This window comes from Marmota monax, unplaced genomic scaffold (assembly GCF_021218885.2).
Source record: "Marmota monax isolate L192 unplaced genomic scaffold, Marmota_monax_Labrador192_F-V1.1 WCK01_AAM20220418_F8-fsc00044, whole genome shotgun sequence".
Lineage (NCBI taxonomy): Eukaryota > Metazoa > Chordata > Mammalia > Rodentia > Sciuridae > Marmota > Marmota monax.
The window spans coordinates 7316830-7388918 of NW_026695198.1; the positions used below are offsets into that span (position 1 = coordinate 7316830).

Below are 72089 nucleotides of genomic sequence, written 5' to 3' on the forward strand. Positions count from 1 at the left end.
CCATGTGTGACAAGAGAGAGCATAACCTCTGCAGTACTCATTCCAAAAATCTAATCAGGAGGAAAACATCAGAAAAACTCAGGTTTGGTAACAGTCCACAGGATCCCAGCCACTACTTCTCAAGCCTGTCAATGTTGTGATGAGAAACTGTCCTAGATAAGAGGGGACTAAGGAGCCATGATGACTTCATGCAATATGGTAGCCAGAATTGAATCCTGGAGCAGGAAGGGGAGGTGCAGAGAAAGCCTGGTAGAATCCAAATAAGGTTTGGAATTAAATTATTAGTAACTAAATTAAATTAAATTAAACAGTAATTAAATTAATAGTAACTAATGTCAGTGTCTTCATTTTGACAAATTAAGAATAGAGGAATCAAATAATCTTTGGTGTTTATTAATCTAGTCAGATTTTCAATCATTATCAACGGTAACGTAAGATTTTAATGATGGGATCATGTGAAGGGTGTCCAGGAAGTCTATACTCTTTATTGCAAATTTTCTGTAAATCTAAAATTATTCTAAAATAAAGTATTTATTTTTAAAAGTTTGTGCTTATAGAATTTGAATAGATAACTCAGAAATGAGATAACAAGAAAACTCACATAGCATAATCTATCCATAATTAATATACAGAAAATAGAGAGAGGGCTGGGGATAGAGCTCAGTTGGTAAAGTGCTTGCCTTGCATGCACAAGGACCTGGGTTCAATCCCCAGCACCACCAAAAAAAGAAAAGAAAATTGGGAGGTATGACTAGATTACTAAACACCGGAGATATTTTTGCTCAGCAAAATCAGAGCAGAAGAGCATCTCTCATCACTTCATGACCGTATTCATTTCTTTTTCTGGACATTTTACCTTCAGCCATACCTTGGTACATTATTGGCTGAGCAAAGCACCAACAATCATAATGCTTGATCTGGTCATGTTCAAATGCAAAGGTGAAACTAAAATACAAAGCAAAAATTACAGGTTGGGCATGGTGGCATATGCCTATGTCCCTGGTTATTCTGGAGAATGAGGAGGTGAGATTTGGTAGTGGGAGGCCAGCCTGGGCAACCTCATGAGACTCTGTCTCAAAATAAACAAAAATTATGTGTCTCATGAAAAAAAAATGATTGGAGATTAAAAGTGTACTATGGTCCTCTTATCATTCAGAAGACAGGTAGCAACATTATCTATGTCTAAGCTGATGTGCTAGTTTTTTTGTCACTATGATAAAATACCTAAGAAAAAATCATTTAAAGGAGAAAATAATTAATATATATCATGGTTTCAGTCATGGTCAGCTGGTTCCTTTGACAGGGGCCTGTGGTGAGCAGAACATCATGGCAGAGAGGGTGTGGTGAAGCAGACCCCCTCACCTCATAGGAGTTGGGAAGCACACACAGAGAGAGAAAAGAGCCAGGGACAAGAAGTATCTTTCCAGGCATGCCCCAAGTAACTTCCTTCCTCCGACCATGCACCACTGTCTATGGTTTTCACTACCTCCCGTTAATATCATCAAATTATTAATCCATCAGTAAACTGTGGATGAGGTAGAGCCTTACGGATCCAACCACTTCCCAGAAGCTCCACCCCTGAACATTGCCCCACTGGAGACCAAACCTTTAATATATGAGCTTTGGGGAACATTCCAGATCCCAACCCATAACAGTTAAGTGTTCATGGTCAGCAAGCGCTTTTGTCATTGAACTGACAGCTTGGCCCACGCTGTCACTGCACAGGCCACAAGGCTGCGTGGAGACAAAGCAGAGGGTGATTTGGGAGTATGTGTAGCAGAGGGTCCTTCTTTGTGTCCTCTTTGCTTTAAGTGTTGGAAGTGGCAGGCTCACCGCATGTCACAACCCGGATTCCTGTTTCTAGCTCCAGGTAGCTCCTGTAAGCCTTGAGTTCCACCCGTGCCTTCCCTCTGCTTACTCACATGTATCTATTTCTGTTCACAGATGGTTTCCTAGATAACCAAAGCCTCTTTAAATCTTCTCTGCTTTCCCTTCACTCTCTCCCAGATACCAATCTTATGTTGCTGCTGTATCCTAGACTCACACTAAGATTTTCTACATGCTTTTGCCTTTTCTGGTAATGACTTTGACTTTTTTTTTTAATGGAACTCATCCTCTCTGTCCAGACTGATCCATGAGCCCCTCTTCCAGTCAGATCTATCCTGATGTCACCACCTGTACCCCAGCACACAGAAGAGTAGCACTCTCTGAACTCATTGAAACCCAACTAGAAAGATTCCTATTATTTGAAACAATGAGATACTGTCCGAAGCATATCAGTCTTACAGTCAAAAAACTGGGAGCAATTCCTAACTCTGCTGCTCATTCTCTGTATATACTCGAGGAAGTTATTAAAAACCTCTTGGCTTCTGTCCTTTTATTTTCAAAGTAAGCCTGAACACTGATATCTATCTCACAGAACTCTTGCAAAATCAAATAACATAAGAAAATGCTCAATCTAATGTTTTGCATGTAGTATATATTCAAAAATAAATGGCTATTGTCTATGTTTTACTCTAATAAACTCCATAAAATAGTTTCCTCTAGAACACAGATCAAAATTTTCACTTATTTATTGATACGGCATATTTCAAGTCATTCCACAAACGCCTTAAAGCTGCCGAACGGAAATTTTAATTTTGGAAGCTGCTATTTCAATAACAATAACATAACTCCAAATGATGATGGAGGAAGACTCTAATTCTTTACAGCAAACCAAGTACATTCCATGAGTCCTTAAAGGCCCTTTGTATAGTGATGATAAATCAGTGATGCAGAGGAATTAGTCAAGTAAACAGAAGTCAGCTTCTCCATTCTTGCTCCTATTATAGCTTCTCTTCCTGACATGTAATTCAAGCAAATAAATTAAAGAGATATGTAATATTTCCCAGAAGAATCCAGGAATGTGGGTGTACACCTATAGTCCCAGCTACTGAGGAGGCTGAGAAAGGAAGATTACTCGAGGCCAAGAGTTCAAGGTCAGGGTTTAGACCTTGTCTAAAAAAAAAAAAAAAAAATTAAACTTCTCAGGAGACAGAAGCTTTGACAGACTACTGGAAATGTGCACCTCCTGTAGACATCCTCAGTGGACAGCAGGGAGAAGCTCATTCTTTGATGGCAGCAGATGACTCAATCTGAGGGAGTCAGGTTTTCCCTGCCAGAGACCTTCTCTTGGGCTTTGTGGGGCTAGGGATAGAACTCAGTGGCAGAGCACTTGTCTAGCATGCCTGATACCCTGGATTCCACCCCCAGCACTACAATAAAAGAAAAAAAGAAAAAGCGCTTTCACTTGGCAACGGAAAAACAGAAAGTGAGCATTTTAAATTTTAAAGCTAATTCTTATAAACGGCAGTGTCCCAAGTTTATTGTTAGGGGTCCAGGAGTTTTCCTATTCTAATACCTGTCCTTCCTGAGGCCAAGATTTAAACCCATGACTTACATTAGTAACTCATACCCATAAATTATCTTTTTTTTAAAATTTAACCTAAATTGGATTGTTTCCATTATTTGAACACAGACACAAATCTATTTGATAAAATTTAAAAACTAAATATTTGGGGATGTTCTACAAACACTAGAAATTTTTATGTTTTGGGCAATAAAATCCACCAGGAGACAGAAAAGCATTCAGCTGAATTTTTTTTCCAATCCATAAAAAGCAAATTCATGCTTAATTTTAAATGACAACTAGCTCTATTTTGATTCAACAAAATATTCATTGTTGTTGTTGTTGTTGTTGTTGTTTTCCCTAGGAGTAAAAGGTTGATTGTTGAAAAGAGTTTGAGCCTGATTCAGACATGTTTTCAAAAATTATTTTTAAAACTGAGTTCATAGCTTTACCAGGAGAAGCCCTGGCTGGGGATGTTTAGGTGTGCCTGACACTGGGATAAGGAGTTTTAGATGCTATGAGTTAAGGGTTGTTGTTCCGTTTGCAGACTGGGAAATTAAACTCTAGAGAGACTAAGTAGGCTGCTCAGGATTACCTCACTGGAAAGTGGTGGAACTCAAAATGTAACTTCATGGGCCATTGCTCCATCCTCCAAGTAGCTGTAGCTTCTCGCAGCTGTTTGTACACCAATCAGTTCCATGAAAAATACCTGTCACATTGGCATAGAACCTCCCTACCCAGGGCATGGAAGGACAATTGACAAAGGGTGAACTACAGCTAAGCATGGAAATGTTCAGTCTAAGAGACCCTTTTGCATCTATTTAAATTAGCTTTTTGTGAATGACCATGATGATGCAATGTTAGGGGTACATCTCATAAGCATAAAGATTAGCTTGGGAAGATAGACACGAAATAAGATATGCTATATGATTCCGCAGATACCAGTTCAGAGGAAGACAAAGCTAATCCATGGTGCTACAAGTCAAGAGAGGAGTTACCTTAGGGCTGAGGGGATAACTGGAATGGGGAACAGGTGGCTTCTAGGATGCTGATCTTGGCCTGTTCCCATTGGAGTGCTGGTCACATGGGGGCGCTCACAGTGCACAAAGTATAATCATGCCTGTACTCTCCTGTCAGCATGTTATCCTTCAATTGATTCATTAAAAATGAAGATACTGGACTTGGGATGTGGCTCAGTGGCAGAAAGCCTGCCTAGCATGTGTGAGGTTCAATCCCTGGCACTTTAAAAAAAGGAAGGAGAAGATACTATCTGGTGGCAGAATGCATATGAGGAGATTTTTACTACACAAGTACTAATTAGTTCTTTCATAAATGTTCAAATGCCACAAATACATCATGTGAACCATTGGCTCCCTCTTTTTCCAAAGATAGTTGCTAATATGTAAAACCATTTATTCTTTCACCTTGTGCAGATGTGACACAACTGATGTAAGGGTCCGGCGAAGCGTCGGAGAAAGAGACCACCAAGTGACCACTCATGCAATTGGCAGAAGGGGATTTATTGATCTAGCATGCTGGGGCTCCATGCCCACTCAAGAAGGGAGAACAGCCCAGAGCCCCAAGCAGGGGCTGAGCACTGCTTAAGTACACTTTTTTTGGGGAGGGCGGGGATTTTACATACATCACAGTCTCCTTTAACAAATCATCATACACCACGGGAAAATCAAACAACAATTCCTAAACATGATTAGTTCATTCATTGGTGGGAACAGGTCGGGCGGGGGTGATAGGTCAGTTCTAAATGGGGTACACATTCAAACTGATTGGTCCAGGCCCTGCAATGCCTACGTGCAAGATCATACAGAGCCCTGAGTTATTAGACAACCAAGTGGTCAGGGGGAATATTTACTGGGCGGTTCCAAGCATTGTCTTAACAACTACAGGAATTTCAGGTTTTGCATGTAGCATAGAAACCTAACAATACCTAATCCTTTACATTTTAACTCAGGCCTTGCAGCTTAGAAACTTTACAATGCCCGGTCTTTTACCCTTTAACTTTTACACTTTAACTTCAATTTCTTTTACCCTTACACTGACACAACACTTTTTTAACCCTTTTTTTTTTGCATTTCTTTTTTTAAAAATTATTTATTTATTTTAATTTGTTATACACCATGATAGAATGCAATTCATTCCATATTACACATATAGAGCACATTTTTTCAAGTCAATGATTGTACACAAAGAACTTTCACACCATTCGTGTCTTATACATGCACTTAGGGTCATGATGTCTATCTCATTCCACTATCTTTCTTCCCCCCTCCCTTTCCCACCTTCCCCTTTGCCCTATCTAAAGTTCCTCCATTCCTCCCATGCTCTCCACCCCCATCACCATTATAAGTCAGCATCCTCATATCAAAGAAAACATTTGGCCTTTGGTTTTTTGGGATTGGTTTTAATCACTTAGCATTATATTCTCCAGCTCCATCCATTTACCTGCAAATGCCATGATTTTATTCTCTTTTAATGCTGAGTAATATTCCATTGTATGTATATATACACCAAAGTTTCCCTATCCATTCGTCTACTGAAGGGCATCTGGGTTGTGAACTGTGCTGCTACAGACATTGATGTGGCTGCTAATATAACACTTTTGAAGCCTGCAACTCTGAAGACATTCACCACAGAAATTTTTTAATTAAAATTTTGGAAATAACTTACATAGACAGAAATATTTTTAAAATAAATGAGGGCATATCCCTCATATGTCTAGAAAAGTCACATTAGAACCAAAGAAAATGTTTCTGGTATAAAAATTACATAAAGCAAGATGTAATTAGGTGGAAAATGCAAAATCAATTCTCAGAATGATTTGTTGGGGCAAGGGAATTAGATTCAATTTATCTTATTTTTTCTATTTTCCATATTTTCTTTAAATCATTTTAATAACAAAAAAAACCCAAAAAATTAGGTTGTAAAATACAAAATCTATAAAGAAGTTTCTAAATTTTAAGGGCAGAAAAAACAAAGTGTTAAATTCTATAATAGAATATACTTCTAATGAAAAATTCAAAAGGAAAAAATATTACTTAATATTTTCAAATTAATTTCTAAAGTTTTCCAGGCTTCTTGCTGTTTCTTTTAACCTTAATTATATTTGTTGTAGAATAGTTGATATACCAGATTTATCTGGTATCTATTGTAGTATCTTTAATCTGTGATGGATAATAACTATCTTTAATCTGTGATAGATAATAACAAATGTGGGAAGAGAAGGGGACATCCTCCTAGAGAAGTTAAAATCTGCCCTAGGGGAAAAAAAAAGCCAGAGCCAGGCAACACATAAAACTTGAAATTCGGGCTAGGATTGTAGCTCAGCAGCAGAGCACTTGCCTTGCATGTGTGAGGCATTCAAGTTCATCCAACTCAGTCAAGTTCATACACCTGGATCCTGTCCCCAGCACCATATAAAAATAAACAAATAAAAATAAAGATATCGTGTTCATCTACAACTAAAAAAAATCTTGAAATTCATAAAGAAAAATTAGTGTGTTCATATAGATGAAACTAATTTTTAAAGACAACACTTTAATGGACTCTGAAGAAAATTTACTTTCATTTTCTGGAGTGGAATGTATAATTATCAATCACAATGCACAATATTTAGAACCTCTCCTCCATAGTAAGGCTGAGCACTGAAGGTCCTATTCAATATTGGCTTGGGAAGTGCATTGCTCTGCTTCTGCTGAGTTAGCCTGACTTAGTGTTAAGGAAAGCACTAAGCATGATGGAATCCTGTCTTCTGCTGATATGTGTTGTGTAAAGAACCCATTTGGGCTTCCCAACTGGTCTTTTTTGTCCAGTCTTTTGAAACACATATTATCCCTTGTCTGAAATGCTTGGGAACACAAGTATTCCAAATTTCAAATATCATCAGAATTTGTAATACTTGCAGGAACATACTGAGACACCTTGGTGATGGGATTCATTTTATTTATGTTTTATATATACCCTATATGCATAGCCTGAAGGTAATTTTGTACAATATTTTTAATGAACCTGCATTGTGACTGTGACCATCATATGAGGTCAGGTATGGAATTTTCCACTTCTCAAAAAATTTTGGGTTTTGGAGCATTTCAGATTTTGGATTTTTGGATAAGGGATGCCTAAGAAAAATGGCAGAGGTGCTCCACTGATCCATTGTTCTCATATTGCTTTCAATATGAAATTGTTATTAACCTCTGGTTCAAATGCAAGTTCTTTCAGTGTTGAATGGATAACTAAGAAATACGAGTTTCATAACAATATTATAACTAACTGTAGTTGCATAAAGAGCTATTATTCCTCCTTCATGGCATGCCAACAAAGTCTGATTGAAATGACAGTCCCCAGTAGAATCCTGTCGGGGAGACCCAGGACCAAACCCTAGTCAGAAGATCACTGCAATCCTTTAGGGACAAGAATCTCCTAAGGCCAGAATGATAGGAATGAATGAATGATGTGATTCAGATCAGGCATTGGTATGTTGTTGTATTTATTTACTTATAATTTATGGTGCCCATTGAATCCTAAGCACTTTAATATTAACTGATCTGCTTCTCTGAGTAACAGGAACTGGTTTGATCCCCATATCAATGAGAAAATGGAGGCACACGAGGTTTGGTAACTCATCCAAGTTCATACAACTAGGATTTGTTTGTTTAAAATTAACCCAAAATTTCACATGACAAACGTGAACTTTTGTATTTATTCAAACACCTGCAAGGAACCTTAGTTCTTTCTCCTTTATTTCAGAATCCATCCCCTCCTACCTTCTTAGAAATCTGCTCTACAGACTTGCACCTCTCATTAATATTTAACAGGACTGAACTCTGACCAAGGTGTCCTGGGACCTTGCGTTATGCTGGCTCTTGTCATCCAGGTAGCTCAAGCTTCTTCAACAGCAACCTGTACTCATTGCCTGTGCTTCCTTATCTCCGCTCATTTCTCAACTCATTACCCTGGAACCTTTGCCCAAAAACTCACTGAAATTGCTAGCTCCTTCCTCCAGGGCTGGTCTTCAGGCCCTGTCTGGCCCTTTTTTTGCATCTCTCTTTGTCCTTTATCTCTTAGACTCCAAGCAGTTAAATCAATGGTTCTTAACCTGCAGGATTTTATGAGTGTTTCTAAAAATTTAACAAAAGCCGTGGATCCCTTCCTAATGGGTGACAAATGAAGCATGGATGATATAAAAATACACACACACACACACACACACACACACATATATATGAATATATGTAGTTGTCCCTTTGTATATGTGGGATATTGGTTTCAGAATCCTCTCAGAATACCAAATCTTTGGAATGTTAAGTCCTTTTTTATAAACAGACTTTATAAGTGGTGTATTATACGCATAGAACCTGTACATATCTTGTATGCTTTACATCATCTCTAGATTACTTATAGTGCCCACCATAATGTGAGTGCTATATAAATAGCTGTCATACTGTGTTGCTTAGGGAAAATTGACAAGAAAAAGCCTTTTACATGCACAGTTCATGTGAAATTAAAAAAAAAAATATTCTGTGTAGGTGTGGTATTGGGTATTTAACCAGGGCCTTGTACTTTACTACTGAGCTATACCCCCAGCCCTGAATATTTTCGATTGTCATTTATTTGAATCTGAAGAGGTATAATCCAGAGATGTGGAAGACTGGCTGTACGTTTATACATATGTGTGCATGTGCACATGTGTGTGTTCCAGGGGGAATCACGGGTCCACTGACAGTGGAGAGCTGGGGCTGTTTCCTTGGAGCGCTGGGGCTGCTTGTCTCTAGCCCGCATTAGGGGAGACAACCACTAATCAGCTTCTTTTGTGTACACAAATACGAGCTTGCTTTAATTTGTTTAAAATTGGAGTTGGTGGTCTTTTCTTTGTGTTGCGGTCCAACAGTAAATCTTAACCCAATCAGTGATTTAATACCCTGATAAGGGTTAACTGAGTTGTAACTGAAGTGGTGGGGTGTAGCTGCAGGAGGTGGGAATTGAGTGTGGTTTGGGAGTATATATTTGTGTATATAAGCAGTAGACCCTCTCTGCTTTCTGGTCACCAGTATGTGAGCTGCTTCCCTCTGCAATACTCTCCAGCCATGATGTTCAGTCACACCTCGAGCCCCGGGAAATGGAACCAGGCTTCTATGGACTAACTGAAACCGTGAGCCCTGAAATAAACCCTTTCACCTCTACAATTTTGCTGGTCAAGTCCTTTAGTCATAGCAGTGGAAAAGCTGATTAAAACAACACCCAAATTGAAATATTCATCAGATATCAAGTAATAGAGTTAAAAAGGGCTCAAACTTTTTGATTTAACTGGCCCATCATATTAAGTTTTCTAATTAAATGCCAATATATAAAAGTTGAGATATTTCTCGTAAAAACCCAGATTCTAGCTTTCCTAGAGAAACCCAAAGGAAGCCTGCATTCTATGGCAGCAGAGGCCAAAGCTAAAACCCTGCCTCCACCTTCAGACTATGTCTATGGCCCAATCAGATCATTCCTGCCAATCACCTGGCTTACAGGCATTTGCATTTTCACCTCCAAGTTTAAGTGGCTCTAGCAGTTTAAACACACCATATTTGTATCTATGAGTTGCATGAGTTGCATAAGTATTTGCAAGGATAGAGGTGAAGCTGGCAATCTTGTAATCTTGATAAACACCATGTTCTTACATAAAACATAAAAGAGTCTTGATGAGTTAACAATTGCTCAATAGTGTTTCATAAATCATTGTCTTTTTTCATGATGAGTTACAATGTGTTCTTTAACCTCATTCATTGGAGTACGAGGTAATTATTTATTCTTTTATCACACAAAGTGTCTGCTATGAGTCTGGCACTGTTTTAGGCTCTAGAAATCCTTCAGAAGGCAATCTCTTGTACACCTTATTCATTGTGGAAGGATAGATAAGAAAGGAACAGATATCATTAATGCAAAGACTAATAAATGATAAGAAGCAAATTATGCAAGGAAATGTGGGGGAAGGTTACTACAGATAGGGTTAGATTTTCCAATCAATCATAACATATGGAAAGTGATAAGACACATACACTGCCCACCCCTCAGAAATTAAAGCACACTTCTTCTTTCCAGGAGCTATCAAGGGCTCGCTGTAGTAATTATATCTTACTTTTCAAAGTAAGAGATGTAAAATAGAAACTGAAGTGGAAGGTAGGATAATTATAGATAGCTCAAAGCTTAACTGTTATCTTGCCTAAATCCCTTGGGTCCTAGCTGAGAATAACCCACTTAGTTCACCTAGCTTTAAATACTCTGGGGGAAAACATTGTTAACCTCCTGTTTCGCTGCTTAGATGGTATCATTTCTCTGGTGTGTGAATGTTACTTTACTAAGTAACCATGAAAATTTTATCCTGCTCATCTCTCAATCATTCATTTTCCCATGAGAAAATCTTCTCCATGGAAACAAATTTTTAAAATCTCTTTATTCATGACTCTATCAACCTTTCTATGTTTAAATTAATCCAATGAGAAAATGAGTGTTATGTAGTAAAATAAACATCCCATTAACTGGAAATATTTTTAATAAATCTGAGTGGATTTAAATATATAGAGAACAAATTTATGGTGCACATTAGTCATCTATGAGAATGTTTAAATCTAATTTCATAGAACTGCACCTGAAATAATTGACTTTATTGAAATCATACTAATGATGAAGCCCATAGAGGGTATTTTCAGTCTCTTCTGAATACCTCTCTGCTGAGAGCCACAGCCGAGTCTGTATGGCCCCTGGCATTTTGCCAACAGTATTGGTTGACAGGCGAGGCATTACTATCCGCCTCGGCCGCTACTTTTGAGTTCTCCCACTACTTTGGAGTTCTCGTGGGGATTCCTGGGGATTCCCCGAGAGTTCCCATTGGTTGGGGAAGTGCAGGAGGAGGGATTTCCGGGAGAGATATTTCCTGCTGGGGGTTCCTGGACGAGCCACGTGGCATTCGGGAGTGTGTGTGAAGTGTTTTCTTGCAGTTCAAAAATAAAGTTTGTTTCCTGCTTCAGTGGCTCGTGATTTGTGCCCAGCCAGACTGCGGCACCTCTCACTTAAGTTTTTATTGTCATTGTTCAATAGTCTCCTCACTTTACTAAAAATAGTTCTCAATTCTTTAAGTAGTTATATGCAAAAACTACTTCATTTTTTTCCAAATGTAGTAAATAGTTATAATTACTATGGTAAGTACAATGAACTGAAAATATAGTATTTGTTTCATTCTTCATCACATAACATCATGGCAGGATCTCTCTCTCTCTCTCTCTCTCTCTCACACACACACACACACACACACACGTTTTTTAATGATAATTATTTGTAAATTTCTGTCCACAGGCCAAATAAAATAAAAGTGAAAATCGAGAACGTAGCTTTATAATATTTGTAAATCCAAAGGTCATTTCTGAGTCTGCTCTTCTGATGAACAAAGGAGTATGAATGTTACATAAAAATACACACCACAGGCTGAGTGACAGAGACCAATGGTGCTGAAAAGCAGAAGTGATGGCTTCCAGAAAGAACAGACACCTGTCTTCATGACATCCACACCAACAGGGCAAAGTGGCAAAAGCCAATGTTTGTGTGGCCTATGAACTGATAAGAAACTCATGCTTGGGGCTGGGGTTGTGGCTCAGCTGTAGAGCACTTGCCTCACACGTGTGAAGCACTGGGTTTGATCCTCAGCACCACATAAAAATAAATAAACAAAATAAAGGTATTTGTCCAACAACAACAAAAAAAGAAAGAAAGAAAGAAAGAAAGAAAGAAAGAAACTCATGCTTTGTCTACTCTTTAGACAGATGGGATTTTCAACTCCTTTGTTGTAGATTTCCAAGTTTTTTCATTGTTATGTTTAAATGAAATTAATTTAATGTGTCAGGGCATTCTGTTACATTCTAAACAGAGTACCCAGTTTTCTCCATCCCTCCCATACATCACTCTAGTCCAAGACAATTAGATTTCTTTCTATTTATAAAACAGTAATACCATATGATCTAACTTAAATAAATAAATCTCTAAACACTTGAAAAGGCAAAGATTGTCTTGGGGTCCTGGATATTAGTTTAGAAAATACATATTTTTATATATCTACATGTATAGTAATAATGTTTTAATAGGATAGCCTCTGCCATAAATACCTTTCATTAAAAAAGCACAAATTTTTTCAAATTTCAGTTTTAATAAAATTCATATTCAAAATTCATGTAAATAAAGAACAAATTCTTTATAAACACACTTAAATATTATTAAATAAGAATTATAAAAGTGGGACTATACATGTTGACAAACATATTAAAAATCATACACAAAAAGCATCACTGCTTACTGGCACTCTTAGACATGATTCACATAATGTTCATATGGAATGTCAATCATATGAGAAAATAATATTCTTAGCAAAAATAAAATAGAAGAGCATAAGTTTTAACATTCGATTTGCAAAATGTGATTTAAACTCTGCTTTTAAGAAACTATAAATTACTATTCCATAAAGATAAAGTAAGAAAGATTCCATTCTATAGTAGCACACAGGTGATCTGCTATTTCTGAGGGTCCCTTATTTTACTCAGGTTAATATCCACAAAGTAGAAATTTCATCTCTTTTTACATTTAGTATGATTCCAGGCACTTTTTCTTCAAACTGGATTTGTATCCTTAAGAAATGCCTGTGGGAGAAAAAGAAAAATATTAATTACCTGCTTTTAACACACATAAAATTTATACTTTTAATAGTTACATGTTATTTTGCTTAATAATCTGTGGACTCTTAGGATTAGAATTTACAGTCTAATCCTGAAACTACAGACAAGTGTGTTTGTGGAGGAGGAGAGGATCTATTAGAGACACAAAATGATTTCCCTATTAAAGTTTTATGATGTGCAGTATACCCCCCAAAATGAACTTGATATCATCTAACTCATAAAAATTCCTAAAATTGATTTATCTGAAATACTGTGATTATAATATCTTGTGAAATAAATAATTAAAAATAATATCACAGATAATTGCAGAAGGAATAACTAAATCTCTAAACACTACAATGAATCATAAATATCAACTGCCTTCTCTGACTTTAGTCCCACAAAAATGTAGATTTCTGTGGAATATTTCATTTTTAATTTTCTTTTTTTGGTGGTGCTGGGAATTGAACCCAGAGCCTCAGGTATGCTAAGCATGTGCTCTACCACTGAGCTACATCTCTAGCTTCATATTTTAAATTATGATACAGTACTTGTCTCAGGGAAATTTTCCATTTATTATATTGATTTAAGGACTTAAAGTTTACTCATTTACATAAAATATATTAAAAACCAAGAAAGAGATAAATATGCCTCGATACAGGTCAACAGCCAAATGAATTTTCTTGATTTATTTCTGTTTTGTATTATCCAAAAGCTTTGAGACACATTGAGAGTAATCAATGGAAGCACTTTCCCACTGAATGTTGAAATGATCTAGCTCATTTTCTTAACTGTAAGCATTCAGAATTAATAGTGTTAATTAGTATTAATTTATAATGATAGTCTTTAAAATAAGAATAACAACAGCAACAAGTTGCCACACATACTAGTAATTTGGGCACTTAAAATTATAGCACTTAAACATTATGTTTGGAATAACTATTAATTTTTGTAATTTAAGTTTCCATAAGAATTCATTAGAGCAACTTTTACAACATGTGATATCATTGTTCAGAAAGTGAGGTCAGAATTGTTTCAGTAATTGTCACAGCAAACCTGTGAGATGTGTTAAGTAAATCCCTGTGAAATTATTTGGGATAGAGCGAGTTACACTGGCCAGTGTGAGATATTCACGGAAACTTCTAGAATACATGTACTTCATGGTTTCCATTCACCATCTTAACAGCCTGAGGGATCTGGTTCTTAAAGGGACTTGTCCATGGTACTGAAATGCTGACCAGAATATGTTGACTTCATACTGCGCTTGAAAAGAACTAATGAGAAAAAATATTTGCAAAGAAATAAATGTCTTTCAGTATTTTGTATAGATTTTGGTTTTGTAAGTAAATGCTATAATTTACATGAATCTTTTTATGATTGAATTATTCCCTAGGGTTCCTATGGTAATTGAACTAGAATGAATATTCTGACTTACCATTTCATTCTTGTCAAATAGTAATCTAAAGCAGATAATCATTAAATGTTTATTATATTCTTAATCCTTTGCTTTCTCTTCCAATTTTCCAATATCTTCTTACTCACTCTATGTAAGCCAACATTTTAACATCTATTTTCATTTTTATTATATCTTTTGACCAGTTAAGAAAATATAGACCTGTAAGTATTTCTGTTCATCTAATATCTATCTGTGTAATGTTTTCACACAACAATAAAATAACACCAAAACCTGTTGAGTATTTTTTTTAATTAGGGCTGGTAAGATTGCCAAAATGTTATTCATCTTATTTAATGCAATCACTAGAGTGGATATTTTAAAATTTTTTTTTTTTATCAAATAGCATATTTTGATCAAGTTAAAGCATAGTGAAGGGCTGGGGATGTGGCTCAAGCGGTAGCGCGCTCGCCTGGCATGCTTGCAGCCTGGGTTCGATCCTCAGCACCACATACAAACAAAGATGTTGTGTCCGCCGAAAACTAAAAAAATAAAATAAAATATTAAAAAAAAAAGCACAGTGAAAAATCCAGATTAAGCTCAGTAGGTATGGATTTGATCAACTTCCTGGATTCTTACATTGTTCAAATTGTTCAAATTTTGGTTAGACTTTACAGGGTTGGTGATGTAACTCAGTAGAAATAGAGCGCATGCTTACTTAGCATGTGGAAGGCCCAGAACCATCAATTAAAAAAAAAACTTAAAAAAAGACTACTAAACAGCATAAGAAAAATAAATAAGTACATACTCCCAGGGTAGATTTTCTAGGTCTGCGAGCAGAGTGGACTCACTGCCAATCTTGTTAGCAACCTGGCACATCTTTTGTAATCTAGGAGAAGGAGTAGAAGGTAGATTAGGTTATAGTTACTATAAATATCAGGAAAATCATGTTAATTATTGTCGTTAATTCACATAACAATATCTATAACTTATAAAGCACTTAATGTATGAAGTGCATAACATGGATTTTTTTCCCCATTAATTGCCCCAGTAACATAATAGAAAAGTATGATTGTTGTCTTCACTTTAGAGATGAGAAAAGAGCCTCAAAGTATTACTTCTCTCATAGCTGGGAAACAGTTTGGTCCCAAAGCCTGAACTTTCTGCCCAACACTGCTTTATCATTTAGTGATTTTGCCTTGAAGCCAACGTGCTTTGTTTCTCTGAGCCATTAGATGCAAGTTGTTTTTGAAAATCTTACAACAAATCTGACGCAACAACCTAAGTAAAATTAAATATTTCTCAAGAAAAGCAATGTAGTTAATAAGAAACAAATTGCTTAAAATTTGTTTTCTCTAAAGGGAAGTTTAGGCTTGGAAAGAAATTTAAAAACAGCCAACTCAGTTACCACACATAATCGTACTTTGGATATTTTAAATGATAACACTTAAATATTATGTTTGGAATCATTAACTTCAGTGATTTAAGTATCCAAAAGAATTCATTAGAGCAACCTTTATAACACATGCTATCAACATTCAGAAAAATCCAGCACCCTTTGTACAAATGACATGATATTAAAAATATTTACTTTAAAATAACTTAGGAGGAAATTTTGACTTATGCTCCATAATCATCTTACTTTTTTTTTTCATTTATGTGAGAGAGCACTTTATTTATGCCAAGGAATTTGAATAATGATAAAAGGCTTCAATCCTAACAAACACTTTGGTCTTTAAGGAAATCTGCTATTTTCAGATTTGGATATATTCCCAGCTAGAATGTGATTTTGTTCTTATAGTTTCAACAGCACACACAAACCTTAAGTACTGACAGTGTTATAAATAGCATCTCTTGCAATGTTTAGTCTATTATGTCCCACCCGAAGACAGTTAAAGCTTAAAATGACATGCATTTATTGCTGGATAGGATTAAAAAAAAAAAACTGTCCAAGTGACTTACAGGCTGGCACTGAGCAATCCCTGGTATTGTGATACAGTCTATGGAAATGTTTGCTACATTCAGCTGAAAATGTGACTGGCCCTAGAGGACAGGAAAAGAATGCTTATTATAAACACAGGCATGTTTCCCAAACAAATTGCTAGCACTTTACGGATGGAAATAATATAACTGTAGTTTACATCTTGCTTGTCCTTAAAAGAACTTGCTCCAGAGTCCTTCCCCACTTCCCCGAAACCAGACTCTGTGGGAGGTAATGAGTTCTGATCTATGAAAAACAATATAAATTCATTCTGCATTCTCAACCTCTCACATAATGGAACCTTGACTTCCAATAGAACCCTCTAGGATGACTGGAAGGTAAAAACACCAGATAGAGGAAAGAAATCTGTAGGGAACAAAGTAAGTGGTTATAAAGAATATAAAATTAATATCCTTGGTTTCTACTTTTTGTTCTCCAATTTTTTTATTTAATAGGAATTAATATTTATATGCAGAGACATTTATTCCATTTTTTAAAATTAAAGTGATGTGTGTGTTTAATTTTAATGTCAAGGACTACCATAAATTGGGCAAGATCTTGAGGCTTCTCTCCATCTGTTCATATAAATTTCTGGTAGACTTCATCAAAACTTTCATCCTTCCAACTGGAGTCTACTTTTTATGGAGACTCCACAGTCAGGACAGTCCCACTGAATACCCTGACACTCACTCATGCTGTAGGTGGATCTTCACTTGATCTTCATGACACTCATATTAAACTTAGTTAACAAATATGGCCCTCAGATTTGATCAAGTGGGACAACTACAAGGAAAAACTACATTTCTGAGATATAAAACAATAAAAGGTAGCTGAGATGATTAGGAACAGAAAGGCAATAGCGGTAACAAGGGTAGATTGTTGGTAATGAGTTTAGTGATTTTTCCAAATCTTGGGGCATGGGACGATTTGAAAATAATTCACAAAGTTGATATGAAGAAGAATGAAACAGTGTCAAGAGAGAGCATTTTGTCTGTGCTTAAGATGTGGCTTATTGCTGAGCATATCTGTAATCTCAGTGACTGAGGCAGGACCATCACAAGTTTGAGACCAGCCTCATGAATTAGCAAGACTCTACGTCAAGATTTAAAAAAAAAAATGTTTAAAGGGCTGGGGATGTATCTCAGTGACAGAATGTCCTTAGGGTTCACCTAGTACCACAAATTAATGAATTAATTAAATTAAAAATAAAATTAAAAAGATGTGGCATACGAGGGCTGGGGTTGTGGCTCAGTGGTAAAGCATTCGCTGCACACATGAGGCACTGGGTTCGATCCTCAGCACCACATAAGAATAAATAAATAAAATAAAGATATTGTGTCCATCTACAACTAAAAAATATTTTTTTAAAAAAGATGTGGCATATGAAAGTCTGTCTCTCCCCTGTTCCAAAAACTTCTATTGTGCCCCATTGGCTGTCCTCTGTCCTCAACATGTGTTGGGCACCTTGGGTCGGGATATTTGTGGTTTGGAACACTGACCACAACCAAGCCCCGTCACCATGATAACCTGGCCAACCTCCTGTGCACAGTGTCTTCCTTTTCCTTCTGCTTTTTGCCGTTTACCTTTCAGCCCTTTGGTTGCCACTCATTGGATTATTACGGCCCTCAGATAAATTTGCCCAGTAACAGAATATGCATAAAGGCTTGCTTATGCAATAATAAAGTGAATCGAGTTCTCTGAAACTGGTCTCCAGAGGTCTCTTTCCGACTCTGTCACCACACTCAGCTATTTGGTGGGATTCCACTGGACCAAGTGAGCCCACAAACATGCAATGTAAGATTGTTCACAATGATTCCAACCTACCTTTCCAGTCACATATTTGCCCTTTGGCCAAATGCATCCATACCTAAATTCATCCATAGCCCATTCACATCATCTGCCTGTCCTTTCCCAAACCACACTACAAAATTTTACGTCTTGCTCAATGAATTCCTACTGACCAGAATGTATATCTCACCTTAGGAAAACTTTATTCATCTTTTAAAGTCCCACTTAAATATGTCCACTGAAAGCCTTCCTTGGTGGTTGTTAGTCAAATTATTCACTTGTTGTTTGTCCCTAAAACATTGTCTATACTTCTACTACTTATCAAAATCTGGTTTACATTATAGTTCATACAAGTTAAAAGCATTTATCCATGTCACCAGCTGGACTACAAGCCTTTTCTAGACATTTATCTTCATATCCTCGGTACCTAACATAGTACTTTGCATACAATCTTCTTAAATTTCTGTTTAGTTTTCAGTACTGGAGATTGAACCCAGGGGTGGTCTACCACTGAGCCACATCCCCAGGCCCTTTGATTTTTTGAGACAGGGTCTCACTAAATTACAAAGGCCCACCTCAAACTAGCAATCTTCCTGCCTCAGTCTCCTGAGGAACTGCAGATAATCTTCTTATTTAACTAAATCACTGATAAGTTGTATGCTTACCTGTGAAATGCTTTATGAATTTGTCTTTTAAGTTCAAATCTCTTGGGAATATTTCTGAAAAGAAAAAAAAAGAAGACTTTAGAATTTCTGAAATGATTTCCACTCTTAAAAAAAAATCCTTAATATGCTATAATTAAAAGGCACTAAACATATGAATCCATGGCAGTTATGTAACTGATCTCAATTCCACCTCTCCTGTTCTGACCATTCCCTGGCTCCAAAACTCAGTGGAGCTCACTGCCCCACCGCTCTACCAGGGCACATACAGACATACAAACCTCTCAGAAGTGCACAGCCATAGATCAACATCTGACTTTCTGGCTGCCCCAGACCTGTTTCCCACCATGTTCTCCAAGCTCAGTAAATGACATCATACTTTACCCCTGGCTCAGACCAAAAACCAAGAAGTTATACTTGATATCTTTCTTCTCCCAGCACCCCATCCAGCCTGTGAATTAGTTTTATAGATTTCATATCTAAAAATTTATCCGAGACCCATGCACTCCTACCTCTTTCACTAACACAGGCTAGTCCAAGTCTTCATAGTTTTGTGACTGTACTTTGGCAGCCGACTCCTAACCAGTCCTCTCCTTCCTATAATCCTTTTTCCCCTGCAGCAGCCAGAGCAAACAAATTGAAATACACTTCAGGTCAGGAGACTCTCCCACTTAAAAGGCTTTGAGCTTAAAATAAAATAATATTTAATAATCAAACTACATCTCAGTCTTCAACTGTACTCACTAAAAATATGCCATCCAGAAAATGCAATTTATAAAAACCTTCAGGAGCATATGGAAGTCATTTAGAAGGAGAGAACATTTAAACTTGAACCTCAAGGTTGGTTGGCAGTTAAACATTTAAACTTAGAATGTTTTTGTTCCAGATCGACTCCTGTGTGGTGTCAAACATACTATGAATATGAAAGGGAAGTGAACATTTGTCACCTCCCCACCTCCCCGTAGGTGAGTCTAAGCTACCCCATTGAGGTCAACTTCACTGAAACCCAGGGAGAGGGAGCCTTGGAAATGAAGATGTAGGAGTTCTAACCATCTTTTATATCCTGGGAGCTAAGCAGGGATGTGGGAGCCTTGGCCAAAGAAGTAGCTCCCAGGCTCCTAGCAGCCCTGGTGAGCTCAGGGCAGGATTGCCAACCTCAGGCAGTAGCTACAGAGATCAAAGCTCCCCTCTCATATGAGCACAAACACCTGCACTTTACAAACAAAACTCATACAGAATAATAAAGCAGCAGAGCAAATCAAAGTATTTCTTTATCTAAATCTTTTGGTGTCGTTTTTAATACTCTTCCAGCCGGAACAAAAAATCTATATACCATACCTCCTGAAACCAAACACAGCAGGTCAACCTCTGTGACATCAGTACACCATGTGCTATTTGGCCAGGTGGCTACATTTGTGCTTTCTGAACAATAAGTCAGCTGAGTACAAAAAGTGCTGTGACTAAGTGTGTTCAAGATTTTATATATAATTCAATTTCCAAAAACAGTTTAGACTATCATTTTAATCTGTAGACACTGAGATAATGACATTCAGGTTTGTAAAAAAAAAAATACATATTTTTATGTGAATTTTCCCCTCTTCTTCACCCTCATAACATAATTTTGTAACTTCTATCAAAGCAGCTATCACGTTCTGGTTAGAATGAGAGTGCAGGCTGCCTGTCCATCTCCACTACAGAATTATGGGCTTCCTGAGGAGAAAGCCACTGTTTTGTTCACCTTTTATCACCTGAAGCTCTGCTTTGCTAACAAGAGACCAGGAACTAAAGGCTGAGGGGGCTGTTACCTTTCAAATGGAAACAAACTAAGCTGCACTTCTGCTCAGAATAAGCTACCAAGAAAACCACCATTTTCTTCTCAGAGGAGGACATACAATCAATCAACAAGTACATGAAAAAATGCTCACCATCTCTAGCAGTCAGAGAAATGCAAATCAAAACCACCCTAAGATACCATCTCACTCCAGTTAGATTGGCAGCCATTATGAAGTCAAACAACAAGTGCTGGCGAGGTTGTGGGGAAAAGGGTACACTTGTACATTGCTGGTGGGACTGCAAATTGGTGCAGCCAATTTGGAAAGCAGTATGGAGATTTCTTGGAAAGCTGGGAATGGAGCCACCATTTGACCCAGCTATTCCCCTTCTCGGTCTATTCCCTAAAGACCTAAAAAGAGCATGCTACAGGGACACTGCTACATCGATATTCATAGCAGCACAATTCACAATAGCAAGACTGTGGAACCAACCTAGATGCCCTTCAATGGATGAATGGATAAAAAAAATGTGGCATTTATACACAATGGAGTATTACTCTGCATTAAAAAATGACAAAATCATAGAATTTACAGGGAAATGGATGGCATTAGAGCAGATTATGCTAAGTGAAGCTAGCCAATCCCTAAAAAACAAATACCAAATGTCGTCTTTGATATAAGGAGAGTAACTAAGAACAGAGTAGGGACGAAGAGCAGGAGAAGAAGATTAACATTAAACAGGGATGAGAGGTGGGAGGGAAAGGGAGAGAGAAGGGAAAATGCATGGAAATGGAAGGAGACCCTCAGAGTTATACAAAAGTACATACAAGAGGAAGTGAGGGGAAGGGGAAAAATAATATAAGGGGGACAAACGAATGTCAGTAGAGGGAGCAGAGAGAGAAGAGGGGAGGGGAGGGGAGGGGAGGGGAGGGGAGGGGAGGGGAGGGGAGGGGGGATAGTAGAGGATAGGAAAGGCAGCAGAATACAACAGACACTAGTATGGCAATATGTAAATCAATGGATGTGTAACTGATGTGATTCTGCAATCTGTATATGGGGTAAAAATGGGAGCTCATAACCCACTTGAATCAAATTGTGAAATATGATATATCAAGAACTATGTAATGTTTTGAACAGCCAACAATAAAAAATTAAAAAAAAAAAAGAAAACCACCATTTTAATACGCTTGACTTTTAATTTCAAACTACAAACGTCATACAGGAAGGTAAGGATATATAGCAGATTGCTTTAACTTAAGCTGAGACATGGAATTTGACACCTGAAGCAAAAGTAAGAGATAACTAGTAAAAGAGTAAGAGATAACTAGTTAAAAAGAGATGGGAAAAGGGAAGCACTGCTATGTGCTCAGGTATTTGAGAAATGTCAACGGGGGCTAAAGAGAGAGAAGGGGAGGGAAAGAGACACAAGATGAGGTTGTAGGTGGACATGGACCTCACAGTCCTTTACACACTTTGTACTTAACTCTGTGGCTGATGAGAAGACAAAAGGCTTTAGGCAAGAGAATGACATGGTCAAGCTTCATTTTTAAAAAATTATTACAAGGGAGGAAGGAAATGGAGAATTAGGTCAAAGGATGCAAAGTTGCAAATATATAGGATGAAGAAGTCCAAATATCTAATGTACAATGTGAGGACTACCGTTATTAACATTGTATGGGATGCAGAATAACTGCTCAGAGGGTACATTTAGGTGTTACTACCAAAAAATAAATAAATAAAAAGTAAGGGTGACATGATGTCTGATGTGTCAATATGTTAATTTGCTTGACAACTCTAACCATTAGTCTGTTATAAGTTTATTAAATGTCATGCTGTACACTTTAAATTTATGCAATAAAAATAAAATGATACATGATTCAAATTTTTTTTTCAATAAACAAATGTTAACAATAAAATTTCAAAAGGTTGTGATACCTGACATGGAGGAGCAAGAATAAATGCAGAGACAACTCAACAGTTTTCAGTAATTTGTGTTGAATTGCATTCTTCTCTCCTTAGGTTGGCAAATGACTGCCCATGAGCCAAATCTAGCATTACATCTGTGTTCGTAAATAAAGGTTTTTGGAACAAGCATGTCCATTTGTTTACATGGTGTCAGTGGCTGCTTTCAACTACAATGGTGCGTGGAATCCCAGTGGTTTGGGAGGCTTAGGCAGGAGGATCGTGAGTTCAAAGTCAGTCTCACCAACTTGGCAAGGCCCTAAGCAACTTAGCAAGACCCTGACTCTAAATAAAATATTTTTTTAAAAAGTGCTGGGGATGTGGTTCAGTGGTTAAGCACCCCTGGATCCAATCTCTGGTTAAAAAAAAAAAAGCAGAACAATTACAAAACAAAATACTGAAAAATGTTTATTATTTGCTTGTACCTCCATATAACTTAAAATCTTTCCATAAAGATAGTTCATTCTGATATGATAAATAATAAATAAATGTTGACCCTCATTCCTTTATGAGGACACGTGTTTTAAACCAGTGTTACATGAGACACTTTAATTGAAATGCTGCCAAGCTCCTAGAATTATCAATTCTTTTAAGTAAGGAGATGGCACTGTTAATTTTTTTTAATATATAAAAACAGTTCCATTTAAAAAAATAAGCACAACAACATTTAATATGTTATTACTGAGAATCACAGATGGAAAATGTGGTTGGAGAAAAATTCAAATGTATTAAATACACGATAGGAAATGGTATTAACTTTTAAACATATTCAAGCAATACTTTTTAAAAATACAAAATTAAGTGTATTTAAAAATGAAAAGGGCTGGGATTGTGGCTCAGTGGTGGAGTGCTTGCCTAGCACATGCGAGGCCTTGGGTTCAATCCTCAGCATCACATAAAAATAAATAAAATAAAGGTATTGTGTCCAACTACAACTAAAAAATAAATATTAAAAAAAAGGAAGGTCACCAAACAGACATCTTTCTTTTTTCTTATATAGTCACATAGAGGCTATACTGGTATATAATTGTAAATGTATAAATACATACTTGTAAATATATGTTTTTATATCATGCCTCTTCCATTAAGGTTTAATATACTTAAATAAATGAGTGCATTACTTAACTCTCTTTTTATGTAACATTTTATGAGGCTTATGTAGGTTGTAAATAACACACAAAGTAATCAAGTAAGTTCAAATGGGTTCCTTCTTGTCTTCCAATTTGTTGTTATTTAAAGTATATTCCACTGATGAGCAGCATCAGCATTTTTAGGGAGCTTGACAGAAATGCAGACTAGGTACAGACCTAGAGCATCAGACCTTGTTTTTTTTATTGTAACACAGTTTATTTGGTATAGTCACATTTGACTGCAAATTGTCTAAACTAGTTAGCTCGCTCTCAGATTTAAAAATCACCATTCCATAGACTTTTTTTTTAAAAAAAAAATGAGTCTTACCATTTCAAAAACAAAGAGATAAAAAGCCTTTTACATTGGATGACATTTTTTTAGGTGCAATCCGTTATTAAGAATGACAGCAAAGGACAGCAGGAAACTGTCTAGAGATGGCAAAAGACTCACCTGCAAACATAGAATACAATGCTAATACTATTCTTGATTGATTAGGCAGCTAGAAGCCAATCAATACACTGAGCCACTGGAAAACCCCAGAGGGCTGTTAATCTAATAATAAATGCAAATTATCCTAGAAGCACAATGTCCAAGAATCAAAACGTTGTCATTACTGAGGCCAGCAATAAAGGACAGACAGTAAGTTTGAAGGCAGAAGCACAGACTCATGCGAGTAGAAGTCAAGTTTGAGAGTCCTGTAGCAGATGATCCAGCACATTGTGGTTATGTGAATTTAAAAAGTAAGGAACAGGGCTGGGGATGTAGCTCCGTGCTAGAGTGCTCCCCTAGCTATGTGTGAGGCCTGAGCTTAATCCCCAGCATTCCAAGCAGCAAGGGACAGAATAATGATGGAGATATATTTTGGAATCAGTTTCACAGAGGCAATAGTTGAAACTAGAGGGGGTAGACATGATCACTCCACAGAACACTCCACAGGCAAGAATGGATCCCTGGGGTGGCTGAAGAAGAGGAGGTCAGAGGAGAAGAAGCAATCATCAGAGAAGCAGGGAACAAAGCAAGAATAACTGTGGAAATACAGAAAGCACTTAAAGAAGGCAAGGAGGGAGACGGAGAGCATCCCGGAGGCCAAGGGAGATTAAGACTGCCTGCACCTGCAGTGAGTGGGTTGAAGACCAGGCAGCGCCACAGGCAGGAACAATAATGAGGGCTGGTACACAGGTAAGGTTCACAAAGGAGGTCGGAGTTGGTCCTATGAGTTGTACTAATCATGAATTTGTGTTCTATACTCTGGTGCTTTGACATCTGGGGCATTGCTGACCCTGGAGGGACTGTCTCTTCTAATATGAGGGCCAGTTCCTAGAGATGGCAAAAGACTCACCTGCAAACTTGCCTTTCCTAGGTCAACCAACCGACCCAGCTCCCTCACCCCAACCTCCTCTCCTGGGCTTTCAGACTCAGGGCCACTGTCCCCCTACCCTAATCACTGCAGGGCCAGGAACCGGCCGGAACCGGCCCTTAGCACCAGAGTCCACTGAAAACATTCAAACCAGCCCATCCTAAGCCTTCTCGTGCTGTCCTGCAGAAACCACAATAAAAACTTCCTACCCACACTTTTCTCCACTCCCTTAGCCCCCTGACCTGCCCAGGTGCTCCTAGTGTGGCTCTACCTCATGTGTCCTGCCCCCTGTTTCTAGGGACTCAGGAAGTTAAATGTCCTCCTCCGTGACAACCACTTTCAGTCTGTGTGTCTTGTGATATCTGAATAAAACAAATCTGAGCTATATTTTAAAACATAGGTGATGGCAGATACTGGGAAGAATGGTCACCTAATCACACGTGTCTTATATTCTCTGGTAACAATGCGAAAAAAAAAATGATGAAAAGAAAACCTCTCTCTCCATATCATCTTCTATAAAAATGTTTCTAAATATGTTGCTTCCAAAATGAGGCAACGGAATTCTTTGAGCAAGAGTTAGTTTGCCAATATTTCAAAATGCCTTCTTGTGAGTGTTTTTGAAATGTGCACTTAAATTACTACCTGTGCTGTGTTGGGATATGTATGAAAGATCTGAACTCCAGCTAGGATACAGGAAGGTGGGAGGACCTTTAATAGGCAGGGCTTAGTAGGGGGTCTTTTGGTAACTGGAGGCGTGCCCTTGAAGGTGACAGTAAGACCTCAGCATCTTACTTTTCCTCTTTTGCATCCCAGCGATGAAGTGAGTAATTTTTTCACAAACGGCTACCAAAATGGGCTACTTTGTCACAGGCCCCAAAGCAACAGGGCCAATCAATCTCAAACTGAAACCTCCAAAACTGTGAGCCAAAATAAACCTTTTTTTTCTTTTTATAAGCTGATCGTCTCAGGTATTTGTTACAGTAATTGAAAGCTGACTAACAAAACCTGACTACTGTATGTTAAAAATTTTTTTGCCAGTTTTTAAAATTAGCTAATTATATTGAAAACATAATATGCAATCACAGGAAATATTTTTTTCCTAAGAATGAAATACATGGGGGTTTAGAAAAAAATACATGAATAAAACCAGAAACAGTAACAATAATAAAACTAAACTAAATTGAAATTGACAATATATAAGATAAACCAGTTTAATACACATTATTCACATAACCTAGCCTCTGTATTAAGTTTTTTCTTCTTCTTCTTCTTCTTCTGAAGGATCTTTTGGGTTTGTAAAGACCTAGGGACTCCTGCTTACTAGGCACAAGCTTCTTCACTAAGCCACATCCCTAGTCCCTGGAGTGTCTTTTATTTTTACTCTACTGATGAAGAATCTTCAAGAACTTGCTATTTTAACACTGCATTAATTAATGTATTAGTACCAACTAATTAATGCAATAATTACTTTCTATACTTCAGACTTAAAATTCAAACTGTAAATCTTTCCCTGTATAAACAGAACTTTGTTTTCTAATCTATGAAGGAATATAGGAAATAGTCACAGGAAAAAATTTATATCAACAAATAAGACTCCAAACTCAACAAGTGAATTGTGTTTTTTCTTTCTTTGCAGTAGGCATATCTTCTGGCAATAGAAAATCTCTTATAAACAAATATAAGCAAGCTCCAAAGTGGCCATGATGGCATTCACATTTTCAGATTCACCATTGCTCTGACACCAATGCAGGACTTCCTCAGAGTGAGAAGCCACCAGCCTGTGCACCTACAGACAGGGTCCCTGTCATGTGCCTCACAGGCATCCGGAGTGGCCCTTCCCTAAGACACTGGAAATGCACCCTGTCCAGAGGCCACAGCCACTTGGCCTCAGCAAGTCTAGAACCCAGGTTTGCTGTCTCTACAGACCTACATTCTGGAAAAAATCAATAGTGTCAATAGTATTATATATAGTATTTGGTACATCAATGGAATTTTTACCAAATAATCAGTCAAAAATAATCGTCTTTCAGGACTGAAATTGTTTAATTGCATTTGTTTCCTTGTTTTCACACAGGTAACTACAACTTCATAAAGATGATTTATTTTCCTTAAGTTGGCCCATGTCATTCGTCTAAGGTCTACCAGGTGTGAAGCCGACATGCTGAGCAGTTAACATGAACGGTAATCATGGATTCTCTAAAATTCAAGCAAAGCTGAATGCTTGTATATTAAGTTTTAAAAAATGTTCACAGAAGTACAAAATGTGCACAAGGGTTGCATTCTTAAAGACAGCATTTAAATTTTGGATGAATAGCTTGCCAGTTTGCTAAACTCATCCCTAGATATTTACTTTTCCATTGAATGACAGGGTGCCTTGTCACCTAGAAGATGGTATGTCACTGTTCCTCAATGACTCCCTTGCCCCATCCCTCTGCCTCCTCCGGTTCATCTTTCCTTCTCTCCTTCAGCCCAACCCTGTCTTCCCAGGGTCCCCCTAGGTAAGAGAGGGCTGACCTACCTGCAGAGATTGAAACAGTTGTCCCATATGGAACCCTTCAAAACCTAGTTCTGTGAAATTCCAGTAAGGCTAAATTAAAAAAAAAAAAAAGTTTGAATAATAGCAGTTTACATTAAGTTTCCTTTTCGGCAGGACTTCACAGGCCATGCTTCTGAAGCTGGTAAGCCAGGGAAACTTTTTTTCACAGATTAACTTTCAAAACACACTGAATCATGTAGCTACAGAGCAGTGGCTGCATGCTGGGATGGGGAGACAGCAGATAGTAAACTGCCAAACTAGAAGCTTGGCCAGGGTTGGGGAGGGCAGTCAACCATTCTCTTTCTGAAGAAACATTCTAGAAGATTCTGATGTACCACCTTTCTCCTCCCTGTGTTCCCCAATTTAAAAATTGGGTGGTTCCAAAAGTTCAATGTACATGATAATTCTCAAAAAAATTTGATGAACTACAGATCCACAAACTGCATTCACAGATATGTCATATCCAGGGCCAAGTTCAAGAATCATATTCGAAACTTGCATATGGTTCCAGGAGCCTCAAGTTAAGAATCATTCCTCTAGAAAATATTAAGGGCAACAAATGTTATATTGTCTAAATATAACCAAATGCTAAGAAAATTAGATTATACTTATTCATCCTCAGAATGGTACGAATTAAATAATAAGTTGATAGGTCCGGTTTGGCTTTGGGCAAATAAAAATTCAAATCTTTAACTTTCAAAATTAAGTTTAAAAAAAAAACCTCAAAGTTTCTTTTAAAAAATTCAGTTCCTTACTCCTTTTCTCTTCCAAAATTCCTCCTAAATATCAACTTTATACTGTGACTTGTGTAGGCCAAGGGCATTCAAAAACAATTAATCCTCAGTCCTAGCTTAAAGGAACTCACATCAATACAGATAAAGAAATATCAAACTAATATGAGTTACAATATGAAGATGCTATAGGAGAAAAATACAACTTGTTTTCAGGGAAAAAAAATAAATCATTACTGAAAAAGATAATCAGAAAGACTATAACTTCACTAAATCACATTTTAATAAAATGTTGATTTTATTAATGCATAATAGACTACACATTTTAAATATGATATAAATATTATAGCTACCTTTTCCTGACAGCTTGTACTGATAGATTCAGAACTAAAGTTATAACAATGAGAAATTATACCCCATCTGATTCAAATGTATGTCAAGATCATTTTACTGTCATGTGTAACTAATTAAAACAAAATAAATAAATAAATAAATAATAAAATAAAAAGTAAAATAAATAAATAAATAAAGTTATAACAAATGCCTAAACTTCAGAACATGCTAATAGTCCCCCTTATCCAAGGTTGTGGGGGTACGCGGCAGTATGCCCCGAGGATATCTAAAACTGCCGTTAGTACCAAACCCTATGTATAGTATTTTTTAACCTATTATACATATCTGTGATAAAGCTTAATTTATAAATTAGGCACAGTAAAGGATTAATAACAATAATAACAAAATATAACAATCATAACATAATGAGGATAAAAATAGTAGTGGAAATATGGTCTCTCAAAATATCTTACTATACTATTGCTTTTTTTACTTAAAGGAAGAACTTTATATCTTCTCCTAGACATATCTGAATTGTCAGCATCACTACTTTTGTGATTTGGGTCACTATTTAAGTAATATGAGGGTTATTTGAACATAAATACTGAAAAACCACAACAGACGATAGTTGATCTAATATCCTAAATGGGCAGGTGATTAATGGGAAGGTAGCATATACAGCATGAATACACTGGACAAAAGAATGATTGATAACATGGGTAGACCAGAGCAAGTCAGCATGAGATCTCATAGCTATTTAGAATGGTAGGAAATTTAAAACTTGTGAATTGTTTATTTCTGGAATTTTCCATTTAATATTCTCAGACCTCAATTGACCACAAGGAACTAAAATCTTCAAAGAAAAGCAAAGTATACAGACAGGGCTGCACTTCCCACTATTCTGGTACTTTCTACAGTCATATACATGAAGGAAACATTGGCTGGATTTATTGTCTACATTTCTACCCAGCAACAAAAATCTTAGAAGTCTGCTCCAAAATGCTTTAGAATTTATTTCCAGCACTAAAACTGAGGCCATAGGGAGAAATTAACATAAAAAGTTTTTTTTAAATCCTAGTGTTGTTTTGCCAATGCGTGAGTGGTAAGTAGTTTCCTATGACTCTGCCACTGCAGGGAGGGAAAAGCCACACTAGGTGATTCTGTCAACTTCCTGCACAGAATTTCATCATTTGGCAGCTATATAAATGGACTCCTATAGACAGGCAACAATTACTACCAGAAAAACTGTGAATGGGGAAGAATTCATTCATGTAAGTCATCTCTGGCTACTTCCTATGTTTGCTATCATAGAGACTCTAACTACCAGGCCCAACAGACCTCTGAACATAGCACCTGTCAAATATACTATGTGGTGAAAAATCATATATAATCTTTCTGCCTTGACTTCCTCCCATGCAGTTTTCAGTAAAACAAATAGCTTCAATAATTCAGCAAATAAAATATTTTAAATTATTAAAGTGGAAGGTAATAGATATGTTTGTTTGAATGTAGTAAAAATTCCCCTATATATAAGTCTACCAAAACATCAGAGTGCATAACTTAAACATACACATTAAAATTTTTTTGAAGTACCCACCCTGGTGATATGCAAAGTAGCCAAAATAATTTTTTTATTCATGTGAAGTAAATCATTACCAATATGACTGAGTGGATAGAATAGTAAAAGACTTGCAATAGAGGGAATTTGGGTTTGATGAATAAAATTCCATTATTATGCAACACCCAGCAGTATTTAAGTACATATGGGTTTTTTTGTTTTGTTTTGTTTTTTAGATTTTGCCAGAGCTGTGGTATATTTGCAAAGTGAATTTAGGGCTCAGATATTTTTTAAATAAATGCAGAGACATCACAAAGGAAGAGGGTTGTGATATTGGGAAATATATATTGTACCTGCTCTTTGTACCTGCTTCCTGTCATATAGCTTCTAAAATCTTTGGAATCTCTGAAGCAACTGTGTCTTTTTGCATGACAAAGAGTTGACTGAGGGATGGCAGCACTTATGTAGCTTTAGGTTGGGGACTGGTCACCAGAAACACCAAGGCAGGATTAGAGGATTGGGACTCCCAGCCCAGGAATGGAAAAGAGGCTGAAGGAAGAGTTGGTCAACAAGGAGGGGTGATTTAGTCAATCATGCCTATGAAACCCAAAAGGAAGGGTTCTGAGAGCTCTGGATAGCTGTACATGTGAGATTCGTAGAGGGTGGTTCGCCCTGGAGAGGGCATGGAAATGCCACGCCCCTTCCCCACATCCCTCATCCCACACATCTCTTCATCTTGGTATATCTTTTATATATAGAATATATATAGGATATCCTTTGTATATCCTAAATAAATTTTATCCAATAAATATAAGCAAAATGTTTCCCTGAGTTCTGTGAACTGCTCTAACGAATTAAACCAACCTGAGAAGTGTTGTGGGGTCCCCAGTTTGTGGCTGGTGGATTCCATCAAAGAAGAAAATCAAAGTGGAGTAGCACTGGTTCCAGAGCACTTAAAATGGAGTTGGGAGGCCACAAACAGATCTCAGAAATACCTATAGCTGAACCTTTGAACCGGGCACTTCCTACCCATCCCCACATATGTCCCCAGAATTCCATCAGACCAAGCTGAACTCTGACCAGGGCTAAACTGCAATCTCCTGAAACATTGTCGACCTCCGATGACCTGAATAAACGACCCCTCCCTCAAACAACTCACATCCAATCCCTTTCTTAGGAGACAGTTTAACTTGTGCCAGTACCAGTTATAATGCCTGACTCACAAGTGATGTAATTCCCAACCCCCTTCAGTTTAAAGCTATAGATAGCTGCCATTTTGGAAAAACCTGGGAGCACATTTTCAATATTTCTTTAATCTGTTTTTTTCCCCAATATTGCAATCCTCATTAGCCCCAAATAAATATAATTTTCATTGTCCTCAACTAGGTTTTTATATGCATTCAACAGTCAAAAATGTCAGAGGCTCAGACTTGGTAGCTGTGTTTGAAGTGAGAATACTTTTGAGGACTGAGGCCTCAACCTGTGGGGTCTGACCCTATATCTAGGAAGATAATGTTGAAATTGAACTGGATTAATCAGGCACAATGCCTGCCTACGATTCCCACTATTTGGGAGGCTGAGGCAGGAGAATCACAACTTGAAGGCCAACCTGGGCAACTTAGTGAGACCCTGACTCAAAATTTAAAAAAAAAAAAACAATTTCAAGGTCACAGAAGCCTTCTGTGTTGATTGTAGAGGTGTGGGAACAGAAGAAAAACCGTTTGATTTTCCTCCAAGGGAAATAGATAGAACAGTATTCCATATGAAAAGATGAGAGAAGTGCATTTTAGAACACAGCAAAATATCAGACGCAGAGCCGGAATGGCATCTGTAAGGAGCAAGTACTAAGACTGTCACTGGCACAGAGGCACTGGAGGCAGCCCTGTCAGAGCCAAAGGACAGTCACAAAGTGACCATGAATGTCCTGCCTTCAAATGGAATTAGAACTTTCTTGGAAAATGAAGAAACCACTCTAGATTTGTGACTGCAGAAAGACCAGCTCCATCCACACTACTTATTAAAATGTTTATTTGCAATTGTTCAAAATAACCTCACCAAATCAATCTTCACAGTTTTTCGCTAAGCTCCATTTCAGTAAAGTTTTACATTAAAACAACAACACAAATCTGACTCCAGAAAGTCTACAGAAACAACGTCAATGTTTACTGACATCTCTTGAAACTAGGTTGCAAAAGGAGATGCAATAATACATTAAAACTTTCCAACAGTTCCCATTACGGTTCCCTCTCCCCACATCTCATCTCTTCTCAATCTCCTTGAAACCTCCTTTCTCTTGGCATTAGGGCCCATTTCTCAGCCTCTGATTTTCTGTGTTCTGATGGGTGAGATTTCCAATGCCCCCTTTTTTGGGCAGTGCTGGGGATCAAATACAGGGTCTCATGCATGCAAACCCTCCACCACTGAGACACATCCCCAACCCGTGTAATACCCTTTTTCTTCTGGTAGTTTGAGGTAGAATTCCTCCTCTATTCCCTCTGCTGATGAGATGCTCAGAGTAAAGGACAGGGGGAGGAAACAGGAACAAGAGGGTGGGAATAAAGGGAATGAAAACCCACACTTCCTGATTCTTATCCCAATAAAAACATAATGGTGGCCTACTAAATAAGTTAGGGAGACAATATAGAAGGTCCTTATAACACTCTCATGAGAGCTTGGAGTAAGATGGCAGAAAGGACAATGAAAAGGATGACCCAAACTCTAGAACTTGGCAGGATTCCTCAGCTGACCTAAACTCCATAAGAGCAAGTTAAAAAAAAAAAAAATTGGTGAACTTTACAATCCCAAGCCTATCAGTGACTGCCAATGCGTGTTGAGTGGCTGAATAAATGGCTGAATATGTGCATGAACAGTGAATGCATTGTGGGGAGGAAGGACAGCCAAGGATGGTGAATTGCATGTGCTCCTGGAACCCAAAGCTCACACCTCCCCTCCACCCCAACTACAACCTTGAGAGTAACTGCATGTTGTCCACGTCTTGACTCCAGTTTTCATATTTACTGCTCCCTCAGCCTGGTTATGATCCTCTCACCTCCAGCCTTACCTGTGAGTGTAAAGAAGTTGCCTGAGAAGGAAGAAAGCACTCTACACTGTGATATTGTGAAATATTCGTTTGGACTTCCTGGAATACAAATCCTAAAGTCCTTGAAATCTCTGAAGTGATAATATGCATTTGCATGCTCCTGAGTTGATTGAGGGCTGGTAGTCCTCAGGTAGTTTCAGGATAGGGGCTAGTTGCCAGAAAGACCAAGGCAGAACAAGATGATTGGGACTTTCATTCTCTCTCAACGCCCAGGGAGGGAGCAGAGGCTAAAGATGAAATTGACCACCAATGGCCAGTGATTTAATCAATCATGACGAGGTAGTGAACTCTCCATGAATTGGTAAACATGTTTCCTTGACAGCCACTTAGACAATTAATGGAACCCGAACAGGGAGTAGCAGGAACACTGACTGGTAGTAGCTGGTCAGTCAGAAGCGCTGGTAAAATGACCTGGGGCTTCACACAGGCATCTGACGAGAGGTTCAGTTTTAGGGACTAGGTCTTAGACCTGAGGGATCTGACACTGTCTCCAGATAGAAAGTGAATTGGATTAAAGGATACTCAGCTGGTGTACCCTGCAGAATCAACTGCTTGCTTGGTGTGGGGGAAAACCAACGCATCTGATGTCAGAAGTGATCTGTGTTGTGAGGCTAGTAGGAGAAGAAACTGAGCCTGAGTTAGTTTTTTCTACTTACATGCACAGCAGAGATTTCAGAACCCAGAGCATGTACATGATGGTGCTTATTATGCTGCAGAATCCTGGGGACAGAATTCCAGACACATCTGGCACAGGTGAGAGATCCTTAACCTCCACACTTGGGAGATGTTTCCTCTTGAATAAGCTAAGACACCTACTACCCTTTGAGCATTTCCTATGAGACCCTCCAGATGGGTCCTTGTCCTCTCTATATTCATGTGCTTGTTTGTCCCTGATCCATGTCCAAATGTTCCTTTCACAGGCAACTTCAGATGTAATGTGCCACTCTTGTTCTCCCCATATGAATAAAGTGCCATAATCAAAAGATGAGACCACTACAAACAGGCAGAGAAAGCAAGGGACTTTGGGTGACCCACAGGTCACTTTCTATCAGACTATGTTGATTTTTAAAACTTTAGATTATTGCTGGTCACAGTGGCACATGCCTGTATCCCAGCAGCTTTGGAGGCTGAGGCAAGAGGATCACAAGTTCCAAGCTAGCCTCAGCAACTTAGTAAGACACTATTTCAAAATAAAATATAAAAAGGGCTGGGGATGTGGCTTAGTGGTTAAGTGCCTCTGGGTTTAATCCCTGGTACAAAAAGAAACAAACAAACAAAAAAATAAAAATTTAAACAACAACAACAACAACTTTAGATTGTTACCACATTTTTTTTTTTTTGGTCCTGGCGATTGACCCCAGGGCCACTTACTAAGCCACATCCCCCCAGCCCTTTTTATATTTTATTTAGAGACAGAGTCTCACTAAGTTGATTAGGGCCTTGACAAGTTGCTGAGATTGGCTTTGAACTTGCAATCTTCCTGCCTCATCCTTCAGAGGCACTAGGATTACAGGCGTGGGCCACCACGCACAGCATCAGATTGTTACCACTTTTAACTTGGAATAAAATATTCTGTTTTCTTCCTCTTAATTCACTTCAGTAATTTTTCACTGTCTTTAACCAAAAAGACTTAAATTAAACACAAGATCTGAATTAATGTATTTCCATAAATGCTCTGTGGTTGCGACTTTCTCCCACTCCTTTTACATTCCAAACTGACACAGCATCGTCTGAGATAAATACTTGGGTGAACAATGATTGTAAGTTGAAGTATATGATCGTGTGTGGCAGCAACATGGCATCCCCCTGCTGTGGTCACTATTCCACTCCACCCCTTCTTGAGGGCTTTCTACCTGCCAGTCAGACTGAAAGTCTTCACCCAGGTCCTCCACACACTCTTCTCAGATCCATCTCAGCCTCCCCATCACCTCCCTCTGATTCACTCTGGGAATTCTGCAGAACATTTTGCTCATTCAGTGTATGTATGCTCAAGCCTTCCCCTCCCTCCACACCCTGAGCGTACTGGAAACAGCAGACATCTAGCTGCTGGTTGCTCTGGGTAGCCTCAGCCCTCTACATAACGACTGCCATGTAAAGACAGGTGGCCATTTGTGGAATGAATAAGTATACATATGATGTCATAACTCTTATGAAAGAAAAGTAGAGCTGGATGTGGCGATGCACACCTGTAAGCCTAGCTACTCAGGAGATAGGAGGATCAGAAGTTCAAAGCCAGCCTGGGCACCGTAGTGAGACTGCCTCAGAGTGAAAAAAAAAATTATTATTATTATTATATTATTATTATTTGGTGCCAGGGATGGAACATAGGGGCGTTCAACCACTGAACCACGTCCCCAGCCCTTTTTAGTTCTTAATTTGAGAGGGTCTCACTAAGTTGCTTAGGGCCTTGCTTTGTTGCTGAGGCTGGCTTTGAACTCCAATCATCCTGCCTTTACCTCCTGAGCTACTGGGACTACATCATGTGCTACCATGCCTGACCTCAATATGAAATTTTATAAAGAGCTGGGAATGCAGCTCAGTGGTAGAGAACTTGCCTAGCGTGCATGAGGCTCTGTGTTCAATCTACAGTACCACAAAACCAAGCAGGGTACTAGGAATCCCTCTTGGCTTTCTTAAAAGTTAAGTATGAGGCAGAAGAATCCTTGCGAACTATGGCATGACCAACAGGTGGAACCAGTTGGAAGATGCACCCTGGGCTTGGTCTTTCCGGGTGCAGGCCACCAAGTGGCTCTGAAGATGGAACCACTTGCTTTCAATTTCTGCCAGCAATTCCACCTTGCTTAGTTTGTGCAGGATGTGACCTGAGTCACTTTAAATAGCTTCTCTCTTTTTCCCTCCTCACCTTGCTTCCTGCCATGCATCCTGTACTCCTCCTGCCACTCCCATTCCCAACATCAGCCCAGCTGCCCCAGACCTATTCACTGGGCTTTTCTCTTTTCCTCCTCAGTCACACAACGTCTTCTGAACCTTTGGGTGTCTCATGACCCTATATAGTGGCAGTTTTTTTTTTTCCCTTGTCATTCCTCCCACCTTCTTAGGCGTCTAAGTATAAAGTGTCCAGTGTTGATTTGGGAGCAGCTGGCAGCATTTGCCACCCTTCTAAGCAGACTCAGGAAAGGTTCCATTAACACCAGCCACAGCAGCCCGTGGAAAGTGGTGTTAATCACCCATTTACTATGGCCAGCTTGAAGGGGAAGGAGAGGGGCATTCCTGCATAATGGGTCTCTGAGGGCAGTTAGGTTAGTTAATTCTCAACCCCCCCCCCAAAAAAAAAAGACCCAGAAAGGAGGCTCTGACAATTACATAATCCATCCACTATCCTTGGCCCATGAGACTCAAGCCCAGGTTTTTCATCTGCTCTATCAGTTGATTTCCAAAAAGGTTTCCACACCTGGAAAGGGGCGTATAAAGACGATGTCTTTGCCCCAGGGATTTTGTTATTTAAGTCTCAACCATGGTAAATCTAATAAGCCCATCCCATCTTTCTTTCCCAGACAGGGAATCTGCAGTCTGTTCTCTGTTGTGCTTGATTCAGGCTTCGAAGAGCAAATGTCTTACACAGTTCCAAAGGTACTCCACACGGACCCAGGCTCAGGCAAAGGATGGGATGGGACTGCGACGACTTACCTGAGCTCCTGGAGGCGCTAGGAGCCGGGCGCGTCCCCGCTGCAGGGAGGAAAAGCAACGGTTTGGGCTCTGAGACGACAGGAGCTGCTCTGCGCCCCCGGGGCCTTCCCTGGGTCCCCGGCGGGGACAAAGCCAGCGCCAACAAGAGGAGCGCGGGTAGCGGAGAGCCTGGCTTAGCTGGTCGCATGTCCTTTGCGCCTGGAGAAGAAGTGCAAAAGGCACAGGAGGGATGCTGAGACGGGTTCGGAGGGTCTGCAGCCCAGGAGAGGGCCAGTAGGACTGGGATAGCGGCCACCGAGGTGAGCGGACTCCGCGCAGCCCGCGCGTCCGGATCTGTGTCCCTGGGGCGTCGGGCTGGAGCGGTGTCCGGACTCAGTCGCGCGCAGGCTGAAGTCTAAGCGCTTCGGGGGCTCGGGGCGGGGACCGGAGGCGGGGCGGCGCCTGGGGACCTCGGGGTGGTCCCCGGGGATGAAGGCGTGTCTCAGAGTGCGGGACCCTCGGAAGTCGGTACAGTCAACCCCGGGTGACACAAGCGTGCGGTTCAGCATGGTCTTCTGGGCTTTCGAAGGACCGCCTCCCAGGGACCAGGCTGGACCTCTTGGTCTCGGCTACCGGGGCAGGCGGGGTCTGTAAGAACCGGTAACTTCTAGGTCTGTTCCCTGGGAAGGGCGTGGGGTTTTGGGAGGGCTGGCCATTTGGTCGCACCCTGCCACACTCCAGGAAGCCCAATCTGTCTGGCGAGAGTGAAGCTGAGAAACCAGATCTGAGACTCTGCAGGAAGGACCACAGAGGCTTAGTTCGCTTGGCCTCCCTGGGGTTCTTCCCCTGAGTCATCCGTTTAGCGCTTCTGCAGGTGAAATGGCCAAGATTGATCATGTAGCCCAACAATGCAGACGGCTGGGTTTTTTTTTTTTTTTTTTTTTTTAGAGAATTTTTTTTTAATATTTATTTTTTATTTTTCAGCGGACACAACATCTTTGTTTGTATGTGGTGCTGAGGATCAAACCCCGGCCGCACGCATGCCAGGCGAGCGCACTACCGCTTGAGCCACATCCCCAGCCCCATTATTTTATTTTATTTTTATTTTTTGAAGTCATGGAACTCTTTTCCAAAAGTTTTGCTGGTGCTGACAATTTTTAAAAAATGAGATTAAGCCCATTCCTTCTGACCAAAGTGAGCATTTCTGATAGAACTGTGCTATGAAAACCATGTGGTCTACTCACTTCATGCTACTTTACTGCTTTAGGTTAAATATATTGGAATATGTTGAAATTGCTTGTCAATCAATTAGTGATCATATTGTTTTTTTATTTATTTTAATTTATTTTTTATTTATTTCTTACATACATGACAATAGTGGAGTGCATTACATTCATAATTATCCATTCACAGTTACATTTTTTGTAACTCTGTATATAGAGTATGTTCACGTCAAATTATGCCATACAAAATGGCAAATATGTGAACTATAGACAGAAGGAAATGTCCAAAGGTAGCCGAGGTTCCACCGTGCATCGCAACAACGTCATATTTATTTATTCCTTTCTTCTTATTTATTTATATATTTATTTATGGTACTGGAAATTGAACCCTGCACACTTTACCACTGAGTTAAACCCTGGGTTCGATCGATCGATCGATCGATCTATCTATCCATGGATCTATCCATCCATCTATCTATCTATGTTTACTTTTTATTTTGAGACTAAGTTGCTGAGGCTGGCCTGGAATGCACAATCCTCCTGTCCCAGCCTCCAGAGTTGCTGGGATTACAGTTGTCACACTGTGTCCTACTCAACCTTAAATTTCTCCAATGTCAAATTTCTCTACAAAGTGATCTTGTCTTTCACGAACTGAAAAATAAGCCTAACTCATTCGTATAGTTTGTCTGCTTAGCATTTTCAGCAGGCTCAGGAAATTGGAGAAGCAAAGCAAGCTTTACCTGAGCCCTATCACATCATGCCTTTTAATGAAACTCCTGAGGACGCTGGCCTACAAGTGAAGATGTCCTCTTCCCACCACTTTACTATTATAGTAGCATAAGATTCTGGTATTTCCTAAGGGAACACAATGGCATATGAAAATGGATTCCACTTAGGAAACAAGGAAGAGCTTAGGAGCAAAAAAGATGAAGTAAGTCTGAAGGTCCTAGTTAGGTGGAATAAACTTTTCCTCCACCATGTGAAGTAAGAAAACATGAGAAGTTCATGGACACTGACAAAAATTCTAAAAGTTAGTTTTTTTTTTTTTTTTATTAGAAATATGAGCTGGGGACTGCTCTGAAAACATGCCATCTGAAATGCTGCTGAGAGGAGCCATACAGAAATGGACCCCAAGCCACCCATCAGGGGAAACAACCTGGAAGCTGGATTGTTTTCCATACATTGAAAGCTAAAGAAAGTAAACAAACCAGTGAACTTTTCAGAGATTGGCAATTTAGACTCTACTTTTTGGTGTTATCCATGGGAACCTGAACAAGACATGTAGCCTGAATTTTCTCTCTGGCAAAGTGAAGAGACTTCAGGGGTCCTCTGACTGTAACAGAGAGGCTTATGACAGAGATGGTGTGCAAGGAATGCAAATTCCAGAACTGAGTATATTGGCACATGTCTAGTTCCAGCTAACAGCACAGGAGTTCAGGGCCAAAGACAACTTCCATGAAAAAAAAAAAAAAAAAAAATCACAGTCTCCACATTCCTAGGGATCCTGTTCCATAGGAGGTGCCCATGAATCTGTAATCTAGGTAGTTCTGAAATTCAATTTTATTTATTCAACAAAATTATTTAAAGGTAACTGGGCATGGTGGCATATGCCTGTAATCCCAGGCACTCAGAAGGCTGAGTCAGGAGGATTGCAAGAGGCCAGTACCAGACTTGCAAGTACCTGTCTTTTCTTTCTTTCTTTCCTTTTCTTTCTTTCTTTTCTTTTCTTTCTTTCTTTCTTTTCTTTTCTTTTTTTTTTTTTTTTTGTACCAGGGATTGGATCCACAGGTACTTTACCATTAAGTACATCCCCAGTCCTATTTATTTTAAGGCAGGGCCTTACTAAATTGATTAGGATTTTGCTAAATTGCTACATTTGGTCTTCAACTTGCTATCCTCCTGACTCAGTCTCCTGAGCCACTGGGATTACAGGCATGCATCACAGTGCCCTGCAAGACCCTGGCATAAAAATTAAATTAATTAATTAATTAAAAGGGCTGTGGATGTAGCTCAGTGGTAGAGCACCCCTGGGTTCAATCCCCAGTAATTAAAAAAAAAAAAAAATTTTTTTTTGAAGGCAAATTACAAGCCAGACACAGAGGAAAACTACAAACCTACAGTAGTGGATAAAATAGACAAAATCCTTGCCTTTGTGAAGCATTGGCTTCAGGGATCTAGTTATCCAAAACAATGATTTTCTCATAAATAAACAGGTTGCCTATAGCTAAGTTACTCTTTGCTTCCGATCTGTGTTTTGTTCTTTGTCCTTCTTGTCGTCTCCCCTTCATGCTACTTGCCTCAGCTCTTTCTAGCTAGTTCCAGGGAAACAATGTTTTTATGTTTGTGTAGATACCTACTCAGTAATACTTGCTGCTGGCTTATTATTTAATGTATAAACAAGGGATTAACTATATGGAAAAGGGTACTTAGTAACTAACATTTTAAATAATTCAATTTTTTTAAAAAAGTGTACAAGCTAAAAGCTATTTTTTAAGCCTTGACATTCAAGGTACTTTTTTTTTCTTTATAAAGTCTCTAATAAATTGAACAAATGAAGTGTCCCTAAATATTTACCACCTGTGCTCTCTGGACTCAGTCTTAGTTTGCACCAAAAAGACTGGAATCATCCATATAAGTATGGAAACCATTCTGGTGCCTCCCTCTGGAAAACGGTGATGAAAATTGAAATTGGCCAGCACACCAAGTCCACTTTCTCTTTCTATGGCAAAACCAAGATAAAGAGACGAGTTGTAGATCTGGCACCGTTGTTTCTAAATGTACACTGCAGCTAGTGGCACCTGGACCCATGACACACTTCCACATCAAGGTCAGGTCTACCATCAGAAGACTGATGGAATCTAAAGACCAGTAGGAGCTGGCATTTAAGACACCTCTGCCCTATAGTAAATGGGGGAGTTTATGTAACCACCAATACTGATAATAATAGCAACAACAATAATGCAATGCAACCCACCCTATTGAACATTTCAAATTGCAAACACAAACTTAATGTAGTTGATTGTCAGATTGGATCTGGAATGTCCCCCAAAGGCTCATAGACTCAGGGCTTGGTCCACAGCTGGTGGCACTATTGGGAGGTGGTAGAAACTTTCAAAGGTGGGGCCTAGTTGGAAGAAGTAGATCCCTGGTGGTGTGACCTGGAAGGGGCTATCTTGTCCCCTTCTCTTCTCTTTCCCCCATCTGTCTCTTAACTTTTCCTCTCCTTCTCCCTCCCGGCCAACAGGAAGTGAGTAGCTTTGTTCTGCCATTATGTTCTGCCTCACCACAAGCCCACAGTGATGGGCCTTGTGACCCTAGACTGAAGCCTCTGAAACCATGAGCCCAAAGAAATCTTTCCTCCTTGTAAATTGTTTATGTCAGGAATTTTGTCAGGGAAACAGAAAGCTTATTAACACATTAATTCTCTTCAACATTTCAGAAAGCATACAGAGTTTGAAAAGGCACAATTATTTTGAAAATTCCATTGTTACTTCTACCCCAATTAAAAAAAAAAGTTTAGATTCTCATTTATAGTTTGCAGTGCTCAGGAAAAAACCAGGACTTCTTGTATAAGCATTTTACTACTGAGCCACAGCCCTCAGTCCCACCCTAAATTGTTAATAATATTAACTTAATTTTTTAAAACATCATTATATATGTCTATGCATACTTTGCACATTCTTGAATGGCAAGGTTAACTTTCTTAAAAAAAAGACTAGAAGTATTATTATTTCAGGTCAGTCTACATTATTAATTTAGGTCTATTGGTTATAAATGCTGGACCATGATTCAGTTATGAATGTGAAAAACAGAACAATAACACAAAAACCTGGGAGACCTTCCAAGATTATTGAGCCATGTTGTGGAGTCTATGGAACCAGGCCCCATCTTATGGTAATAAAAACCATATACCTGAATCTTTCCTAGGACTTACTGTTACATTATGCTCTGACTTTTTTTAAATTGTTGTTGTTAACTACAATCTCTTTATTTAATACTTTATTTTTTATTGTGGTACTGGGGATGGAACCCAGGGGTGCTTAACTAATGAACCACATCTTGCCATTTTTATTTTTTTTATTTTGAGACAAGGTCTCCCTAAGTTGCTGAGGCTGGCTCTGAACCTGTGATCCTGCCTAAGCTGCTGGGGTTACAAGTGTGCACCACCACGCCCAGCTTTTACAACTTTTAAAGTAATTTCTTTCACAGCTCTTTTACTGTCTGTATTCATGGAGTTCTGCACATGCACACGCACACACACGATTGTTACTTATTATTTTATGTTCCGATTTGTCCTAAACCTCATACTATAGACCAAATAGAGTGAATTGAGCAATCTATGGCATTTCCAATAAATAGGATTTTGAAATCACATATATTTTCCTTTATTGTATCACATAATTTCCTCCTTTTGAGAATCATTAAGAATTCATAGTAATCTTCACAAAACTATTTATTCCTTTTTGTTGTTCAAGCACATTTTGACCATTCAGAATCCTACAGGGGTCTCCCTTTCTCTTTGGCAGTCCACAACATGGGTGAGGACAGGCTCCCCTCTGCACAGTATCAAAGGTGTGCAGGCACATCTAGACTGAACTGGCCACTCTCCAGGAGATTTTAGTGGAGGTGAACATCAGATTGTTCCACAAGAAGAAACATGAAAGAGTATCAAAGGTCTAAGTTTTAAAAGTAACAAAGCCATATGGTTTTATTAAGTCCTTTCTTAAAATTATTTTTTCAAACATATTTTGAATTTTCTCTTCTTTTAAAATATTCTTTTTTAGCTATCAGCTCCTCAGATAAATGTATTATATACTTGATATATTGCAATTTGTCTAGTAGAATAAAGAAAGGAAAAGAGAATTTGAGTAAGATCATATGGAATTAAATAAGCATACTTTCGAACTCACTTGTTTACTATAACAAATTAGTGTTATTATAGCATGCAATTTTTTACAGGTAACTTGAAACTTTGTGTTTAGTATGCTAAGTGATGATTATTCTGCATTATTTTTATAATTTTAGAAAACATCTATAGTGCAGCACCCAACTGAAGAAAGTATGTTTAGGTCCAGAGAGATTAGTAGATTGCTTTCTCTCTATATAATACTCCTTGTCCATATTTCACTTTTAATCAAGTCCAAGCGAGAAGAGATTTTACAGTATATTAATTCTACATGTGTCTCTTTAGGTGATTCCCTGCTGATAATCTCTGCCAAAAGAAGCAGTAGAATGGACTTCATAGAAAAGTTGCTTTGGATATTACTGTATCATGGATAATTGCTCCCACCCTACCCCTCTACCTCCCACCCCTGCCCAAAAGTCTATATGTAAAAATGTGATCCCAAGAGTGCCAATATTGGGAGGTGCCGTGGACTTTTAAGGGAAGAGACCTAGTGTGACATCCTTAGGCCACTGTGGGTGTAATCTTGGAAGGGACTGTGGGACCCCACCACCCTCCATCTCTATATCATCTATCTCTATCTCTCTACTTCCTGGCTCTAGAAGTGAGCACTTGGTCCAACGTGTGCTCCTGCCATGATGTGCCATCTTTATCAGAAGCCCAAACTATGGGGCCACCTGATCTTGGACTGGATCCTCCAGAAGCATGTACTGAAATAAACCTCTATTGATCTCATACATAATCCATCTAGGGTATGTCACTGTGGTAACATAAAGCTGACTAACACTGTTACATATACACACAGATGATAGCACCATAAAAAGTGGCTGCTCTGGATGCTTGGGAGGATTTTCAAGATGCTATTAAATTATGTCAGAATTATAAAAAGCTCAATTTATAAATGTTTGTGCACTTCCTCTCTTACATGTTCAGACTCAGATGCCTTTACATCACTTCTGATTCTGAATTGGCTAAGAGGCATACTTCCCTGAAGTGGGAAGAAAAAGATAATATTTATAATTCTACAGCAAGTACATCACAGTGCATTCTATTCATATTTTTGAGCTGAGGTATTCATATACAAAGTCTAAAAAGACGCAAATAGCTTTAATCTTAGACAAATGTTGGAATCATCACAAACTTTAAAGAGTTTTTGCTACACGGAGTACAACATAAACCTTCAAGTGATAGGAAATAATTTTTTTAAAAAGCACAAGGTTGGAATTCAATTAAAAATATGATAAACTTTTATATGTAAAATGCTATTCAGGACAAAATTAAATTATAAGATATCACCCTAATAAGGAAGGGGAGACATGACAGCATATGATGAATGATCAAAAGGTGACACAATGACAATAAAAACTTAAGAGATAATAGAAAAGAGAATAAGGGGACTATTTCAATAATTCATGTCTTCAAGTGACAGAGATATTGAATAGTACATTATTAAAATGATGAATAAGATAATATTTATGCTTTTAATATGTCTGATTACCTTAAAATAGATCATTGACAATACTCTTGAATGTTTTAACAATTGCTGGGCTGTGCTTAAAATAATACGAATTAATCATAATACATGGCACCAGGAACTTAGTGATGTTATATATTTTTCAGCTGCTGTTAGACCACGTTAGAATAAAACACAAGAAGCAGAAGAATGTGGAAGTTCTGAAAACAGGCCCTGAAATGAGTCTACTGGATTCAAATCCCTTCTCTACCAACACAGCAGCTGTGTGATCATAAGGGAATCTTCAACTCATCTCCAAGTCTCCATTTCCTCCATAGTAATCCACCCTTTTTGGGTGATTTTCACTCTCCATGTTAGAGGTCATTCAAAGTTCATTTAAAATAAACCCCAAGGCAGAAGTTGCAGGGAAACCAGAGAGCAGCTGCCATTTGACTCCTACTGCATTGTGGCTTGCACAAATAACTCCTCAGGGTTGGCAGTCCTCTGCTAGTTGTGAGAATAACATTTTCATTTTTTGGATAGATCTGGATCTTCCACTTGGAATAGGTGGCCAAGAAGGGCTGTTGCCTGCAGAAAGTATTTGCTTTCAAAGAGGAAAAAAAAATTTTTTTTTTGTCACCTCCATGATATCTCTTACATCTCAACAAAGTACAGCTAGCCTAAAGTTGACATCAGTTTTTTGTTTTGTAATTTTGGTTTGGTTTTGTTTTAACCACTACAGGCAGAGGTCTAAAGTTCTCTTAGCTATATTGGACCTGTGGACTTCCTTTTTAGACACAGTCAAAACTTGCCTCTGGAGTCCTCTTTCTGGATGGGTCACACACACCACTACAGTTTCAGCCAGTGACAAGTAAAATTAATCCCTTCAAAATCTAGTGTGAGGTCAGCCTGGGCAACTTAGAGAAACTCCATCTCAAAATAAAAATAAAAAACAAAAGGAGTGGGGATATAGTTCAATGGTAAAGAGCCGTGGGTTCAATTCTTAGTACCAGAAAAAAAAGAATTTCTCTTTGTAACCTCACATTGCATTTAAACAGAGATATCAGGTAACATATGCTACCTCTCAAACCATACCTTAAGCTTTCCTTGCCTGCAGACCAGGCACTGAACTTTTCTTTCCCTCTTTATGTTGAACAGACCTCAATATGTATTTCGAGACAGGCTGGGTAAGAGACAGCAACACCATTCTTTCCAACACACCGCCGTCCCCGTTATCTATGATTTTGCTCTTACTGGTTCATGTTAGCTATGGTCAATAGCAGTCTGAAAATATTAAGTGGAATAAATCCAAAAATAAAAAATTCCTGGGTTTTTTTTTTTTTTTGGTACTTGGAATTGAACCCAGAGGTGCTTAACCATTGTGACACATTCCCAGCACTTTCATTTTTAATTTTGAGACAGCTCTCACTAAGTTGCATAAGACCTCACTAGGTCACTTAGGCTGACCTCAAACTTGAAATCTTTCTGTCTCAGTCTCCAGAGCCACTGAGATTACCAGTGCACACCACCTCACCCTGCCCACAATTTGCATTTTAAATTAAGTGCCATTCTGAATAGCATGATGAAATCTCAAGTCATTCTGATTGGTCCTGCCCGGGATGTAAACTGTCTCTTGGCCCAATACATCCACTCCTTATACACAAGTGGTCTTAGTAGCCATCGAAATGCTCAGACTGATATTTGCAACATCTTAGTGCTTATATTCAAATACCCCTATTTAACTTTATAAAAAAAAAAAGATCACAAAGTGCAAGAACAGTGAACTTGGCAATTTGTGTATGGCAAAGAGAAGCCATAAAGTGCTTCCTATAAGTGGAAAGGTGAAAACTCAATAAAGGGGAAAAATCATATACTGACGTTGCTAAGATCCACAGTGAGAATGAATCTTCTATCAATGAAATTGTGAAGAAGAAAGAAGAAATCCATGCTAGTTTTGCTGTCCTAATTAAGACTGCAACAGTTACAGCCACTGTGTGTGAAAAATGCATAGTTAGGATGAAAAACACATTAAATTCGTAGGAGGAAGACATGAATATCTTAATCAAAGCATTGAGTCTCGCTTCATCTCATTGTTCAGGAATTTTATCATCTCACATCACAAGAAGAATGGTGAATATAGTACAATAAGATATTTTGAGAGAGATATCACATCCACATAAATTTTGTTGCAGTATATTGTGATTGAAAAACCAGCCCCTACCTCAGAGCAAAGCCTGTCCAAGGAAGGGGGCGTGACCTTGCCCTTGGAAAGACCCACACCTAGGCAAATACCCACCCTGCTGAGTTGTTTATCTTAACAGGAGAGATCTATGGAGCCAGGTGTCCCTGACTCAGTCAGGCTAGGTGGGGACCCATAGCAACCCCCTAGCAGCCACCAATCAGCATGAGACAGGGAAATACCTGGGATGCCAGATGACCCTCCCAGTAGTTTATGGTGGTTGATAACATGTTGGGAAACCATGTAGTTCAGCAATACTCCCCTCATGGCTTAAACCAATTAGTTCAAATGAATACCCCTTTTGTACTGACCAATCACCCCTACCCAACTTGTTCCCGCCAGAGAATGTGCTAATCATGTTTTAGAGTTGTTGTTTGATTTTCCCGCGGTGTGTGATGATTTGCTAGGAGATGCTATGATGTATGTGGGGGTCCCTGCCTTCTCCAAAGAGTGTATAAAACTGCTGCAAACCCTGCAAACCCCCAGCGTCACCAGTTGCTGTGTGTGCGCGTGGAGGACCGAGCTAGCTCGCAATAAACACCTCTTTGCTGCTTACATCGATCTTGGTCTCTGGTGGTCTTTTGGGGGTCCTGAATTTGAGCATAACATTATAATTTTTCTATTATATTATCATTGTTACTCTCTTATTGTGTCAAATTTATAGACTAAACTTTATCATAGGTATGTATGTAAAGGAAAAAGCATAGTATAATTAGGATTCAGTATTATTTGTGGTTTCAGGCTTCCATTGTGAGTTTTGGAATGTATCTCCACAGATAAGTTGGGATGTGTCTCCTGTAAAATGTTCTCTTCCCTTGTGAGGCTGTATTAAATTGGGAAACTAATTTACCAATAGGTGGCAGCAGTGACTTAATTTCTGGACAGATATTTTAGAACCAAAAAGTACTAAATTAAATGCCTTATTTCATTTTGTATTCCTGTAATACGTTTTCTATCCACCTCCAATTCCCTTGCCACCTCCGCCCAGTTATGTCCTTCTCTTAGAGAGGAGGACCGCCCAACCTTTCCTGCCCTCCAGTTTTATTGGGGGTCCCAGAGAGGTTTCCAGAGAGTCTGCCCAGGTCCACCTCTTGACTTTTGACTGACAGCTGGATTGCATCAGATTTTGAAGACCTCACGGCACATGGTTGTACCCCATGGAGGGGAGATTTGACATGTTAAAGATCCGAAGCAACTCTGGGTCGTTTTGGCCACAGTGGCTGGCTCTAATGATCATATCTCCCTGAATTCTGGAAACTGGTCTGTGTAAAGGAAAGTCCCCCGCCCTCTTCAGGTAACTTGTGCTCTTTCAAGGGGAGGGAGGAGCCTTTAGGGCCTACATTTCCCTGTTTGCTTAGGAATGTAGCATACGCTGTTGACTTACACCAGGCAGGCTGCAGGCAAATTGCTTTTTAAAAGAAAGCATGTGAGGTCAGCACAATGGGCATGGTTTTTAGAATTATCCCCCTAAAAGCATGTTTCCACTGCTCATATCTGTTTGTTACCTATCATTAGACCTAAATATAAAATGTAAAACTGTAACTTGTAGACAAAAACATGTGGGTTTTGTGATGAAATTTTAGACGCATCAACAAAGGTATAATCCATGAAAACACAATGATAAATTGGACTTGATTAAAATGTAAAACTATGGCTTTCTGATAATTATGAGAATGAAGAGAAAGAAAAGAGTGCAATATTGGTACACTAGGAGAAAATATTCATAAAGCATATATTTGGTGTACAAAATATAAAAAGAACACTTCAAACTCAACATAAGAAAACAACCCAATTTAAATTAAAAATAGACAAAAGATCCAAATAGATATCTCACTGGAGGAAATAATCAAATGGCAAGTAACCATAAGAAAAGTGGCGAAACAGCTGGGCATAGTGGCACAGGCCTGTAATCCCAGTGACGTGAGAGGCTAAGGCAGGAGGATCATAGTTCAAGGCCAGCCTCAACAACTAAGCGAGGCCCTAAGCAACTTAGGGAGGCCCTGTCTCAAAATAAAAAAGGTCTGGGTGGTAAAGCACCCCTGGGTTCAATCCCTGATACCAGAAAAGCTTCAAAACATTATTTGTAACCAGAAAATTACAAATTAAAACAACAATGAACACTAACACAAACCTATTCAAACAATTAAAATCCAAAAGGTTGACTTACCAATTGCTACAGCAACAGGAATTCTCATTCTCTGCTGGTTGGAATACAAAATGATCCAGCCACTTTGAAGGACAGTTTGGTAGTTTCTTACAAAACTAAACATAGTCTTAACATGCAGTTCAGCAATCGTAACACCTGATCATTTATCCGAAACTGATTTGAAAGATTGTGCCACCACATTTGCATGTAAATGCTTACAGCAGCTTTATTCATAATTGTCCCAAACTGGAAGCAGTTTAAGATGCCCTTCAGTGGGTCAATAAATAAGTAAAATGCGGTCACCCAAACTATGGAGTATTATTAAGTGATAAAAATCAAATGAGCTATTAAGACGCAGAAAGACTGGAGGGAAAGGAAATGCATGTTCCCTACCTACTGGATGATTTCAATTATACGACAGTATGATAATAAAAAGATCAAAGATTTCCAGTGGTTAGCGATGTGTGGGGAGGTGTCACATAGGTGAAGCACAGGGGGTCTTTTAGGACAGTGTATTCAAACTTTCAAAAATCACTTTGAAGGTTGTGACTCCAGATGGAAATCTAGAATGTAAACAATCTAATTGTCTCACAAATGTATGACACAACATTTCCCAAGGCAGAGGTGGAGTTGGGGCTGGGTGGATGTGCCAACCCAAGTATCTCTGGAAATGACTGAAGTCTGTAAGACTAAAAGCAAAAGAAACTGTCCATAAACACTCTAATTGAGGACGTTGCTTCTCATGAGGTTATGGGTAGGAATTTGACTTGACTTCCTTCCAAGGAGTACAGTAGGGAGATAGAGGAAATGACTCATTTCACAGGGGAGAAACATATGAAAATGACCTTAGCTGAAAATGACCTTAGCCGGTGATCAAGGTCAACATCAACCGTGATGTCACGTTGATAAAATGTGCCCTTGATATGATATAATCAAATTTAAATCTGTGGTCTTCCTCCCTAAAATCTGTGATCTCAGTCTAAAACAGAAGAAAAACACCAGACATCCCAATTGAGAGATATACTACAAAATACCCCAGCAAAACTGCTGAAGTCATCACAAACAAGGAACGTTTGAGAAACTCTCACAACCAAGAGGTGCCTAAGGAGACACGATGACTAAATCTGGAATTCTGGATGGGATACTGGAGCAGAAAAGGGACATTCGATAAAGACCAAGGAAATGTGAATAAATAACAGTTTTTCAATATTGGTGTATTTATTTCAACAAATTGCCATACTAGTGTATGATGTTAAAAATATACATATACACTGGATGCAGGGTATATGAGAACTCTTTCTACCACCTTCACAGTTTTTGTGTAAATCTAAGGTTTTTTAAAAATCAAAAGTTTAATTTTTGAAAGGCCTGGATTATATATAATTCTAATTATTTCTGTAGGGGATGTACTCCCTGGATAAGAAATGGGTAAGAATCTGAAGCATTATTCTTGACTTTATAATTGTGTTCCCCAAAACTCACAATAACTGCTAATGTTGTCTGCCATAGCATTTTTTATTGGTTCTTCTCAGTTATGCATGACCTAGAATTCATTTTGATACAAGCATGAAATATGTCTTATTCTAACTAGAACCCCATTCTTGTGGGTGAACACAATGGTGGAATTCACTTAGGCATTTTCATATGTGTACATAGGAAAATTATGTTAGATTTATTCTACTGTCTTTCCTATTCCTATACCCCCTCCCTTTCCTTCATTCCCCTTTGTCTAATCCACTGAACTTGTCTTCCTCCCCTCCCCTCCTTTATTGTGGTTTAGCTTCCACATATCAGTGAAAACATTTGACCTCTGGGTTTGGGGATTGGTTTATTTCACATAGCATCATAGTGTCCAGATCCATCCATTTACTGGAAAATGTCATAAAGTCATTCTTCATTATGGTTGAGTAATATTCCATTGTGTATATATACCACAATTTCTTTATCTAGTAATCTGTTGATGGGCATCTAGGTTTGTTCCATAGCTTAGCTATTGGGAATTGAACTACTTTAAACATTGATGTGGCTCATCACTGTAGCATGCTGATTTTGAATCCTTGGGTATATGCTGAGGAGTGGGACAACTGGGTCAAATGGTGGTTCCATTCCTAGTTTTTTGAGGAATCTCCAAACTGCTTTCCAAAGTGGTTGTACCAATCTTCAGCCCCTCCAATAATGTATGACCATTCCCTTTCCCCCACATCCTTACCAACATTTGTTATTATTTGAATTCTTTTTTTTAAAAAATTGATTCTTCTTAGTTATAAATGACAGTAAAATCCATTTTTATTCTTGATAGTTGCCATTCTGACGGGAGTGAGATGAAATCTCAGTGTAGTTTTAATTTGCATTTCTCTAATTGCTAGAGATTTTGAACATTTTAAAATATATTTGTTGACCATTCATATTTCTTCTTCTGTGAAGTGTCTGTTCAGTTTCTTTGCCCATTTATTGATTGGATTATTTGTTTTTCTGGTGTTGAGTTTTTTGAGTTCTTTATATATCCTGGAGATTAATGCTCTATTTGAGGTGCAGGTGGCAAAGAATTTCTCCAATTCTGTAGAATCTCTTTTCATACTCTTGATTATTTCCTTTGCTGGGAAGAAGCTTTTTGGTTTTATGCCATCCGTTTGTTGATTTTTTAATTTTATTTCTTGTTGCTTTAGGAGTCTTTTTAAAGAAGTCAGTTCCTGAATCAATATGTTCAAATGTTGGTCCTACATTTCCTTTGAGTAAGTACAGGGTTTCTGGTATAATTCCTAGGTCTTTGATTCACTTTGAGTTGAGTTTTGAGCAGGTTGAGAGAGAGGGATTAAATTTCATTCTGCTGCCTGTGGATTCTCAGTTTTCCCAGCATCATTTGTAGAAGAGGCTACCCCTTCTCCAGTGTGTGTTTTTGGTGCCTTTGTTGACTATGAGGTCACTGTATTTACTTGTCTGTCTCTGTGTCTTCTATTATGCTCCATTGGTCTTCTTGCTTATTTTGGTGGTGATACTATGTTGTTTTTGTTACTATATTTAAAGCCTGGTGTTGTGATGTCTTCTGCTTCATTTTTCTTGCTAAAGATTACTTTAGCTATTCTGGGCCTCTTATTTTTCCAAATGCATTTCATGACATATTTTTCTATTTCTATGAAGAACATCATTGAAATTTTGATGCGAATTGTACTAAATCTGTATAGTGCTTTTCGTAGGGCAGTATGGATATTTTGACAATGTTGATTCTGCCTATCTAAGAACATGGGAGGCCTTTCCATTTTCTAAGTCCTCCCTCAATTTCTTTCTTTAGTGTTCCATAGTTTTCATTGTTGAGCTCATTCACCTTTTTAGTTAGATGTATTCCTAAGTATTTTTTTTAGGCTACTATGAATAGGGTGGTTTTCCTAATTTCTCTTTCAGCTAATACATTGTTATATGGGTGTTAATTTCATATCCTGCTACATTGCTGAATTTATTTATGAGGTCCAGAAGTTTTCTGGTGGAGTTTTTTGGGGGGTGGTCTTCTAAATATAAAAATCATGTCATCCACAAATAGGGATGTTTGAGCTCTTCTTTTCCTATTCGTATCCCTTTAATTTTTTTTCTTTTGCTTAATTGCTCTGGCTAAAGTTTCAAGAACCATGTTGAATAAGTGGTGAAAGTAAAAGTGGGAATCCTTGTCTTGTTCCTATTTTTAGATGGAATAATTTCAGTTTTTCTCTATTTAGAAAGATGTTGGCCTTGGGTTTGTCAAATATATCTTTTACAGTGTTGAGGTATGTTCCTTCTATCCCTAGTTTTTCCAATGTTCTAAAGAAGAATAGATACTGTGTTTTGTCAAATGCTTTTTCTGCATCTTATTGAGATAATCCTGTGGTTCTTGACTTTAAGTCTATTATGTGATATATTACATTTATTGATTTTTTTGTATATTGAAGAGAATCCCTGAGGTGAAACCCATTTGATCATGGTGTACTATCTATCTTTTTAATGTGTTTTTATATGCAATTTGCCAGTAGCATTTTGATATACTTTCGGTAGTTCTCAAATGAGGGTCATACTCTCCCGGTCCCCGGGGGACACTAGAACTGTTTGAGAGTGAGTTGGATTGACATGTTGCACAGGAATTATTACTGACATTTAATGGATATTAAAAACTCTGCAAATCAAAAGTCAGTCTCATGGTATAAATAATTTTCCCACCTCAAATGCCAATAGACATTTCATTAAGAAACACTTGAGTTGGGATTGTACTATTCTCATTTTCCAGGTACATGAATAATCATATCATGGACTAAATTTTACTCTTACATATTTCTACCATCTTGGTTTGGTTCTGCTTTTTGCATATTTTTAATAACTTTTTACATTTTTTTAATAACATATTTTTTAAAAACTTTAATTTTTTATGTGGTGCTGAGGGTTGAATCCATTGCTTCACACGTGCTAGGCAATTGCTCTACCACTGAGCCACAACCCCAGCCTGCTTTTTACATATTGTGATTACTCTAATATTATCCTTTTCTTCAATTAAGTTCTATGAAGACGCTTCAAATCACCTCCATGTTACAAATTGGTAACTAGAAAAACACAGAAGTTTGTATCACCTCATGAGTCAAAAGACAATTCTAGGGGTTGGGGCTGTAGCTTAGTGGTAGAGCACTTGCCTAGCATGCGTAAGGCACTGGTTTGATTCTCAGCACCATATGTAAATGAATAAACAAAATAAAGTTTCATGGACAGCTAAAAGACAATTCTATCCCAACCTTCTGTTTGTCTTTTGTATGTGTGAATACAAATGAATCTATGTTTCTTCATTTAGAGAATGATCTGCAGTAAGAAACTGGGTCTCCAGCTATCCCTCTTCTCAGACTATACCCAAAGGACTTAAAAACAGCATACTACAGGGACAGAGCCACATCAATGTTTATAGCAGCACAATTCACAAGAGCTAAACTGTGGAGCAAACCTAGATGCCCTTCAGTGGATGAATGGATAAAAAAAAATGTGGCATATATACACAATGGAATTTTACTCAGCCATAAAAGAGAATAAAATCATGGCATTTGCAGGTAAATGGATGGCGTTGGAGAAGATAATGCTAAGTGAAGTTAGCCAATCCCCAAAAAACAAATACCGGAATGTCTTCTCTGAGATAGGGAGGCTGGCTCATAGTGGGGTAGGGAGGGGGAGCATGGGAGGAATAGATGAATTCTAGATGGGGAAGAGGGGTGGGAGGGAAAAAGAGGGGGCAGGGGATTAGCAAGGGCGGTGGAATGTGATGGACATCATTATCCAAAGTACATGTATGAAGACTCAAATTGGGTGTCAATCTATTTTATATACAAACAGAGATATGAAAAATTGTGGTATATATGTGTAATAAGTATTGTAATGCAAAAAAAAAACATACATGTGTTAAAAAAAAAAGAAACTGGATCTCACAGTGATGACTCCTTCTAGTCCACACTCAAATGGAAAAGAAGCTTCACACTCGTCATTTATATAAATTATCTCATTCTTCCTCTTGCTTACTGAAAAGAATATGCAGTTTTGTTGTCAAAAAGGCAGATTTGCATTTATTTAAAGTTAACCAAGGGAATTCCATCTCTTGGTTCCCCTTCTTCCTCCGGGAGAAGTCTTTTCTGCTGTCCTTTAATAAAGCCTCTACTTTCCACTCTGACCTTGCCTCGGCGTGCTTCTCTGGTGTTATACTTCAACACTGGGGAAGCAAGGACTCCTCACCGGTACACAGCAGTAACAAACACGTGTGCGAGGTACTTCGTTCGCATAACCCACCAGCACTTGCTCTTTGGGCGCAACTTTATTCGTAGGATGTTTGGCCTCCATCGGCTTCCGTAAATTCTCCCAGCAACTTCTGCTCCTGAGTGGTGAATGCACTTCCGGCAGCAGCAGCCGGAGCAGCCCAGGCAAGATGGGTCAAAGTCAGAGTGGTGGTCGTGGTCATGGTCCTGGAGGTGGCAAGAAGGATGAAAATGATAAGAAAAAAAAATATGAACCTCCTGTACCAACCAGAGTGGGGAAAAAGAAGAAAACAAAGGGACCAGATGCTTGCCAGCAAACTCCCACTGGTGACACCTCACACTCAGTGCCGCTTGAAATTACTGAAGTTAGAAAGAATTAAAGATTATCTTCTCATGGAAGAAAAATTCATTAGAAATCAAGAACAAACGAAACCATTAGAAGAAAAGCAAGAGGAGGAAAGATCAAAGGTGGATGATCTGAGGGGGACCCCAATGTCAGTAGGAACCTTGGAAGAGATCGTTGATGACAATCACGCCATCATGTCCACTATGTCAGCATCCTTTCATTTGTGGACAAGGATCTGTTGGAACCAGGCTGCTCAGTTCTGCTCAACCACAAAGTGCATGCCGTGATAGGAGTGCTGATGGATGACACAGACCCCTTGGTCACAGTGATGAAGGTGGAAAAGGCCCCCCAGGAGACCTATGCAGATATTGGGGGGTTGGACAACCAAATTCAGGGAATTAAGGAATCTGTGGAGCTTCCTCTCACCCACCCTGAATATTATGAAGAGATGGGTATAAAGCCCCCAAAAGGGGTCATTCTCTGTGCTCCACCTGGCACAGGTAAAACCTTGTTAGCCAAAGCCATAGCAAACCAAACCTCGGCCACTTTCTTAAGAGTAGTTGGCTCTGAACTTATTCAGAAGTACCTAGGTGACGGTCCCAAACTCATGTGGGAATTGTTTCAAGTTGCTGAAGAACATGCACCATCCATTGTGTTCATTGATGAAATCGATGCCATTGGGACCAAAAGATACGATTCAAATTCTGGAGGCGAAAGAGAGATTCAGCGGACAGTGTTGGAATTGTTGAACCAGTTGGATGGATTTGATTCAAGAGGAGACGTGAAAGTTATCATGGCCATAAACCGAATACAAACTCTGGATCCAGCACTTATCAGACCAGGTCGCATCGACAGAAAGATTGAGTTCCCCCTGCCTGATGAAAAGACTAAGAAGCGCATCTTTCAGATTCACACAAGCCGGACAACACAGGCCGATGACATAACCCTGGACGATTTAATTATGGCAAAGGACGACCTCTCTGGTGCTGACATCAAGGCAATCTGTACAGAATCTGGTCAGATGGCCTTGAGGGAACGTAGAATGAAAGTAACAAATGAAGACTTCAAAAAAAATCTAAAGAAAATGTTCTTTATAAAAAACAAGAAGGCACCCCTGAGGGCCTCTATCTCTAGTGAACCATAGTTGCCTTCAGGAGTTATCTTGACCCCTGAGAGGGTTGAGTTTGGAGAAGTTGCCCAGAAGAATCCATATTCCTGTTCGTTTTTATTAGCAAAACATCCTGTGTATCTTCTGGAGTACGACGTATAGGATGCCCATTGGGCACCTTCTGTTGGTCACTGTGCTGCTCTCTGCTTCCGAATAAAGCGTGCTCTTTCACAGAAAAAAATAAATAAATAAAATAAAGTTAACCAAGGGCTGGAGATGTGGCTCAGAGAAATAGTTACTTGCCTAGCACATTGGAGGCTTTGGGTTCAATTCCCCAGCATAGTAAGGAAGGAAGAAAGTTAGTTAATCACATTCTGAGGGAAGATGTAATTATGTAGTTCATCTTCCTTTGTCATTAATTCTTACATCCTATAGTATATTCTTTCTCCATTAGTTGCAGTCTTTTGTGGACTATCCCTCCGGTTGGGTATTCTGATTCCTCTTTTTTTTTTTAATTAATTTATTTTTTTTTTCTGATTCCTCTTTGTGATTATATTTTGTTCGTGAATTTTGGCAAGAACACCACAAAAGTGCAAGTGCATCCATCTCAGAGCATCTTATAGGGAAGCATAATAGGTACTTCCTTACGGCTGTTATATTCTATCACTTGGTTAAAGTGGCTTCGGCCAAGTACCTCCTCATTCAAGTTATTGATTCTTTCTTTGTAACTTGTAGGTGTTCTTTGGGAAGAGACTTCTTGACCAGTTATTTTGTTTCTTCTTATTATTACTATTCTTCAACCCACTAATTTTAGCATCCATAGATGATCGATGATTACTGTGTGCCTACTAACTTGTGAGTTTCCATCATTATCAATATTTTTACATTTATTAATTGGAACTTTGCTATAAGGCAGAACCACACCTTCTTCCTCATTTATGTATTTATTCACTTATTTATGTTTACTCAAATCCTTGTTTATATTTGAGAAGCTCTGTTCTCCTCTCGTTGACCAATTACTCTTTCCTGCAGCTCTTGGACAGTTGAGTAAAAAAATTCTTTGCTCTCAAGAGCATTCTAGTTTGTTATTCAGACTCAGGTGAGTCAGATTAACAGAATTTATTTTCCTGAAGACTGCTTTATCAGGTTGAGTTGATCATAAAACTTCTGATGTTGTTGATTAGGAGCTCTCAAATTCTAGCAAACATACAAATCACTCAGGAAGCTTGAGAAACATGCAGAGACTGGCCCAGCAGAACCAGAGGGTGCCGCAGTCTGGCTGGGCACAAAATCATGAGCCACTCACAGCCTTGTAGGTTCAAACAGCAATTCTTTATTCCCGAACTCACACTGGCACTCTACACACGTTCTGGCAAATCCACGTTCTGGGCAAAACCCAACACTCCACTGGGCTCTGAATCCCGCGAGAACTCAAGGGAACTCAAGGAGCAGGTGCGCCTGAGGCAACAGGATACGCCCTATTCCCAGCAGGGTACACCTTAAACCTGGAACCACCCTAAACCCGGATTGTCCTAAACCGGGAACGCCCTAAACCCCAATCCGCCCTGGTCCTTGAGCAAGGTCACCTTACATGCAATGTCACTGCAAATGACCTGGGTCATGCCATGCGTCATTCTTACTTAGCAATGGTCCTCAGCAAGAGGGAGACTTGGGCAGCTGCATTTATTCATTTATTGTTGTGGCTCCTCAATGATGAAGATCCAAGTGGTCAAGAACCACACTTGAGAAACTTTACTCTGGATGTGGAAACTCTGATTGAGACTTTATTTTTTTTCTTTTTTATTTTTGGTAGTGGGGATTGATCCCAGGGGTCTTCAACCACTGAGCAACATCTCCAGCCCTTTTTTATTTTGAGACAGAGTCTCAATAAGTTGCTCAGGCTGGCTTTGAACTTGCCTCAGCCTCCTCAGGTAGCTGGGATTGCAGGGGTGCTCTCGTGCACCCAGCTGAAAAATCTTATTCTGGCTGACAGTTTTGGAGATCTGTCTCTGTCGATGGGCCTGTAGCAGCACAGTCCATCATGGCAAAAATGTGAGGTAGAAGAGGACCTCGTGGCAGCCAGTCACTTAATGTCCTTCCACTAGGTCCCACCATCTTCGAGGAGTGCCACTCTGAGGACCAAGCCTTTAACACATAGGCCTTTGATGGAGACACCCCAGATCCAAACCATGGTATGTACATATGTACAATTTTGACTTTTTTTCTAAGAAGGAGCTGAAATTCAGTGGAATCAGAAAAGGAGTCTGTTGGACGTTTTGTAATCACAGAGACCAGGATTTTGAAGCAACTTCTCTAGTACCGAGCATGTGAATTGGGGCAAATCACTTAACAAGTTCTGTCTTAGCTTCCTCTTTAGTAAAACAGGGTAGTGCTCAAGCTCACGAGGCATAGATGAGGTTCAGCGAGATCATGACTCAGAAAGCTTTTGTTATTTCAACTAGAATAACTCATATCAATGTTTTTGTTATCGTGAGGCATGAATGGACTTAGTTGATTGCCCTTCTTAGAAATAGAGAATCCCCCCTCCTTGCTTAGGGTTCTCTGAAGAAAATAGCCCATTCTACTTAGATTATAAAAGTATTCAAATATGACTCGAATCATGGCAGAAACATCTTTTCCCCACATCCATGGATTATCAATTGACCTGCTATTTCTTGTTTTTATTTTATCTGTTCAACAACAAAAGGAATGTTCATGTATAATAAGCTTTGAGAAGCATAACTTGAGCTTTATAGATAGAACTGTTATTTATTGCTTTAAATAAACCATTGATGTGATGGTTTATTTCTCATGAATGGACCCTGTGCCACAAGTTAAATTAATGAATTTTTTCTGAGTGAGATCAATGGTGCGGCTGCAAAAAAAAAATCGTCAGGGAGAAAAGTCTCCAGCCCTCCTGGTTCTGCAGAGCGTGTTAAGCCTACTGTGAAGTTTGTTTAAATTTCTCTCTTCTGTCTTCTTAAACAGTCTTAAATATAAAACCAATTCACACCCTTTAAGGGAAAAAGGTACCTTATGCATCTGCTGAGCTCCTTGTAAATCTGCCGAGAGTAATTAATATGATTACTTAAACCCAACTGTCCAGAGGGGATTTCTGGCAGTTTTATGAGGGAATTAGTTATTTTCTATTTTATGGCTGGTCTTTTTCCTCTGTGCTATTGAGCACTGGTCCAGGGCTTCTCCCAGCTGTCCTTGGCAGACCCAGGCCAGGCCAGAGCTGGTGGGTGCCTCCACATCTGCTGCCCTGTCTCAGCCGTACCTCTTCCACAGTGAAATCCCCAGGTCAAGTGAGCGCACCCGCGGTGGCTTTCTTCCACACTCCCCTTTTTCACCTGAAATTTCTCCTCAAGGTGATTGAAAGTAGATATAGTGATTGTGAAAGTATATAGAGAGAATGTGTTCTGTTTCTTTAGCAAATTATAGCTAAATAGACCTCCTCATTCATTACACTCAACAAGTGTTTCTGTGCCACCCATTACCTGCCAATACTTCCTTGTGAGAGCCAAAGTTTTTAGTTTGAGACCTCTGTTTCTTTGATCTGCTTAGACAGTACTTTTACTGTAAAGATTTGTATTATTCGCAACTCTTGACTTTTTGCCCATTTGTTCAGATGTGTTTGTTTTTAATTTTTTATTCCCCCTAACTCTGTGCCCTGTATTATAGCCTTCTTTTAAGAGTCAGGAAAGCTGGTTGCAGTGGTGCAGGCCTGTAATGCCAGCAACTGGGGAGGCTGAGGTAGGAGGATTGCAAGTTTGAGGCCAGCTTATGGCAATTTAGGGAGACACTATCCCAAAATACTGGAGATGTAGCTCAGTGGTAAAAATCACGATTGTAAATACCTGTCATTTTATATGTATTGGATTCTCCCACCAATTTGCCTTCAATGGTTTACTTTTTAGTCCTCAGTTGATTCTGAAATTGTATCCAGAGTTTCAATTACATTCAGTGGGAGACCTAGGCAACAAAGATTTACTCCCTCCTGCTTACCACCAGAAATCAGTTTGGAGTAACCTTTAATTTATTAATTTGAAACACTTGCAGATTTCACTGGGCGTTGAAAAGGAGTACATAGAAGTCCCACATACCATTAACCCCCTCTGTCCAGTGGTTATATAACTATACTTTACATACTTACACCTAACTTTATATAGCTAAAGTACTCTATTGAAACTGACATGGGTACTAGGTATGTGGATTTAGTTTTATGGCATTTTATTCACGTGTAGGATCATGGAACACCACAGGATCAAGATGCAAAACTATCCATAACTACAAAGGTCTTCATGATACTCCTTTATTGCCATACCCAACCCCTCCTTAACTCCACCTCTGGAAGCCATTCACGTGTTATCCATCATTAAAAAATTTTTTTTTTCAGAAATGTTACATAAATGTAATAATCAAAGAGAGATCAGTAGAGGAAAAGAAGGACCAAGAGGGTGGGAGATGGGGAAGTAGGGGGAAATGCTGGGGACTGATATTGGCCAAATTCTATTGTTCTATTGTGTATTGTGTGTATGTATAAGTAACAGCAAATCTCATCAGTATGTACCGATAAAAAATGTAGGAAAATGTTATGTAAATAGAATCATACAGTAGGTGATCTTGAGTGTTTGTCTTCTCAATCAGCATAATATCCTTAGGATCTATCCAGATTATGTTCTTTTTTATTGTTGAATATGAATGTACCAGTTTCTTTAACCATCATCTTATTAAAGACATTTGCAAAACTTTTTTATTTTTCCCAGTACTGGAAATTGAAGCCACTGAACTTCACTCCCAGTTCTTTTTTATTTTTTGAGACAGGGTCTTGTGAAGCTGCCCAGGCTGGCCTGGAACTTGCAATCTTCCTGCCTCAGCCTCCGGAGTCACTGGGATTAACAGGTAGGCCCCACTTACAAAAGAATCTTCTGTGAACATTCATGTGCAGATTTTTGTTTGAATTTAAACTTTCATTTCTCTGGGATAAATGCCCAGGAGTGTGATGGCTGGGGCATATGGGTAAGTACGTGTTGCTTTATAAGAAACTGTCAAACTATTTTCAGAGTGACAATTTACATGTTTATCAGCAATGCATAAGTGATCCAGTTTCTCTGTACTCTTCCCAGCATTTGGGTTTTGTCACTTTTTTTTTTGGTTTTGTCACTTAAAAAAAAAAATTTTAACCATCTTGGTAGGTGTATAATGATATCACATCATAGTCTTAATTCCATTTCCCCAATGGCCAACAGTATTGAACCGTTTTTCCACGTGTTTATTTGCCATCTGCATATCCTCTTTGATGAAATGTCTGCTTATGTTCTCAGCCCATTTTATAATTGGATTGTTTACTGGTTCATTGCTGAGATTTCAGAGTTCCTTATGTAATCTAGAGATAAGTCTTTTGTTCACTATGTGGTTGAATATATTTTCTAGAATAGTTAATGCAATTTTAGAAAATATTTGATATTAAATATTCTAGAAAATAGTTAATCGCATTAACTAGTTTATTTACCTTTCTGTATAAATTCTAGAATAGAATAATTCATAGATAAATCCTAGAATAGAATTCAGTTGTAGAACAGAATTTCTTTTCATCCTCCTAAACAGTTTTTCACACTAAAAATGTTTTTAATTTTGATAAATTCACATTTGTCTTTTTATTCCATATGGATGATGCCTCTGGTATTATGGCTGAGAACTCTTCATAAGCATTGTCTCAAAGATTTTGTTTTCCTATGAAAGTTTTATATTTTTATATTTGTACTTAAATTTACGTCCAAGTTTGCATAAACTGTGAAGCTTGGTAAAGATTCTTCCTCTCCTTCTTCTTCTTTTTTCTTTCAGTGTGTGGATATCCAGTTATTCCAGCACTGTTTAACAGACTGTTTTTCTACCATGGAGTTATAATTACAATTACAATTTTATAATTGTACATGACAATGCATTTTTGTACCTTCAACAAAATCAATTGATTATACTTGTGTGAGGTCCTTTCTGAAATCTTTGTTTCATTCCATGAATCTATGAATCTGCCCTGTAGCCAGAACATCACAGTTTTCCTAGCTCCCTAGGAAGTCTTAAAACTAGGTAGACTGAGACCTACCTTTTTTTTTCTTTTTCAAAATTGCATTAACTATTCTAGCTTATTTACCTTTCTGTATAAATTCTAGAATAGAATCCTACTGTAGAATTTATATCTCCAGAATTTTGTAGTTTTCAGCTTTCAAGTTTTGTACTTTTCTTTTTTGAAGCTTTACCTCTAAGAATTTATTTATTTTGTTATTGTAAATGGCAATGTATTTTTAATTTTGCTTTCAGATGTTGTTAATCTGTAAAAATATAGTTGGATTTTTAAAAAATTATTTTATTTTATTTATTCTAATTTATTATATATGATAGCAGAATGAAATTCAATTTATATTATACTAATGGAGCATAATTTTTCATTTCTCTGGTTGTACACAAAGTAGAGTCACACCATTCATGTTTTCATACATGTACTTAATGTAAAGATGTCCATCTCATTCCACCATTTTCCTACCCCCATCTCCTTCCCTTCCCTTCGCTCCCCTTTGCCCTATGTAAAGTTCCTCCATTCCTCCCATCTCCATTATGAATCAGCATCCTTATATCAGAGAAGACATTCTGCATTTGGTTTTTTGGGATTGGCTTACTTAGCATTGTATTCTCCAATTCCGTCCATTTACCTGCAAATGCCATGATTTTATTCTCTTTTAATGCTGAGTAATATTCTATTGTGTAATGTTCCATTATACTACATTTTCTTTATCCATTCATCTACTGAAGGGTTGGTTGCACAGTTTAGCTATTGTGAATTGTGCTGCTATAGACATTGATGTGGCTGTGTCCCTGTAGTATGATGTTTTTAAGTTCTTTGGGTATAAACCAAGGAGTGGAATAGCTGGGTCAAATGGTGGTTCCATTCCAAGCTTTCCAAGGAATCTCCATACTGCTTTCCAGATTGGTTGCACCAATTTGCAGTCCCACCAGCAATGTATGAATGTACCTTTTCCCCCACATCCTCGCCAACACTTATTGTTGTTTGTCTTCCTAATAGCCGCCATTCTGACTAGAGTAAGATGAAATTTTAAAGAGTAGTTTTGATTTGCATTTCTCTAATTGCTAGAGATGATGAACATTTTTTCATATATTTGTTGATTGATTATCATCTTCTGAGAAGTGTCTTTTCAGGTCCTTGGCCCATTTATTGATTGGATTATTTGTTTTTTTGGTATTAAGATTTTGAATTCATTATATATCCTAGAGATTAGTGCTCTGTCTGATGTTCGTGTGGTAAAAATTTGCTCCCATTCTTTAGGCTCTCTATTTACTTCACTGATTGTTTCTTTTGCTGAGGAGAAGCTTTTTGAGTTTGAATCCATCTCATTTATTGATTCTTGATTTTAATTCTTGCACCATAGGAGTCTTATTAAGGAAGTTGGGGCCTAATCTGATATGATGGAAATTTGGGCCTATTTTTTCTTCTATTAGGTGCAAGGATAATTGGATTTTATATGTATATATTGTACATTAACTTTATTTTTTTTTTATTCCTTGGGATTTTTACATATAGACAGTTGTGTCATCTGCAGGTAGAAATGGTTGTATTTTTTTTCTTTTGACCTGTATGCTTTGTATGTCTTTTTTTTATTTTAGTAGTGTTCTAATTTCCTGGCTGTTTTATCATGAATGGGTGTTGAGTTTTATCAAATGCCTTTTCTGAATTGATTGGAAATATTATGTGATTGATTGGAAAGATTATGTGATTGTTCTTATTTGGGCTGTTGATATGATGAATTACATTGATAGTTTCTGAGAATCAATCAGCCTTGCATCCTGCAATAAGCCCCACTTGGTGGTGGTACTGAGTTCTTTATATGCATTACTGAATTCTGTTTGCTAATAATTTGCTATGAATTTTGGTGTCTCTGGTTTTGGTAGATAAAGGTGTGTAGTTTTCCTTTCTTTCCTTCTTCTTCTTGTTTCTACCATCTTTGCCTGGTTGTAGATTCAAAAGAAGATTGGCCTTCTGAATTAGAAAGTGTTTCCTATTCTTTTATTTCTGAAAGAAATAGAAAGAAATTGTATGGAATTTATGTAAATTCTTCATAACTATTTTTTTTTCTTTCAGAGCTTGAGATCGAACCCAAGGGCTTGTGCCTTGTAAGTGGTAGGCAGCACTCACTGAGCTACATCTCCAGCTAGTGAGAGTTCTTTAAATATTTGGTAGGATTTTGTAGTTGAAACCATCAGGGCTTAGAGATTTCCTTTTTGGGAGTTTTTATATTGTGTACTCAATTGCTTTTGTAGTTATATGGTTATTTCGTATTAGTAATTTTGTGGTAGTTTATGTTTTTAAATGAATTATTCTATTTCATCTTAGTTGTTAAATTTTATGTGTGCAGATTTGTTCATTCTTTTGATGCCTGAGGGATCTCTAGTGATATTCCTGAGTTCTTTTTATTGATATTAGAATTTCTCTCCTCTCTCTCTCTCTCTCTCTCTCTCTCTCTCTCTCTCTCTCTCTCCTCTGACATGATGTTCTGCCTCACCTCAAGCCCTGAGCAATGGAGCCTTCTGTCTATGGACTGAGGCCTCTGGAACTGTGAGCCCCCTGAATCAACTTTTCCTTTCTAAAATTGTTCTGGTCAGGTCTTTTAGTCACAGAAGTGAAAAAGCTGACTAAAATAGAGACCCTTGGTAATTTAGCTAGAATCTATCTTTAAATTTAAAAATATAAGTATTGGGGATGTAACTCAGTGGTAAAGCACCCATGGATTCAATTCCTAGCACACACACACACACACACACACAAAAAAAATCTTTCTTTCTGTTGTTCAGTTTCATTATTTTTGACTGTTCTATTTTTTAGCTTTCAAGTTCACTGATTTGCTTTTATTTTGTATCTATTCTTTCTTTATTTTTTTTAGTTATCTTTATTTTACATTTATGTGGTGCTGTGGATTGAACTCAGTGCCTCAAGCATGCTAGGTGAGCACTCTACCTCTGAGCCATAATCCCAGCCCTATTATTTTGTATCTATTCTGACATTTATCCCATCTAGTAAGCTTCCAATTTTGATTATTATATTCTTCATGATTTTTAAATTTCTCTTTAGCTGTTTTTGACACCTGTTTCTTGGCCGAGACTCCTTGCTCATTTGTTTCAAGCATGATTGTAATTACTTGTTGAGCATTTTCATATTTAAAGTCTTTGATAATTCTAATATCTGCATCATTTTTGTATTGGTGTCTGCTGACTTTCCTTTGTTGTCCCAGTGGTTATTTGCCTTGTGTTTTTTATGAGTTATTTTCATATGTTTCCTGGGCATTTGGGCTATTGTGTTAGGATAATCTGAATCATATTTAAATTTTCTGCTTTAACAGATCTCATCTGATACCATTCTAGCGCAGAAAGTAGGCCTTACCTGAGCACTGTGAGCTGGGGTGGAAAGAAACATTTTCCTCTCAAATTCTGCTGACATCCTAAGGGATACCGCACCTTATTCCTCCTAAGTGGAGTTTAGTCTCCCCACAGATCCTCTGCAGGCTATACCCTGACTAAATGGGAGAGGAGTAGTTGGTAGTGACATCCTGTGTCCTCCCCTCATACTGCTAGGTACCTCTTCCTGTTGTACGAGAATGGACAGCCTGGCTCCCCACTCTATGTTCCAGTCCTGGAAAGGGATGCCCCATGACGTGCAGGCAGGAGTGGGCCTGTAGGCTAACTACTTCACTGTTACTGATGGGGATGTGGTTTATTCCATTGTGTTTGATTTAGGGGTATTAATTATTGTCTGTCTTCTTAGGCTTCCCCTTTTTGGTTTCCTCACTCAACAGAGCAAATTTTGAGCACCCGGGCTGAGAAGTATGAGGCAAAAAGAAAACTCAGGGAACTCAACCGTGTTCTGTGGCACCTACCTGGTCTGCTTCGCTCCACTTGCACAGGCTTCTTATACATAATGTTCAGGCTTTCTAGCCGTACTTCAGGTGGGAAAGAAATGTGTCTACTCCATGTTATTCTAGAGCTGTACATATATGTGGTACAAGTTCAATCCTCCTCCTGTCTCAAGTATTTTTTCATAGGGTTTCTCATCAAAAGATGCAATTTCATAATTAAATATCAAACAAGACAAAACTCTTTTGTTCCAAATTTCTGAAAATTTTTCCACTTTTGATGTTAATTAACAATACACAGTCATTCATTGTGTCATCTTCTCCTGATGTAATTCTGGTAAATTTCATTCAGAGCCCAGGCATCCTGGGAATCCATATTTTTTCCAGGCATTTCTTAAATTTAATTTAAAAAATGCACAAAGATTAGTTGTTTTTTTTTTTTTTTTTTTTTGGCACCAGGGACTGAACACAGGGTGCTTAACCACCGACCTACATTCCCAGCCCTTTTTATATTTTATTATGAGACATGTTCTCTCTAAGCTGCTTAAGGCCTCAATAAATTGCTGAGGCTGGCTTTGAACTTTCAATTCTCCTGTCTCAGCCTCCAAAGCCACTGGGATTACAGGCATGTGCCATGGCTCCTGGCCAAAGATTAGTTTTTAAATATATGTTTCCAAAACACCTCACATGTAATTTTTGTGTTGTATTTTAATGATTTCAGAATGACTAATATGCATTTTTTTCTAATTTTCTTCAATCTAGGAATTTAAGTCTTAGAAGTTATTTATCCAAAATAATGATAGAGTGCTGAAGCCTAAGATAATTGCTGCCCATATTTAAGAGCTCTCTCTATGGAAGATGAATCAGAATTGTCCTGTGTGCCTTCAAAAAGACCAGAGAGTTGGTGATACAGGGAGAATATTTTAAGAATCAGAGAATTTGCAAAGATGAAATGAATTGTCCTGGGTGGTTAATATTTTTCATCTTTAGAGGAATTTAAACATAAATTAGATATATTGAAGATAAAATTTAAGCATCCTTTTGGTTATTGATAATGATGCTTAAATTAACAAGGTTAATTTAATTATAGTCTCTGATATTTTATGATTTTATATAATGGTGTGAATGACTTATAATACATTTGAACTTTAGAATACTTGGGCTGAAGCTGGGTAGAGTGGTACATACCTGTAATTCCAGCAATTCAGGAGGCTGTGGCAGGAGGATCACAAGTTCAAAGCCAGCTTGGGAAAATTAGTGAGATCCTGTCTTAGAAAATAAAGAGGGCTGGGGAGGGAGCTCAGTGGTAGAGCACCCCTGGGTCAGCCCCTAGCACCAAACAGGACAAAACAAAGCAAAACAACAACAGAATAGAATACTGGGACTGAGGCAAACATCTGAATTCATGCTTTGTATAAAGGTTACAATTAAAAAGACCATTTACCATTCAAATCATCTCTTAAACTGTTTTTTTTTCCTGATAAATTGTCTCCTAATTAAGAGAATACATTTCAAGTCACTAATTGCAAGAATCCATCAAATATTTATTGTATGAATAAAATATATATAGTTGAAAAAATCATAAGTTCATATTAAATTATGTGTGGGGAAGTGAGGTGGTTCAAACCAGGGCCTCACATACATAAGGCAAGTGCTGTATCTCTGAGCTACACCTCCACCCTCTCAAAATTAGATTTTGTTTCATTATTCCTCAATTCAAAGAGAGAGTTGAGGTAGGTATATGATAAAGAGGTTTGCCAAACTGTACATGAATATTAGCCAATTCCAAGACACGAGGTTAATTTCGTAAGCTCTTTTGGTGCCCTAATTATTAAAGCAATTGTTGCTTTTATAACCAGTTTTCATAGACATCAAATTGAAGAGAGAAAATAGAGTATCATAAACTTGATTACCAATAATTGAAACACACCACACTTACTTTAGCAAGATGATTATTGTGGTCTTCAGCGGGACCATACTCTGACAATTGTGAGATGTTGCCTAGACTCACCTTCTGCTACTAGGAAACACATCCAGGCATATTTGAGAGGAGCAGATGGGCAGTAATGAAGCATGTTTCCTAAGTGTATCACCCCAAATCTAAATGCTCTTTCACTTATATATTTTCTTATTATCCTATTAGAGGAGCAGACAACATAAGATATCCATATCTATACAGATTCCCTACATTTGAGGTCTCTCTCATCGCAGGGCATTTCAGATGCTACAACCTCAACCATTTTTATTGATACTGTGAGCAGATTGGCATGGAGGCCTTTGTTAAGGTCCTCTGCAACATACTTTGGGATGTGTATTTAAGGCCTTTTTGTAAATTGGTTCTCCAGACTTTCATGAGAAATTAGAATGAAGCATTTTTGTTTGTTTGTTTCCTTGACAGTTCTGGGGATTGAACCCAGGGGTACTCTACCACTGAGCTACATTGCCAGCCTGTGTGTGTGTGTGTGTGTGTGTACACACATATACATATTTATTATTTTTGTACTGGGAATTGAACCCAAGGGTGCTATGTACTGAGCTATACCACACCCCATTTTATTCTGAGACAGGGTCGCACTAAATTCCTCAGGCTTTTGATCCTCAAGCCTCAGCCTCTCTATTAGCTGGGATTAGAAATGTGTACCATCATACCTAGATGAATGAAAACCTCTTAGAACTAAATGTTGCCTTATTGTATGAAAATAGCTTTCATGTGTGATTTATATCTTTAAAAATATATTGTGTCTTTACTATTGATGAAATAATTTTAAGTATCATCTCTAAATTAAAGGAACACTGTAATAAGCCATGTGAGACTATGTCTAACTTATGTCACTGGCTTATGACTTGTGTTTTAGAGCATTTTTAACATCACCAAGTGTAAAATTTTAATAAGTAAATGGTTTTTGTTTAGATAATTCTTAATACAAATGAAGAATGTTGTCAATATTGAGTTTGATGAGACAAAACTAATAGTATCTAGGCCTTTTTTGGTGCTGGGGATTGAACCCAGGGGTACTGCACCACAGGGCTATATCCCCAGCCCTTTCTATATTTTATCTAGAGACAGAATCTTGCTAAATTGCCTAGGCTGGCCTCAGACTTGCAATCCTTCTATCTCAGCCTCCAAGTAGCTGGGAGTACAGGTGTGCACCATTGTGCCTGACTCTAAACCTAATTTTGATTGGTTCTGAGTCATACTTTCCTATGCTCTTAAAACAATATTTACCAGTAAAAAATAATTTTAACAAATTATTCTGAGGATTGTCACCAATGCTATGTAAGCATACAGAATAATTTTTCTGAACTATATCTTAATTTAATCCTTCTGTTAGTATGAATGGATTTGGGGTAACATGTCAATTATAAGAAAGTATGCTGAAATGTGTGCCCTGTGCTTACATGAAGGGCAACACCCTGGCAACAGCTCTCCAGCCAACACAGAGACCCAGCCAGCATCATTCCAAACACTTTACATGTGAACCACTCACATCCTCACAGCTGCCCTCTTGAGATATGAATATTGTTGTTGCCATTTTCACTCCACAATTGAAGAAACTGAATCAGGGAACAGGCAACTGGTTCAAGGTCAGAACTGGTAAGGGTCCAGAGTCAGAATTTTCTCCTGATAGTCTGTTCTAGAGTTCATGTTCTTAACTCCTAACTGGTAACTTGTTAGCTTCCTTGCTCTGCTTTGATCGATTCACCAAATCAACAAAACCCACTTTCACCAGTTTTGCATGTCAGGTGGCTCTATTTATTTTTCTGACCTATCGAAGGTGCATACTTAAGAGGTTTTTATTAATTTTGGCTTTCCTTGTTCACAGACAGTACATTTGCATCTCTGCAAAATTAGCAATTAGTTCCATGGCTTGATTGCAAACATTTGCACATAACTGCTAAGATAATAAACAACTCCTACTTTTCAGCAAGCAGAGTTATCTTTTAGAACCACAGAAGGGCCTACATTTCAAATGGTCAGTGATCGTCTAAGAAGCAGTACTTTACAATACCACTCCACACATTCTCATGGACACTCTGGGTCATTGTGGTCTGGTCCTCTGTGCCAACCAGGGGACACTCGAGTCCCTTTTATTCAGTCACATATTTGCCAGGTTGGTTGGTGATAGTAAGCACACTAGACTCTAAATCGCTTAGTGTGTAGCTTCCATTACATTTGTACCTACCTGCCCTGAGATATGTACAAGGTCACATGTATTTAGGAAATGATTTATAAACATAAGGCAATTAAAAATTGTGTCCTAAATATAGGCTAATTTTATAATTGTCCACAAACTATATAGGACACATATAAAACAAACATTTCTTCTGATATTTTCATTATTTCCAATTTCACAGGCATTGGCTTTACTGGCATTGAATCTGAAGCCTCCCTTGGGCTTTTTTAGACACATTTCTGGGTCATGGCCAATGGCCACAGCAAGCTGGAATGAGCAAGTGATGGATAGCAGACCAACTTTATTTTCCAGATCTTCTGGGAGGTGGCAGTGAGTTTAGAATGTGAATTCAATATGGCAAGCTGGGAGGAGGGTTAAGGTGAAATTTCCATAGATAGAAAGTGAAGGACACTGACTCGGGAGAGCCTCCCTCCCTCATGCTTCTCTGCCCACTGCCTGACACAGGAATGTAAATCACTTGAGTTGGGTGGAAAGGCCAGTAAGTGCAGGTACTCGAAAGTTTTGAAGAACTTGGGGCTTGTTAAGAGGTAGTTCTCCAAACTCTTCAATGGTATGAACTAGCAATTTGTACAGCCAAGTTTGATGAGATGGTCAAAATATTATTAAATTTATTATGATGTCTAATGTTATTTTTTTGTTATCCAAATGAATGTTTGGAATGATGTGATTTTCCACAAGTGGTAGCACATAATGTAACTGTGGTGTTTGTTTACCAGGTAACTCAAAAACAGTATAAGGCTGGGCACAACTGTGCGTTATTCCCAGTGACTTGGGAGAATGAGGCAGGAGGATCCCAAGTTCAAGGCCAGGCTGGACAACTTAATGAAACCCTGTCCCAAAATAAAAATTAAAAAGGGCTGGGCCATTCCTGGGTTCAATCCCCACTATTGCAAAAACAAAAACCCACTACCACCAACAAAAACTCCAACCTGAATCCTCCAAAACACTATAAGCACAAAGCAGAGATGCAAAGATTGTAGGGAGAAAATAAGATATTAAATAATGAAGTTGAAGGGCAAGCTTGAATCTGTACGTAGTAATGATTATCAAACATTTCAAAATCACAAGCAGAATGAAGATGAAACATTGTAATGTAAAAGTTTTAATACTATTTAAAGTTGAAGTTTCTACCTGAAGAAAAATGCAAATCCATCAAGATGTAGGTAGGATGAAATTATTAAACCTTTAATAATTTAGATCATCGAACACGAAAATTTTGGTTTCAACTTTTAATACATTCTCTTCTATTAAATAAAATACATTTTGATTTGTTTGGAGACTTTCTTGGCATCTTTTATTTTATATATTTAGGTACTGGGGATTGAACCCCCAGGCACTTTATTACTGACCTATATCCCCAGCATTTTAATTTTTTTAAATTTTGAGACAGGGCCTCATTAAGTTGCCCATCCTGGCCTCCAGCTTGCAATTCTCCTGCCTCAGTCTTCTGAGTCCCTAACATTACAGGTACGCACCACCACACCTATTTCTTAGGACCTTTTAAAATAATTTGACCTCCTTGTCTACTGATCTTAGTGATTTTCCTGTTCATTTGAATTTAACTGTATTAGTAGTAAACCTCTGTCATCTTTGTAGGTAATATTTTGTGTATTACTGGCCATTTCATTTCCAATATTTAGTGAAGACTATCTTTCATGTGCATGTATACAAATCCACCTGTTTTTAAGTGTTTAATTCTATGAATTCTATAACTGTTCTTTTTTTTTTAATAATGCCTACAAATCCTATTTTTAGTTCATCTGGATGTTTTTTGGGGGTATGGATGGGCCAAGGAGC

General features: G+C 38.3%; 1 protein-coding gene and 1 pseudogene across 1 annotated transcript; one reads left to right on the forward strand and one right to left on the reverse strand.

The window, feature by feature from the left end:
• Positions 1 to 12676: 12676 nt before the first annotated feature.
• Positions 12677 to 37222, reverse strand: Alkal1 (ALK and LTK ligand 1). The gene is made up of 5 exons (XM_046428477.1): positions 37036 to 37222; positions 18911 to 18964; positions 16439 to 16519; positions 15285 to 15365; positions 12677 to 13068 (listed from the first exon to the last, which is right to left on the reverse strand). Exons 1-4 carry the CDS (start codon positions 37220 to 37222, stop codon positions 15301 to 15303), a joined length of 387 nt encoding a protein of 128 aa, XP_046284433.1. The 3' UTR covers positions 12677 to 13068; positions 15285 to 15300.
• Positions 37223 to 54879: 17657 nt separating this feature from the next.
• LOC124082138 (26S proteasome regulatory subunit 4-like) lies at positions 54880 to 56415 on the forward strand (annotated as a pseudogene).
• Positions 56416 to 72089: the final 15674 nt, after the last annotated feature.

Excerpts from the sequence above, each read along its gene's own strand:
- Alkal1 (XM_046428477.1), bottom strand. The coding sequence starts at position 37,222 with ATGCGACCAGCTAAGCCAGGCTCTCCGCTACCCGCGCTCCTCTTGTTG. Across the intron at positions 18,965-37,035 it reads TAGCGCCTCCAGGAGCTCAG|AAATATTCCCAAGAGATTTG; the intron begins GTAAGTCGTCGC and ends TTTTCTTTTCAG. Across the intron at positions 15,366-16,438 it reads GGATTGCTCAGTGCCAGCCT|ATTACAAAAGATGTGCCAGG; the intron begins GTAAGTCACTTG and ends TCCTTCTCCTAG.